At 38.6% G+C, this 60,804-nt stretch overlaps 1 protein-coding gene and 1 long non-coding RNA gene across 2 annotated transcripts; one reads left to right on the top strand and one right to left on the bottom strand.

The window, feature by feature from the left end:
- Positions 1 to 8,720: 8,720 nt before the first annotated feature.
- On the top strand, positions 8,721 to 41,228 carry LOC109068996 (G patch domain-containing protein 8-like). The gene is given in 9 exon segments (XM_042720953.1): positions 8,721 to 8,835; positions 15,043 to 15,120; positions 26,312 to 26,384; positions 35,177 to 35,244; positions 35,336 to 35,422; positions 36,654 to 36,797; positions 36,949 to 37,079; positions 37,170 to 38,053; positions 38,056 to 41,228. Coding segments are annotated over 9 exon segments (4,521 nt in total). The 5' UTR covers positions 8,721 to 8,790; the 3' UTR covers positions 41,067 to 41,228.
- A 3,234-nt stretch (positions 41,229 to 44,462) lies between these two features.
- On the bottom strand, positions 44,463 to 45,648 carry LOC122136602. Its single transcript, XR_006154263.1, has 2 exons — positions 45,584 to 45,648; positions 44,463 to 44,760 (listed from the first exon to the last, which is right to left on the bottom strand). It is a non-coding gene; the product is annotated as an uncharacterized LOC122136602 (long non-coding RNA).
- Between the last annotated feature and the right edge of the window lie 15,156 nt (positions 45,649 to 60,804).

Below are 60,804 nucleotides of genomic sequence, written 5' to 3'. Positions count from 1 at the left end.
TTACAGTGTTCCTGCTCACTCAAGGTTTTGTGGAGTGGGAGGAGCTTTTGAGGGACAACCTTCTGAGCCTTCTGCTTACTTTTAAAAATGAAGCTAAAATGTGACCACCATTCAGGTTTCTGTGTTTTGGACACTTTATTGACGGCATGTTGTTTCACAGCATAAGCTATGCTGTTTGGTATAAGCCTGCACAGGATAAAATAAGCTCTTGAGAACTCATTTTTGCAATTTGAAAAAATCTTAATTTAGAACATTATTCAGAGGAAAAATATGTTCTGAAAGATTGATTAATTAAGCTTTGTAAGTCGGGCTTGTTAAACTCATAACCCCTAAATGCCATGGTGACTACTTCTCACTATTGATATCTCCTATATGTGGCTAGGAGTATGTATGTATCAAAGATTTGATTTTCCTTGTTTGACAAAGGATCACTAAACACATTTTCAAATCAAATTCCTCAGAAGGTGTGGTTCAAATTTTTCCTTCTAGTTCCTCATTGTTTTGAAACACATTAATGCTTTTGTTAATGGAATGTAGTATGTATGAGAAATAGCAGTTGCGCCTTGCCTAAAGCATTAAACTTTGGTCTGTATTTTACGTCTTTTAGACATGAATGATGCCTCAAAGTGTGCAACTCAGAATATCTCAAGGTTAGAATACACTAAATGACTTTTGCCGTGATTTCAGCCCCGATTTATGGTCTGAAGTAGTTGACGCAAGTCGCCAAAAGTGAGAGCCCGCCTGCAGATTTGAATTGACAGCATTCACAGAAAATCACATAGTTTATGACAGTCTCCGACTCCGACTTATTTTTTTACTTCAGACTCGGAATCCATCCAGTCGGTGGATATCAAAGCGGTTTTAAAACATATTTTTTTTTCATTTGTCACGCATCCATCAACAAAACACACGTTTCTGTATTAGTTCATTGGGATCTGAACAATTTAAAGTCTGGTAGTATGTGATCCTCAGTTGTTTAGTGTACGATGGCCAGTGTTTTTTCCCTTTGTGACTGTTTACAAAGTTGGTAAGTGTAAGATGCCTAGTGTTTTAAAATCTGTTTGGAGTCGTATAGTGTATTCCAGCCTTTAGCAACTGTATTGAAATAAGTTAGAACTACTGAGAACTAGGGCTGGGCGATATATCTAACAATATGATCATGCGCATCTAGTCAGTAAATCTGGTTCCGTGATTACCGCTAAATTGCCATCACCTGCTTTCAAATGGAGCGGCATTTAATAGAAAGAGCCGTAGATCACTGACAAGGTACGCAATATCGCGTTGATTATCGAAGGCGATTCATCTGGGATAATAAACGCGATATTGTGTAGCTTTTCAGTGATCTACGGCTCTGTCTATTAAATGCCGCTCCATTTGAAAGCAGGTGATGGCGATTTAGTGGTAATCAAGGAACCAGATTTACTGACTAGATGCGCATGATCATATCGTTAGATATATCGCCCAGCCCTACTCAGAACACCTTAGCAGCTGCAAAGAAACCAGCCGAAATCACTCACAAAACCTTGTGAGCGCCCCACACTGGCATCCGCTCACATTACTCCAGCATTGTGGTGGCAGGCCCTACAAACAGCAACCACATTTTCTTTCTTTCTAGCTTTAATAAATGTGCAATCATTTAACTAAATAACATTGCATTTAAAAAAACGAATCAAAGAGGCAAATTTAAAAACAACTTATTTGTCGTGAGATAATTATTCCTAAAGGCTTTTCACAACATGAGTACTCTAAAATCTGTACGAGCAAGTCTTTTTGTTCCATTCAGCTGGAAAGATCTGCACAGCCTGGAGAAACTCTAACGCTGTTACAGCATGTTGCATCAGTGAGCCTTTATATGACCCCAGTTAATCTGTCCCACACTCTCCCTTTCCCTCTCTCTCTCTCTCATACCTCTACACTAACAGAAAACAGGCCTCCATCTAAAACCAACGTCATCCGTGAAGATGCTGCCAAAGGCTTATTGGCTGCAAGGAGCCGAATCCTCCATTTTGACAGCTAATGGAGAAGCTGTTACATCATCCAAAAGACTTCAGAGAGCACTCACAGCACTGTGGGAAGATAAAAATCCATCCTACAGCGCTCCATACATGAGCAATGGAAAAATGTTGCAAGAAACTCACGCAGTCCTGCAAACTGTAGTTCCTCAAACGTTCCTCACGCTGAGAGCAGTTTCACATGAGACCCCAGCAGAGACTGACATCATGAGACCCCCACTGCTGCTTACTGTCCTTTCCATTACAGATTCAATGATGATTAGCAAACACTCACCCATTTTAATCAGGCACACAAGCAAAAGAGAGAGAAGAAAACCTACCGCTTTCTAAAATGCAGCTTCAAATACATAGAGCAAAGCATGAGAGATCTCGTATGATATGATCCAAACTATCACAGCCGGTCCCTCCTCTCTCTCTCTCTCTCTCTCTCTCTCTCTCTCTTTCTCTCCTTTAGTCAGCTACATCTCTGACGATTGATCCCGCTGGCTCTCTGCCATGTATACAGCAGCTGCGCTCTGATTGGATGGAGATGATTACAGGAAATCCATCTCCATTTCCCCTCCCTGGGCTCCCCTGCTCGTGAGGCTGCAGTCCAGCTCTCAGTAACTTCACCTGCCTGCAGGCTCTCGTTCTTTAACTGAACTTTCGCTTGTACAAATAGATCCACCTCAAACACTTCCTTTCCATTTATGTGTATCTATGTTTTAACCATTTATCATCTTAAAGAGATCAGAATTTCAGTCATCATTTACTCACCTCATGTCATTCTAAACCTTTATGACTGATATTCTTTGTGGACAATGAAAGATATTTTGAGAAAACAATGTTCTTTAAAATATCTTCTTTCATGTTCCACAGAAAAAGTGAAGTCATAGGTTTCAGACTACTGAGGGGTGAGTAAATAATGACAGACAGAATATTCATTTATGGGTGAACTATTACTTTTTTTTTTTTAATTATTTCTTTCTTGAAGGAAGGGGGTCGTTGAACCAAATACTGACAGATTTTACTGGTAGGAAGTGGCATTTAAAATGTCCAATTTGTATTTTGTTTAGTGCGTTGAAGAACTCATCAAACTGAGAAAGGTCAGATCTTGCTCATCTACTGTAACCTCACAATTCGCTGACGTCAAGTTACTTGTCATTGGATTTCCACATCAAAGCCTACATCCAAAATGCTGTCGTAATATCCTTCTCAAAGTTCATCAACTGAATCCCAAAGTATACTTTTTTTTACATGTAGTACTAAGAAGTTATCCAAATATAAATACTGCTGATGACAAGAATAAAAGAAGCCATTATCATAAAAATGTATGTAACAAAAAATTGCAGAATAAAAAAAAATTACTATCCCTAAACGACATCTATCTACACACCTTGCTTGTTTATATAAGAATAAAAAAAAATTACTATCCCTAAACACACACACACACACCACACACAATATATATATATATATATATATATATATATATAATATATATATACACTATATATATATATATACATACATATATACATACATATATACATATATACATATACATATATATACACATATATATATATATACACATACATATATATATATATATATATATATATATATATATATATATATAAATATATATATATATATATACACACATATATACATACACACATATATATATATAAATACATATATATATATATATATATATATATATATATATATATATATATATATATATATATATACATATATATATATATATATATATATATATATATATATATATATATATATATTATATATACATATTATATATATATATATATATATATATATATATATATATATAAACTGGTTTGACTGCTTCACTGAATGGTTTGCAAGTTAGAAATAACTTTGTCAGCTAAAAGGTATGTCAATACAAAAAACAACCTCATTTCATTACGTCACTATTTTCTCTTTGAAGGAACTGGAGCTGAAACATTTTTATGACATTAAACATTTTTCAGAAGTTACACTACCATTCAAAAGTCAGTACATTTTTTTTTTTAATAAAGAAATGAAAAATTCAGCAAGGATGCATTAAACTGATCAAAAGAGACTAATTATTGTGTTACAAACTTTCTATTCATCACAGAAAAAAAATGTGCTACGGTTTTCACTAAAATATTAAGCAGAACAACTGTTTTCAACATTCATAATAATAAAGCAGATTAGATCCTCCTTCTGAAGGATCGTGGGAAAAATGACTTTTTTTGCTGTATTTTTGATCAAAAAAATGCAGCTTTGGTAAGCACAAGAGACTTATTTCGTAAACAGCTTACTGACCCAAACTTTTTAATGGTAGTGTATTATTCACATAATAATCGCACATCTGTATATTATTCAAAGTGAGAAAACACAACTAGAAAAGTCTATTTCACAATGCAACCTTTTTCTAGGCACATTTGTCAGAGTCAATTAATGTTCAGGCTACTACAGAACCGGGAGTTATGCCACACCCTGCATCTGTCATTTCTAATTAACAGTTCAGGGAAATGGTGCGGTTTAGCTTATAACGCTCTTAGACAAAAACTCGTTATCGGACGTTAACATTTCATCAATGCAGCAAAACTCACAGCCTGTAATTATCAACAGATTAAAAAAAAAAAGTAGACATGCAGGTTCTGCAATTTTTTTAAATGTCAAAAGTTTTTTTGCAGAAGTGAGAACACACAGCTAGAGGCAGATGAGGAAGAAAACCCAAACCGATTCAACGATCTATGGCATACAGAAGTGTGGATGTTTCGGACAGCTCAAACAGGAACAATGTGGTCTACTGAGGCCAGGGACAGGGCCGAGAAGAAAAACACATGCTAAGAGGTATAATGATAGCCTTTTACCACTGAAGTGTCAAGTGTGTGACAAAAAAACATTGGTTTAACCTTCGGGAATGTCCACTTCACAATGACTGTGTGTGTGTTTGTAAGACCAAACCTCAGGCAATTACAATCTTTATCACTTCATAGAAAAAAGGTATTAAGTGGTAAAACAGTGGTTTTCTTGGAAAAGGTGACACTTGGGTGTGTGCTTTTGTAGATGAAGCTCCATCACTCTTAAATGTTATATACCCTTTAAAACTACACATTCAAAACGATGGTTGAAAGTGCAAACTGGTCGAAGCATGAAAACCAATTTTCCAACTTAACACAAGACTCTACAGGTGAATAGGGTTCACCCTACTTTCCCAGTTAATTCAAATAAAATCGCATTACATTTTTGTATGGCAAGTTTTCTGAAATGTTATGTTTACATATGCAAATTAGGAAATATCTTAAAAGTGCACTAATTTGCATAAATTTCCAAAACAGATGTGGAAAATTGGATAAATCCAGGTTCAATATTTAGGATTAATTTAAATTAAATCACTCCATAAATCAGAAAATACTGTCAACAGCCAAAAAACAATAAAAATAAATAAAAAAAATGTAAAAAAAATTATGTTTTAAGAATTTTTTTTATATAAACCAGGCAAATAATAGATGAACAACCAGCTTTGAATATAGACAGGAATAAAACTGTAAAGCTTGGTGTAAGTAAAGTGGAGATAACTGCCTCGGTGCATGAGGGGAAAAATTCATTTTAAGAAAAATGCCTTTCAAGATATCTTTATAAATTGAAATCTACAGATTTAAGTAAATAAAGGGTAATAAATTAAACACTTGAATGTGCATTTTGGATGCTTGTTTTACACTAGTCTGAAAGAAGAATACGTGTTATAGAAACAAAATAGCCTCAAAACTGACCAGGCATGAAAAAAAAAAGTTTTTCACACACTCACACTCACACACACACACACACACACACACACACACACACTGAGACATTAAGCAGTGACTCACCACGCCCCCACACATGAACAAGATGCTTTTGGCCTGAGTAAGTCCTGCTAAAGTCTAAACTCAGGGACTGTGGAGGCCTGCAAGCTCTGGACCTGTTCCTCAGCCCACTGCAAACACACCCCCTGAATACCTGTCAGGGGCCCCTCTGCACTTTTGCCACCAAGAGACACACAATACACTAAACACTATTTCCATTTCATTACATAAAGGCTTTCGAGGACAGACATTAAACACGTGATAATAGACTTTGCACTGATGTACTGTATATGAAGGGGATATGATCTGTACTACACTAGATCCTTGCACACTCAAGGGAAATGAAAAAAATTGAGCAACTGAACATATGATGGCTATTTAATTAATGTTACATATAATATTGAAGAGAAACATAACTTTTTTTTTTTCTTACACATTTCACATCCAAGAGATCTGTGCAAGAAAACCCGTTTTCCTTATCTCTTAATTATCTCTGAGACATTTATATTAGCAATCTTTTGAAAGTTCGTGAGTTCTGGCATGAAGAAAAGCGTCGAGGCATTTTTAAACGATGAAAGGCAGAAGCGTTTAACTTCCTCCTCCGCGCCTCCGCCATTTCGCACAAAATCAGGAGAGAAAACCCTCCGAGACAGAATTGAGTGAATTCAGCTCGTGTCCCTGTTAAACACAGGCCTTCGTGACGAACACTATAAGGGTAATTCATTAAAGTTAAGGGGACTTACCTTTACTGTTTTCAATAAGACGGGAGAATGTGTCTGGAGTCGGACGTTGTCGAGCTCTTCTGATCGCTTTGAGACAGGAAGACGAGGGACGCGTGTCAAACCCTAGAACGCTGCCTACATAGACAGCATGTTTGGGCATCACACACACGTTCACGCGGCTATTTAGACAGACAGTCCACTAGGCTTCCAAACTCACGAATGTGACATCACGCCTGAAGATTCATACTGAAAGTAACGTTTTCTGAAAGCAGTTGAGGTGGGCGTTACATGGACAGATCGACTTAAAACTGTTTTCTTTTAAATTATAATGAAAACATCAGTAAAATAGCCATATAGGATTTCAATGTAGACCGTTTTAAACTTTCATTTTGTTGACTTATTTGAGATTTTTTTTTTAATGGGAAATAATATAAAAGTGACATACCCACTAATAACGTTACCTGTTCAAAAATTTAGGACAGTTTCCGTTGATTATCTCGCAGCATTTGAACCGCGGTGGTTTTAAAAAGTTAGAAAGCTCGATCTTTCATTTCGATTTCATTTTCAGGAAAATGACATTTGTTATTCATCTTCTGCGCATAAATCTACAGTTTTCAGTGGTATAATGGCAATGTTTTGGTCTTCAGCGCCATCTACCGGTAAAGTGGGCCGCACAGACACAGAGGTTGGACAAAGACACATCCCATGAGAGGATGTGGAAAAACTTGAAAGTAATATAATTTTGAAACTGGGCCACAGTCAGCCAGCCTGGGAACCCTGAGGAATGTTTTTAACTCATGTCCAGCATGACATAACCGTTTCATCCGCCTCATCCCGTCCTAGCTAGAATAAGAAAATGGACTGGATTCTTCAGAATTTGGTCTATGATCAAATGACCTAATCTTTGACTGAATTATATCATGATTTATTTAGTTGTACATAGGTTTTGGATGAAACTAAAACCACAGTAAACTTTGTTTGCCTTGCAGCTGTGGGAAGAAACACTTACAAAGATTTGATTAGCTATGAGCAATTGCTGTATGAATGACGTTTGTTGAAACTAGTGATGCCATTAATTACATGCAAGAAATACTTGTGAAGACTACAGAATACCCTTAAACACACCTACATTTGTCAGTTTTGACTTATCTGAAATACTAAAATCTATTATAATTTATACTGTGCATGTGAAGGCCTTTATGATGTAGTTTATACTAACTTAGTACATAAAGCTCCGTCACTTATAAATGTTATATAACCTTTAAAACTACTGCGTTTTCACTTTACACATTCAGAAAGATGGTTGACCAGTGCAAACTGGTTAAAGCATGAAGACCAATTTACAGCATAGTCCCTCAGGACCTTGGCGCTAAATTTATGTGTGTTTTTTAAAATATCTTGTAAGAGTTTGTTTATCGGTGAAATGTTGGAATTATCATATTACGATACTATTACACTAATGTTGTTGTTGTTTTAATTTAATTTAAGTAATATGGAGTATTGAGAGTCAAGAGATTTCCATTTGATTCAAAGTTGTGTATTTAATTATATATATATATATATATATATATATATATATATATATATATATATATATATATATATATATATATATATATTTGTGTTTATTTTTTTTTTTTTTTTTTACTTTGACAAACATGTGAGCCAATGGGATTTTTTTTTTTTTTTTTTACCAGAGGGGGCCCTCATAGTAACCGACAAAAGATAGCTGAAACAAAGAATCACGTGAATGATAAATGCTATATACATAATACAATAAAATGACAAAACAAAAAAAATATCTTAAATAACAAACTGAATATAAATGTGTATTGTCATTGAAATTCAATTATTCGGTCATTCATAAACAGAGAGTTAAAAGGTTTATATAAAATAGTACTAGCAACAATAAACCACATCTTAAAGTGGATGCCTACATTTTATAAAAGGGTCCAGAAATCTTTTTATTTTTTTAATTTTTTTTGCAATAAATGCACGGTATTCCTACACTCTACTGTTCATGCTATGAAGAACAAACACCAGCGATTGTTCAATCGCTTTATTCCAGAGCCAATGGTGATTGGCCAGCCAGCCCGTCAATCAACAGAGGCGCACTGCCATTGGTCTATCGCTCATCCGCTTACTTTACTGGGCGTTTCAGTCAACAGAGGAACAACGCAGGAGACGAGGCGAGCAGGAGAGAAAATGGCCGACAGATTCTCTAGATTCAACGAAGAACGTGATTTCCAGGTAACAAATACTGCACGAGCTGCACGTGTCCGAGACATATTGCATAACCGTGCGTCTTGGAGAGCAGTGCGCTGTACAATTTGGTATTATTTGTTTGAGCCGCGGAGCTAGAGCTGCCTCTACGACACTACAACAGCGCTATCGTCCCGATTTAGCAGTGACAAGCTCGAGACCAGGGAGCTGTCCAGGTTACCTCATACATTTTTAAGAATTTCCAGTGAATATCCAGATGGCCGCTGCAGTGTGAGAAGTGTCGTTATTTGACCCCTTGTGCTCACGGGATATGTTGTTAATTTGAGAAGGGGTTTTGACGCTGATAGGATGACCGCAGCTGGCCTGGCATTGAGAGATAACCGCCTCAGTCATAAGAATATGAGCAAATATCTCATTTACTAACGGCCACCTGACTGTAATATTAATCATTCGAATGTAAAATGTTTGTTTATATAGAATCAAAAGTCTTTTTTAGTCAAAAACTGTGCTTTAACTTTGCTAGGACGTTAGCCGTGATATCATGTCCTGTGTATGCTCGCGGTTTTGTCTATATGTGAATAATACAGGCATTGTTTTGTTTTGTTTTTTGTCTCAGACTGACTCTTGTCTTTCACAATGGCATGTTTGTGCTGTATTTTGCCTACCTGATTTGCAAGTTATGGCAGCTGGTATAAATAATACTTTCCTGTCAGTAACAAGTTCTGTATTATTGATGCATGGACTCAGTGTGATGAGAGAGATCCGTTGTTTATTGCATTTTGCTGATGTCAGATGAGCGTTGGCATGTCAAATAAAATAGGTTTGTTTAAATGGTTTATTGAGTGAATCATGCAACATTTTCTGTGCATCTCTTGAGAAAACGTGCTGTAGATCTTCTTGGGCAATGCACAAGGAATGTTGTTTTTGTCTTGATGAATGGTGTTATTTGTCTTGAGGGTTTCTTTATATAATTCTTTATGGTCCTCCTGGGAAGTTTCTCTACTGATTTATCTGAAGGCTGGGATAGTTTTGTCCTGCACTGATGTGTAGGCAGATGGCCCATGTTGTCCAGCTCCCATCTGAAAGAAGGGTTCCCAAAACCACCCAGTTGGGCTGTGCATGGAGCATTGACAGGAACAAACAGGCTTTTATTAGAGTTGTGCCCACGAACAGTGTGAAGCCCTTAGTTTAGATTAGAGCCAGCAGCCAGCTGAGAGCCTTGACTTGGCAATTTGTCAGGGGTTGGCGGCAGAATTAACAGCATTTGTTTATTCTTTAAACAATCCATAGTAGTGTTTGGACACTATGGCTGTGGCTTTTTTTTTTTTTTTTTGGAACCAATTTTTAGTTTCACCAGCCTTGTTAGACTAGTGTTCAGAAGATTTCAGTACTTGTATATAGCAACAACACATAACATTTGTCAAATAGTAGAGACGTATACATTTTCTGTTTCAAGTAAAAGATGTTCTTTTGAACTTTTTATTTATTGTAAATTCCTAAAACATTAATCAAGCTTTCAACAAAAATATTAAGCAGCACAACTGAAATATTTTTGAGCAGTAAATCAGAATATAAGAATAATTTCTGAAGGCTCATGTGACATTGAAGCCTGGATTAATGGCTAAATTTAAGTTGTAATAGTATTGCACAGTATTATTGTTTTTTACGTATTTTTGAGCTGCCTTGGTGACCAGAAGAGACTTATTTTTTAAACTTTACATGAGAAGAAGTTTATATTTTTCCTATTCAGATATATAAGATAATCCCACTGTTTACATGCAAAACTTACATAAATCCATAGAAATGTGTTCCTTTGCATGCACACTGTCTCTGTTTTATTTATTTATTTACACACACTCATTCATTCACTCAAATTTGTAGAATTTTAGCATGTTAAGCTTCAGATTGTGGTTCTTTGGTTGTACGCTTTCTTTTGTCATGCGTGTCTCATCAGTAAAGCTGGTTCCGTGATTAGCGGTAAATATCCGTCACCTGTTTTCAAATGCACCGGGAGTTCATACACAGAGCCGTAGTTCACTGACAAGCTACGCAATATCGTGTTCATAATCGAATGCGATTAATCTCAATTATGAACAGAATATTGCGTAGCTTGTCAGTGAACTACGGCTCTGTGTATTAACTGCCGCTCCCGTTTGAAAACAGGTGACAGACATTTTACCGCTAATCACGGAAACCGGCTTTACTGTTGAGACACGCATGACAAATGCATGCGATTAATCGTGCAGCCCTAAATTTGTAGAATTTTAGCATGTTAAGGGGAATATAACAACGAAGCCCATGAAATATTGGAAGACTGAAAGTAAATATTAATAGACTTCCTACAGAGGTCACTTTCAGAAATTCATAACTGTGGTCATTGTTCTTGTTCTCCGTTGGGTTTTCCCTTTACGTTTTTGCTCATCTCTGTCTTAGACGAGGCGATGCATTGAGAATTCAGATGTTTTTGTGTGTGTTTATCTGCATTGTATTTCTATCTTTGACAGCAGTGCCTCTTGCTGACCGTGGCCAGCATACCAATGTGCTGGTCTGTGTACCTTCCTTATAGGTCTTGATGGAGCGGTCAGTTTTGTGTGTTGGTTGCTTCACCTTCCAACTTTATTCATGAGGTACGTTTATATAAATCTCTTGTTTTATGCAACAGACATAGTCTAACGGTCTATGACACACGCTTGTCTTTAGTTGACTGTTGGCTTTTTCACGTGCAGTGTCGGGCAAACAACCGAATGCACTGCATATTTTTATTTGTGAGCCTGAAGAGGCTAAATAAGTTCACCAGTATTGGTTTGAGTTCACTCAATTCTATTCATGTAAAGACTGGACATGACACCATGCTGTTTCAAGTGGATTGGTGGTCAGGGTTGCGTTCTGCAGTTTGCTCAAGGTTGTGATGTCTTTAAATTGGGTGATGGAGTGGGATTATTTATCTTGGCTGTGGCGGTTTTCTCTCTCCATGTTTGGTTGTGTTTTTTCTAGCTGCAGCGCTGAGGTGTGTGCAGGATCTCAGAGATGAGTTGCAGAACTTGGGATGTGAGTTCAGCTTAAAGTCTGATGAATCACGCCAGGCGGTCTGAGCCACATGTTCTGCTTGGTTGATCCACAACAGACAAACTGTCAGTCACATTTCTGCATTGTGCTCCTGTCTTGGCTGCAGTTAAACAAGGGTTTTGTGTGCATGCTGAAAAAATGCATTGTTTCTTTTTTTCGCTTAGAGCAAAGCCTCCATGTTGATTTCTTCGCTCTTGATATAGATCGATGTGCCCCATGCCATATTCTCTCCCAGTGGTTGTCCTTTCTGTTCAAAGTTGTGCTGATATGAGTTCAGCTCTGGCTCCTGAGGGGCCTGGACTCAACTGTCACTGATCCTGCTGTCGCCGGGCAGATGTTTTTGCTACCAGCAGACGGGATGAGAGTAAAATCCGTGCAGGATGGAAATGTATTTCCCAGAAAGGTCTTCCGCAGGGGGTGTCACCGTCTGTCTCTCATTTCCTTCGGAATTATTTCTCATAATTAGGCTTTGATCAGTTCTTTTAGTCTCAAATTGAAAAGCATTATTTCGGGGTGAACTGTTCCTTTAATATTACTATATACATTTTAATGTTATTTATCTGCAGTCCAAGTTAGATTTTATTTTAGAATTAGATTTTAATGAATTTTTTCTGCAGAGGCACATACTTTTCTAATAAACTCTCACAAAGTGATGGGTTTAGGGCTGTGACGGTCGCCGTGACAATCGCGTCGGTTGTCTACTGATTGAACGATTCCTATTTCAAAGAGAGCGCATGCAGTAATGAATGTGCCCTTGCTTTGGAACCGTGTCTACACCAGATGTGACACCGCCACATCGCAACAGGTTGAGTCTTTCTAGTGTCTACAAAGGACATTTGAACTCTGTGTCAGTACCTCATATATAGGACGATGCAGTTTACTGCCAGGGATCTGTCTTGTCATGCCACATCCAATGTAGCCATCACTTATTATAATTAGTTGTATAGTATTTTGTCATGCTGTGCTGCTCGCATCCGGTAGACATTGTGTATTTAACTTTCTTATTTAGGCTGCTTTCTTGTTTAACTGTATTATTTCTTTTATATTTATTTAAGAGTTTGCAGGCTGTGTATTCACTGACGGAAGTGCTAAGATAAACACTAGCTGACGAGGAATGGGTGTATTAGATGAGTGAGACAGAGCTGGGCTGCTCCAGGACAGTTTTGAAAACCATTTCAGAGACATCTTCTTAAATGTGACTCATATAAAATATATAACATGCATGCACAGATTTAAGTCAGCTTTAATCGCCTTTTTGGTAACTTCATGACTTAACTGACCACGACGCACATTGCGAGCCGCTACACACCGGGTTAATGAGCTGTTTTGATTTGTAATGACTGCAGATTTGTTAGAGACATGTAAGTAGTATGTTGCCATGGACAGCAGTGATATATTTTTTTTTTTTTGTTCATATTTGACTGCTCAATGCAGCAAGTGACCAATCAGAGTTAAGTATTCTAGAGAGCTGTATAATACATGATTGCTGCCCGCCTTTTTCACATTGTCATCAGTAGTAGATGAGCAGTGGGCTCATACAGACCTCTCATAATGAGTCTGACCCTGGTCATCAGCTGTTCGGGTGAACGCAAAGCAAGCTTTCGGGCGGGACGGCTGCTCCCCTGATGTTTAACTGACTGTTTTTAGTGTGATGATGTGAGTGTGGAGTGTAAATTCTCAGAACAGGTGCTGTTTCATGCCTAACAGCTTTACGCAGTGACTCGGGGTCAGAGTTTAATCAAAGACCAACCGATTAGATGAGAGGAGGATATAGTAGCCTCATCCTTCCTTTGAACACACCACATGCATCTGTCATACGTGGTATTGCTTTGCTCCTCTGCATAATCCTTCTGCCTACAAATCTCTCCTCTCTAGCACAGTATTGCAACACTCTGTGCTGTGTCAGAGAGCAGGGGCATGTCAAATCGTGACCCTGCTGAGAGCGTGTTTTTCTTTGTTTGCATGTGTAAGAGCGCACAGTATTCCCGTTGGATGTAAGTGGGAGTTTGCTATTGAATGTTGTTGCACAGAATAAATGTCAAGCGCAACCGTTGTGTTGTTGAGTTAATTTATTACTGTTCTTCAGAATCTCGTAGTGGCCGGTTCTGGTTTAAGCGGGGTGTGTATGCAGGTGGGTGTGTGTTTGTCATTGGCCTGTCTTTGGGATGCGTTGACTCCCTGTAGCAGAGGCTCGTGATGGCACACAGAGCTGGAGAGTCATGGTGGTGTACAAAAACAGCTGACAGCCTTAACCAGTTTTAGCTGCTGTCAGTCTTTTGAGTGGTTTCTGCTTGTATTAAATCAATTTCCTATCTACTCATTTGCCATGATCCTGTAATTCATGTGCTTTCATATTCATAGATTAAGATGGAAAGTTTCAGGTGAATTTAAAGTTAGCATTAAATAGAATTCAAAATTAAATGTGGGAAGACAGCAAGACCAAAAAAAAAACCATGCTTCTTCAATCATTTAGTCCTCTTAAACCCTGACCTCTTCTTACATTCAACCTCAAAATCACATTCAGATCAACAAATGATGAATAGATCCAAGTCTTCACCCCCCTTTTTTTTGGATACACTCAGATGAGAATGACAATATGGGGGGAAAAAAATCTGTCCCTGTATCTGTTACATTGCAACTTTAAAGAGTTGTCTTACATAAAGTCTGTTACTTTAAGACTGGTCTCTAGTTTATATTGTAATAGACCCAAGCTTTAAAAGGCCGAAGAGGTCCAATGGTTTGGATTTGAGCTGTGGCACTATTTTTTGGGTTTGAGGTGTTGCATTAGTATTTATTTGTGCTGTGGTATTTGTTGATTTAGCTTTCTTTCTTTCTCATTTAAATGTCTGTATTTATTGTATATCACCCCTCCTCCCTTTCAGGGTGACCTCATTTTTTTCTCATCTGATTAAATTCCTGCAGTCGGAATCGCGGCACATGAATGATCCGTTTATTCTGGAGTTTAGCTTTGAGCATGAAGCCAAAAATTGGTTCACAAAAACTGGATGTCTCTTTTCTGATTGTTCATTTTTGCAGTTTTTGTATGTAATTAGATTTTTAGAGGGAAAATGCTAATGGGACATCTTTCATTTTAGCGTATTCAAATTTTTACAGGAAATGTTTGCTCTGCTGTAATCTATCATCTTCCCTGTCTCTCTGTCCTCTCAGGGTGGAAATCACTTTGACCAGTATGAGGAAGGTCAGTTGGAGTTGGAACAGGCGTCTTTGGACAAGCCCATAGAATCGGTAAGGCCGCACACCTCACTTTGTACTGTTAACTAGAACAGCTGCTTCCTGTATGTGAGAGTGTGGATGATTGGTCCAGTCAGGGATAGCCACACCACCTCTATGGTCAGCCCCTTCCCTTATTTTAGAGATAGTCAAATCACCTCCTTTTCAGTAAATATGTCAGCACTCCCTTTTCCGGAGGCCACCGTAGACCCCTTCCCTGTTCTCCACCCCGTCCTTCAGTGAACACATCTGGTGTCATCACCTGTGTGACTGTATAATGAAGACACAGGTGAAGGAGATCTGTTGGATTGTTCCAATCACTGTGATCAGCTTGCTGTTTTTTTTTTTTTTTTTTTTTTTTTTTTTTGATCACAGATGTGAGTGAATAATGGATGTGCTTGTGTGATGTTAGATGGTATTCCAGAATGAAGTGTTTTATTTTGGACACTTGTTTGAAATGTGTAGTGGATGGCACACTGTGGAAAAGGTAAACGATACACACAGACATGCAATGTCATGCGCATACAATATATAACTCAACACCGGCCAGACTCTCTGACTGACATGTAGATTTCGATCTGTTACCCATGATTGCTTAATTGTATGAGTACAGCCATATCCAAGGCCGTTTCAAAGTACAGACCTGGAGTGTTTGTCTGTGTGTGCATGAGTAGGTCCCTCTGGCTCTGACCTGGATGAGCTGGATTCAGCTGCAGTGTAGGAGGATGCCAAGGGCCTTCATGATAGCCACAGTACACCCAGACCACAGCACAGTTAGCCCTCTTTATTTAAAGGTTGAGTTATACAAGTTAATAGAAAGGGAGAGGCTGATTACAAATGCAGCAGGTTGAACAAAGAAGATAATAAACTATGAATTAACCTAGCGATCCAGAAATTACAATAATATATATTTTGTATATGCTAGTGTTCAAATTTTTTTTTTTTTTTAAATAAGCACTGATAAATAAACACAAATAAACTGTTAAACTGTTTTTTAATTTCTATTCATCAGAGAATCCTGAAAAAACAAATCATGGATTCCACAAAAAATATGAAACAACTGTTTACAACATTAATAATTATAATAAAAGGAATGTTTTTTGAGCAGCAAATCGTCATATTAGAATGATTTCTGATGATCATGTGACACTAAAAAACTGGAGTAATGATAAATATATTAGAAATATTAATAATTACTTATGGTTATTTTAAATTTAGCAACTTTAGTGAGCATAAAGGACATGCATGTAAATATATATACATATGTCAATGATATTATGTATTATATGATACAGATTAAAAAAAGAATACAACCAAATGATTGAAACTCTAGTTGAGACAAATCTGCTTCTGGTTTGCTTCTGTAATCAGCAACTAGTGTATTAAACAGGCACACCAAAGCTAGCAGCAAACGCTCGTGCTGCATAAGCCACCAAATCGAGGCTATGCTGTAGGTTTGACGTTGAACTGTAACAGGCCCTGTAGTTCACTCTGTCCTCCTGCAAATAGACTCCCCTAAGCATACAAGGCAAAGAAACAAAACCGCCCAACCACCTCTTCAGAAGATGTGTGTCAACTCTCAGATCTAGACTTTAATACTAAAGGACAATCATCTATGCACACAGACATCCAGTGGTTCAATTAAAGCGCTCCATCAATGTATAAACTCTGAGTCAGTTAGATTTGTCAGACTCGGAGGCAGACCTCTGTTACGCAGACATGCCACCATTTCAGTTACGCAACTGGTCTGTGTGTCTGCTCCATTTGATTCAAGCTAGACTGACCTGATTTAAATGTGAACTACTCAGTGTGTCATCCACCTCACATAGAGGAGCTAGAGAGAGCGTGTGTGAGTTTTGATTGAGAGTAGGGTGTGTGTGTGTGTGTGTGTGTGTGTGTGTGTGTGTGTGTGTCTGTGTGTGAGAGCACATTAGTGCCCAATATCTTGTGTGTGTTTTTGTGTAAGTGTTTGTGTAGGACAGTTTATTTCAAGATATTTTCAGTATTGTACACAACTTGGGGTGTTCGACATTTCTCTCCTGCAGCGAATTGGCCCCAATTAGCTAAGCAGCTCTGACCCGGTTTGTATCTGCACGCTCTGCTCTCCTCCTCCTGTCTCTTTAGGGGCTCCTTGTAACGCTTTCTCACTCTCTCTGTCTCTCACCTCTTCTCTCTCTCTGTCTCTCTCATCATTCTGTCCCTCTTTCTGTCTTTCCAACACAGTGATTCGGTGTACAGTACCCTCTGTCATTATGTGCTGGCATGGTGCTTGTGCAACTGGGACTGCATTTTTGCTGACTAGGCATGTAAATAATATCGCAGGCAGCTTTCGTCTCTGTCTCTCTGTCTAGTTCTTCTGGTTCGCTCTGTATTTCAGGGGCTTGCATGCTTGATATCTCTCCTCCTCTCCATGTTGTCCTTTCTGCTCCAGTTACACCAAGACCCCGTGACTAAGGCAAATTTATGCAAATATGATTAGGTAAATTCTCAAAAATGTCCTGTTTCTTTCCATTCTATTATCAGTTTTTGTAATCAAGTTAAAATGCTGGTTAAGTCTTTCATGGCTAAGAGTTTTATGTCCCATATAAAACATCTGCAGTCCGGTCTTTAAAAACAGGTCATCTGTTTATTGAAAAACACCTGTTTGTATTGAAAGGACCATTTTTCCATGTGCATTTGTGTCAGCTCAACAATTAGGAAAAAATGTGTGTGTCCCACTTGAGCCAGCAATTATTGGAAAATGTAAACACATTAAATTGTATATATTTTTATTTAAATTTTTTTTGCGTGTGTTTTATGGTAAATTAAAATGATTATTTTTTTTATTTAATTATTGTGTAATATTTTAAAATTGTGTATACAAATTACATCACATACATAAAAATGCACTTATTTTTATTTATGCAAATTAAAAATACATTCATTTTTGGCATAGGATAAGTGAAAAAATTTGAGCAGGATAAGTGCTATGGGCCAAGCAGACTGGCTGAAAAAATCCTTTTTGTTGAGAGTGACACTGGACATGGTGAAAGTGATCTTAAAATAAGATAAAATAAATATATTTCTGTAGCTTGTGTTATCCTTTATTACTAAGTCTTTGACTTTGAATTATATAATCATATCCAATAACCCCTCATTTTTAACATATGCTGTAGAAGCATTCTCATCAGGATTTCTCAGACCTCACGGTCAGATCTGTTCAGTATTGTTTGGACCAGCCGTCGTCCCAGAGTGCGAGTCAGAAGGACGGGAGAGAGAGTAGGAGTGGTGGCCTGGCTGCCTGCCTGAACCAAATGAGTCCTGCTCCTGCACTATTGTCTATGGAGTGGTGTGGAGAGTAGAGCTGCCACATGCAGTGTTCGTGAAGAGCAGAGCCGCTACACACCGCAGAGAACGATGGCTATCACTGTCAATTATTTACACTCCGAGTATAATACACTGTTCATGATGTTTCCTCAATCACACAACAACATATGAACTTTCATTTATTTGCCACCTGTTTTCCTGTTCTCGATCTGGAGTGTCAGGGCTATTTTCCACCAAACAGCAGTGGTGTATTTATATCACACAAGTCCTAGCAGCTGGTCCGTGGACAGTGACAGCCATCACTGCATATATGTGTATGTGTCTTGTTCGAGCGCTGTGTTTGCCACGCTCTTGTTTTTCCCATGCCCCTCCTCTGCCAATCATTGTGTGTGATCTGTAGGCAGCTAGAGGTCTGTGGTAATCAGGATCTTCTCTTATTTTCCCATATGCTTTTATCTACTCATCCCTCTTCTCTCTTGCTCTCTCAACACCTTTGTTTGTCTGTTTGCATGTTAAGTCAGTAGCATTAGTTTCTCACACACACTCCCCTTCATCTTACTATATATCTCAACACTCATCTTCCTTTCTCCCGTCCCCTAACCCAATTAGATGTGCACTGGGCAGTGACCCAGAAATCAAAAATCACACACATCACAAATTGGATTGTTCTCGCTCTTGGTATGAGTTCTCTAGAGGTTTCACTATGACTACTGCAGGAAACTCAGAATGATTGCATTGATACAGCAGAAAATACAATTGTCAGTCCTGTTGTATACTGCTACATGTGGTTATTTTCACACAATTTGGTTAAGAATTTTTAACCAAAATCATTTCCTTAAATGTTCAGGGCGACCTTAAAGTGAGCTCAGGTAAACCTCTGCCGTGTGAACAGAACCACACCGGAAAACCAGTCTGAGGGCATTGTCTTTTAGGGTTCTGGTAACTCACAGTGATGGTGATATGAGCTGTGTGACTTCTGAGGGTTTTAAAGTCCAGTTGTTGTTGTTCAATGGAGCTGCTCCCATCAGTTTTGTGGTCTGGGTGAGACCCAAACATTGCAGTCTATACTTAAATATTAAAAGAAAATATAAAAAAAAGAAGTATTTGCAGTCATCCATTAATCAAGATTGGAGGGATAGGCTACATCTGCACCTTGACTGGACACATTTATTATTATTATTTAGTCTTTGGTCACTTGTTTATACCAGCAGTATTAACAAAAATAAAACTCTAAAAAGTAAATGAAGTAAATCCCAATAACTGACTGATGAGACACTATAATTATATATCTCACTGGTACATCAATTTTGCCATCTTAACAGACAGAAATCAACACCTGCATTGTTCAGAACATTCAGTTCACAGAGTTTAGCTTTGCAACCACATACACACACCTTCTCTTAATGAAGCTTTAGGCGATCTTCTATATGAAAGTTAACCCCAGGAATGTTCTGATGGAAAGGTCAAGGTTTGCCATTTCGAGGCAGCACTGACCTGTTGATGCGATCCTATCTGCTTGTTAAGCTGTGATGTAACAAATAATGTTTCCGGGTCCAAGCCTCAACTCTGTTTCAGTTGAGAATCTTAACAGCCGTTAATGAGGACTATTTATTTATAGCACACATTTAATTTAAGCTTTCAAAAACTCACAATGTACACATTAACTTGGCTTATGGCATCCCAGTTACCAGTATTTTTAATGATTCAGAAAAGATGAATCACTCTGTCTGGCCACCAGAGATTTCAGTATGGAGATAAAAGTAAGGATTATGATATTTTGGTGGTATTGCAGCAGGCACTGAGTATATAATAGCACCGTATGTTGTTTGCTTTTGGCATCTGATAAAGTGCTCGGACCCGGAAATGGTGACACGTGACATCAGTCATAACAAGTGGATCGCTGAGGTGTGTCTTCCATCATCTTTGTTGACAGTCGTCTTTTTTATTATTGGAAAGTTAAGAGGTTTAAAGGGATAGTTCACTTGTTGTCATATACTCACCCTCGAGTTTTTCCAAACCTGTTCTGAGACTTGTTGCACTTGCATATTGCTCTTTTGTTTATTTTGATTGCTTCCATGGTCCTCATTTGTAAGTTGCTTTGGATAAAAGCATCTGTTAAAAAAATGACTAAATGTAATGTATGAGTTGCTTTATACTGTTGAACATAAAAGATGATATTTTGAAGAATGTGGGTAACCAAACAGTTGCTAGTCCCCATTGACTTCCATTGTATGGGGAAAAAAATATTCTTCAAAATATTTACTTTTGTGTTTAGCAGAAGAAAGAAACTCTTGCCGGTTTAGAAAAACTTAAAGGGGGAGTAAATGATGACAGTATTTTCATTTTTGGGTGAACTATCCTTTTAACACTGTTTGTGTTTATGATGAGAAAGATTTTGTTGCAGTTTTTTGAAGCCATTGATTTATTTAACACAATATCAAACCAAGTGGCATGCATTAAGGGACAAAGCTCACTTTTAAAGCAAATGTTTGTTGGATTTTTAAGCATACTGTATGATATGTTGCAAATGAGTTTGTTGTTAAAAGTACATTTTAACCTGGCTCTAGCTTCATTTGTTTTCAGATGTCTCTTGGTTTGATATTTTGCTCTCAAATTATCATACAGACATACAACTGTGGCTAAAATACAGCAGATTTGTGGCCACTGTGCATAAGACAAAGAAGTGAATGTGACCTTAAAAAGCTTCTCTGCTGTCTTCCCATTTGGTCCTGAGCAGTTCCACCTTGTGGCAGTTGAGGAAGGGAATGTGCTAGATTACTCTCTCCTTCTCTTCCATAAGCACACTGACACAACACCAGCTGTCCCGGTCCCCACCCCCAAAAAAATCTTGGCTAGCCCATTACCCCACCTTAACTTGGTAACACTTTCCCGCTCTGATCTCTCTGGCGCTTGTTGGTTGTTTCTATGTTTATAGTTCTGACCTTTTGGCGTCCAGCTGTAGAGCATGAAGGTCAGCAGGAACACAGTCACCTTGTAAATAGTTTCATCACTGGCTGACTCCTACAGTTATTAGATTTGACATTTCCATTGGTCACCGAGACAGTTCCTAGTGTGGATGTCACTTTAAGGTGTTTTTTATTGCCAGTGTATCAGCATAATAGTTTTTAGGCAAATCTAGAGAGCAGGTGCTGTCTTATTTTCACATTTTTCATGGACAGAAGCACATTAGATACTAGAAATAGGTGTGTTTATTCACATTTTATTTACAAGGTGACATGTTTTTGTAACACCGCCACTATGAATTTCCCATGCTTCAGTAATGCACGATATAAAATGTCAAATTTACTGTGATCTCATTCTCCTAGACTGGATTTCAGGTCAGTCTTAATGAAGCTGTCACAAATACCTGCACACTGGAAAGCCACTCGCTGCCCTGCACATCTCTGTCCTGTTTTAATTTAATCCCACCTTCCTCTCCCTCTCTCACTCCCTGCTACTAATATGTTGATAACATCACTCTCTATCACTCTTTTCTTGTGGGAGTGTATCTGTTTGGACAATATAACATTCTTTTTGTTGTTTTAATCATTTTATATGAATTAACTGCCAGTTAGTGGATGTGTGGACGTGTGAATTCAATGTGGTAATGTAGTGGATCAAAACGACCAGTAGAAAGCTGTAGAGATTGGCCAGTTTCTTCCGTTTGTGTGACGTTTGACTGTTCTTTTGACAGCCCAGGGTTTAAAAGCCAGGTTTGTATGGACATGTTTTCACTCCACTTGCACTGCTGTTGGATTCTTCGGCGTTGTTGTTTTTCATCTGTCTGTTTTTTTTTAGTGCATTCATCCGTTTGTCCCCACAAAACCCACCCGCCTCCCACGTCTGCCTGACATGCCATTCACGGGGCCAGTGATTGGCCCCGGGCCACCTTTGACTGATTCTGATTGGCTAATATGAAGCATTAGACTAAACAAAGACAGCTCTCTTCATCAAGTTCTGTTTCTCTTGATCTAATGGTCTCCTGTTTGGGAAAGAGGAGTTCACCATAGCTATCTAAAGTGCTCCACTCAGCAAGAAGAGGTAATGTGAGGTCAGCTCAACGCACACTCTGTTCAGATGCTCCACCAGTCCTCAGTATGATGAAATGCTGTGTGTTGTTAGCAGAGGATGCTGCAGAGCCACTGCATTGCAGGCCTTTTGGGCTGGGCTTACTGCAGGCGCATCTTCACTGCTGATAAACCAAAGATCCTGGGACTTGCGCTCTTTCGATGCTGCGGCCTGTCATCTCATCTATACGCATTAAGATCATATATCCTCTGATTAATTCCGTTCTACCGTCAGATTTTTTTAGAGGTACAATTGCGAGTCCCTTGCTGCAGTTGGCCATATGCTGGTTTTGATGTGCGCTCTGTGGCCTCCTCTGATGACTATAAATACAGAAAAGGGAATGATCGTTATCCCACGGTCTTGTTCCTTTTTTCATCCCTGTAATTTGAACGGAAGAACATGCACAGAAGTGTTTGGATGTCCAGAGGCCCAAAGGGGATTTTGCACAAGATGAGCATTAGGGCAGCTCCCCGCGCTCTAACCATCTGGAGAAAACGTTTCCACGTTCTGTAACCACACAAATATATATGCAATGAACTTGAAGATTCAGTATAGATTATTTTAACATATGTAAAAGGAGAGACTGACCCACGCTCATTTGCATGGCCAATAAGATTTAGATTGTTTTTGTTTGGGTATGATAATAGCAAACATGCAGAAGTAATTTTTAGTAATTGTTAGTTCTGTTTTTTTTATATAACAACAATAATGCTAGTTGTTTTTAGGATACACACTAATATTCAAAAGTTCGGGTTTTATAGCAAGACTTCACTTTTGCATTGTTATAGAAAATTTCTATTTCAGATAAATGCTGTTTTTATTAACTTTCTATTCATCAAAGAACATTGTATTACTGTTGCCTCAACCCTACTGTATAATTCAGCACAACTAGGGCTGGGTTGAAAATATAGATTTTAATCAATTCTCATTTTAATGAACTGATATCAATTCTTAAATCATAAAAATCAATCTATGCTGTTTTCAGTTGATGCATGAACAAAACTAAATCAAACGTTAATTGCAGCACTCCTTCAATCCAATGAATTGCAGTAAGATTTGTGCTTTGTTAAATTTGATGCAAGTCTGTTTTCAAATTTTATAATTAAATCCATAATGATCATCTCTTCTTCTTTACTGTCAGTTATTGCACAAATTAACCATGAATGAACATCAGAAGGCGTGTTGAAGAAAACACGTGGCATCTCTATAATCACTCAATCTGTTTGATTGTTTTAAAACAGTTGCAATAATATTTCACAGTGCTACTGTTTTTACCATATTTTTGATCAAATAAGTGCAGTCTTAGTGAGCGAAAAGAGACTTCTTTTAAAAGCATTAAAATTATCAACCCCAAATTATGAATGTTAGTCTATATATATAGTCTCAGCATCAGACGTCACACCCATGGACCGCTGGCTAAACGTCTGATGCATATGGGACACAAAAATGTCACTTCAGGAGTGTCGAAGTCGTCATCGGATTGGTTGAATTCTACAGGATTTCCAGGAGACGTGTGTGTTCCGCCTGGAAACAAAGATACCGTGGCGCCAAACCCCCTCACGAAAAAAGAAAGCCGTTGTGTTTTACAACTGGGACGATGAGCGCTTATCGGGATCAAGTAAACGCTGGATTTTCAAAAGTATGTGAAATATTTAAAGTTTGTGGCATAGAATCTTTAAAATATGTCAGAGAGTTTTACACACCGGTCTGTTATTGTGGCGACATTTCCATGACTTGAAATGTGACGATGAATGAAACGAACTGTGATTGGTTGTTTGACATGTCGGTCAAACGGCCTCATGGGCGGGCCTTGGCCAATGAAAGCTGGCATGAATTCCAGACCTTCAGTCTACGCGAGACTAATGTATATATAAATAGATTCCCATAAAGTAACTTACACATAAAGTAACATAACTTGCATAAAGTTCTGTTTCAATGTTCAGTAGTGTAATATCATTGTTGGCTCTATTGTTTAGAGACCCATAAAATGGTGTGCTTGATTATTGGTTTATGTAACGGCTCATTTTCATACCCTTTTGTTTAAGGTAAGATGAACTAAAGAAATGGTCTTCTCAAATTTGCCAAAGGTTTTCTCATTTCAATCTAATGTAATTGCAACCCAACCCTTAAGCGAGTTATGGACTTCTCAGGAGGCCTGTTGCAATAACCCCATTAAATAAATGGAAAAATGTGATCAAATCCCAGTAGCAATCTTAACACCAAAGCAAGGACTAGAAATGGAGGAGCTATTCGAAGCACTACTTAAAACAAGGTTTATGGTTCTCCAATAACAGACTGTATTTTTATAAAATTAAATTAAAATCAGCAAATTGGCCAAACTGTTGAAGGGCGTGGCAAACAATCGGCAGCGCTAATGGAAAGTGGGTGTGTCTTGTGGGGGTGATCACATTATACCCATAATGCTCTAACCTTGTTCTTGCTCCTCACTCCCCACGCCTCGCCTCTCACACAACACTCATGGCTGCTCCATCTTTTGCTCACCCTCTGTAGGTTGTGACATCTGTTTAGATGGCCTTGTGCATCACCGCTGTATGCTCGTCCTCATCTCTAACAACATCCTGAGCTCTCTGCTGCCCTCTCCCTCACTGTATATGCTTACTACTATACAGACATGACTAACACCGCCGTTTCTTTTTGTTAAAAGTGGTTTAACAAAAAGCTGCATGCTGGTTAATGGTTGTTTGTTTTCACCCATTACTTTTTTGTTCATAATGGCCTTTATTTGTGGTGTGTGTGTGTGTGTGTGTGTGTGTAGATAAGTATTTTTTTCTCTCAATGCACACTTTTTATAAATAAAAATGACCCATACAGTTATTTTTCTTTATGCTTGGATCAGATTAAAGCTATTTATTTGTCATGACTTCAAGCTTGAATTTTTTCTTATCCTTGCATTTCATATTTTTCTTTCTATACCCTCTGTTTTTCTTTTTTCTTTCTATATATTTTTTTACATTTCTTTTTTTATGAAGCGTCAGATCAGTATGTAAGATGCGAACGCGCACTCACACACATGCAGATCAGGCCTCTCAGTGGTAACCTGAGGCCTCCCTCTCTCTGCACTTTTCTTTTTGTCGCTCCATAAATCTATCGATCTACTTCTCTGATTATCTCGCTCCTCGATCTCCTCCTTTCGCTCTCGTTACAGCTGTTTTTTGTGGTGCCTCTGTTGTCATGATAATGAACTCACAAAAAGCTTGTGAAAGTTTTTGGTTTTTATCTGTATGCAAGCTCTATGTCTGTGCCGTTACTTCCCCCTTAGTTGTTTGTGTATTAATCTCCCTCCCCGAGATGGTTTATATATGTATTTGTCATAATATGTATATAACCAAATGTCCCTCCCTCCTACTTTTGAGACTGAAAGTGAATAAGTAGACTCAGAGGTTGGTAGCGTTTACAATCTTTTTTTTTATTTTTTTTTGCTGTTACCTCCACTAAAGGCCCCTTTTATACTATAGATTAGATGTTAGACTAGACTTTAGGATGAAGTTGGGTTTAATTAATCCTGCACAGAAACAGATGTGCCTTACTACAGAGCCCAGTGACTTTTCCCCCTCTTGTTCTTTCTATCAATCTCCCTCTGTTCTTCCTCCCTCTCGCTCCCTTCCGCTCTCCATCTGACAAGGAGTTTAAAGGTGTAGCAGATGTTGCTAATTTTGATGACTGTGAGTGAAGATGTTTTGACAGTTGTCTGGCTACCACATGTACTTATGACTGAGTGAGTGAGTGAGTGAGTGAATGTGTGCGTGTGTGAGGAAAGCACTTCTTATTATTGGAATATTGTGGTCTTTCTTTCCTCTCTTCCTCACATCAGGATAACATTGGGCACCGGCTCCTTCAGAAACATGGCTGGAAGTTGGGTCAAGGCCTGGGCAAAACCATGCAGGGTAAGCAAGCAACCCTCTGTGTCAAACTCAGTCTCTCCCACTCTTTCTCTCTCTCGATTTCCACCCAACAGCATTGATGCCGTATGGTTTGATCCGTTGTAAAAATGTTTTCTTTCTTTCTTTTCTGATCTCTCTCTCTCTCTCTCTGTCTCTTCTCTCTCTCTCTCTCTCTCTCTCTCTCTCTCTCTCTCTCTCTCTCTCTCTCTCTCTCTCTCTCTCTCTCTCTCTCTCCTCTCTCTCTATTCTCTCTCTCTCTCTTTCTCTTTTTCTCTCTTTCTCTTTCTCTCTCTCTCTGTCTCTCTCTCTCTCTCTCTCTTCTCTCTCTCTCTCTCTCTGTTCCAGCACACCCATTTGTATTTCTCATTTGTACTGACATGGATGTCTCAGTGAGGAATGAGTTTGTTTGGACTGTAGTGTTGCTATATACAGTGAATGGGGGAAGACAGGATGAGATGGATAGAGGAAGAAGTTGGTAGAACTGCATGAGGTGGCATCAGATAAGCATTGAGTGTACTAGCTTTCCTGTGGAGCATTGTGGTCTAGAGTAGATATAGACATGAGATGGGCAATTGGTTTTTTTTTTTGTTAATTTATTATTTATTTTTTTGTACTGTACTGTGACACACAACAATTAGATTTAGACTTTTTTTATATATATATAAAAATGGTTTTGTTGAACCTTGACTTTTTTTTTTAGATGCGAAAAAAGCAAAACAATAACTTACAAGGTCATTAAAAAAGGTAATAAAGCTAAAACTTCACAGTCAAAATTGAGAAACCATAGGAAATGAATTGGAAATACCCTAACACAACTTTTCTGTTAATATGACTAATATTAATCTATGTGTCAGCCACAATATTGAACAAACCCAACTATGAAACATCCAGAGTGCAAAAGATTCATACCCACCTAAAAGTTACAGTTTTTCTGTTTGCAAGGGCAAAGATTTGCAAAATCACCTCAGTTTACGAGGTATAAATAAGATTTTAATAAACGTACATGCAGGGGATTAGGTCTGTGGGTGATATATGTTCTTATTTGCAGGGGCGTAGGGGTGGGGTGGGCCCTTGAAAAGTCTGGAATCTATTTTATTTTACCTGGATATTTTCCGGGGGGTGGGCATGGGAGCCCATCAGGACTGCCTATGCATAGGGCCCGGGATCTTGTGCAACGCCCCTGCGTACATGCCCATAAAGTGCATCATTTTATTGTACTACTGACCATTATTGAACAGCTTAGAAGAGTTCAATTACATTACAGACTTAAGATTTAAAAAATAAGTAAGGGAGTGATTCAGTAGGAAAAGTTAAATCAGTTTGCATTGTCCAGATAGTGTTTCTGCTACTTGACTGCTCAGTTACTCATGAACATCCCTGATATGGACAGACATACCTTTATTTTTTATGTAGCCCAGGATCAAAGAGAAACCAAAACACAAACCATCATGAGTGGATTATATCAGATAAAAGCATTCATTCACTTTGTGTTGTTTTGAAATGCCTTTGAGGAAGATCAGCTCTTTCATTTCTTTCTCCTTCCCTCTGTCCTCTCCCAGTTCCCCCTTTACTTTCTCTCCTGCACTTGACTTGTGGCCTGGAGAATGTCAGAGATGCTGTATTAATGCAGTCTTGTTGTCTGCGTTCAGTGGTTGTATGGTTTGCATGTGTGCGAGAAAGTAGAATAACATTAATATGAGCCATTCTTCCCTGCAGAAGATCCCTTGTCTCTCGTTGTGTAAAGAGCAGAGTTGAGTGTAAGATCTAATTCTTAAGAAAATTATAACCGTTTGGCACTTGTGAGCAAAAGTCACATTATGTGAGTGAGGAAACACAGTTACTTGGAAGGGAGTGTCTTTTTTGGACAGGGACAGAGTAGATGCTTAAATTTCCCCCAAGACGCACAGTAAAGTTAGCTTTATAGATCACTCTGTTTTTGGTCTTTACCTAAAGCTGATGCAGTCATTGGCGAACTGAGGTCTATGTAGAAATTGATCAGCGGTTTGTGAGACACACACACATCTTATCGTTCCCTCAGTGTGCTGCAGTCAAGCTGGAAAGCCTGCAGGAAATAAAGCACACAAAGAAGAATGCTAACATGCGTCATCCTCTTAGTGCATCAATTTAATAGTAAGTGCAGAATAAAATGTAGTGTATAATAGCCTGAAAGGATGTTTAGATATCTGAGCACATTTCAACAGGAGGGGAGATTTGTGATGTTCTAGGTCTTGATCTCTTTCTTTTGTTCTTTCCTTTTATTTCTCACTACAAGTTCGGAGCGTGTGGGAGGTTTTGTTTGTTTGCCGAAAAACATGAAAACACCCTCATGTTTCAGTAAATTGATCTCCCCACACGTAAATCAGTACGATCTGTTCTCAACCCAAGGTGAAAGAAGGCAAACCCAGCTGCCTTTCTGACATGCTGCCTTGTTGAATTGACCTTTACAAATCGTTTTAGCAGAAGGTTTTGATTCAAAGAGAACTTGCTCTGACAGAAATCAATGATAGGAATATGAATGGCTCTCTCTCAGGACCTCTGTTGAAAGGTTTGTGCCAGCTAACTTTTACAAGGTCATTTGGTCCATCAGGCGAGTTTGAGTCTCTCCCAAGAAACTGCTTTTTTACTGCACACATGCACACTCTCTAGACACTGCCCTGCAGCTGTTAAGATAGCTCTGCAGTTCAAGTGCTGAAGTCAGCGTTGTGTAAAAGCCCAAGATCTTAATTCAGTACTCAGTGTGTGCATAAATGGAAAAGACATCCTGTCTGTTTTTCTTGTTCCAAGTGAACGCTTCTCTCAACATCCCATATCAACCGTAGTAAGAAAAATAACATTAGCAGGATAATTATTCATTAAGGAAGCATTAAATTGATCAAAAGTGACAGTAAAGACATTGATGATGTTGCACAATATTTCTTTTGAACTTTTTACCAAAGAATCTCTCAAAAATGTATCGGCTTCCCCAAAAATGTTAAGCAGCACAGCTGTTTTAAAGATTAATAGTAAAAAGAAATATTTTGAGCACCAAATCAGCATATTAGAATGATTTCTGAAGCATCTGTGAAGAGTAATGGCTGCTGAAAATTCAGCTTTGCCATCACAGGAAGAAATAATATTTGATAATATTTTAAAATAGAAAACAGTTGTCATACTTCACAATATTGTTTTACTGTGTTTTGTTTAAATAAATACAGCATAAGTAACATTCAAAACATTTACAGACTTTTGAGTAGATGGTGTGTACTTTTAGAATATTGATAAATATATATTAATATTTGCTAAGAATTTTTTTTAAAAAGATGTACTTTTTTCAACCTAAGAAACTAGCATTTTTAGCATTGCTATTTTTTGCTGCTGATGTTTAAATCAGAGCCACTTTTATAATATCTCATTTGATTCGCCCTCGTAGTCACAAGTCGCAGTAGAAAGAGGTTCTTTGCCCATTAGGAAGCTTAATGGGCCAATAAAATCATTCTGATGTTCTCTGTATTGCTTAATTTTATAATGCCAGCATTATTTCACACAGAGACAGCATTTCCCTTAGCAGTGACAGCAGAATGGCAGCTCTTTTTTTGGCCTTTGCTGTAGCAGCTCACACTCCATTGGCTGCTTTCTTAGAACTCGCAGTGCTGAGGACCCAGAGGAAGCAGCCGTAGCTAGAGGTTGTCATCCCGGGCCAAGTCAAGTGTGTGAAAGATTAGGAATGTTTCCATTGCTCACCGGCACCACCCATCTGTTTGTAGCTTTGGAAGACACTCAAAAGATCAGAGTTTTGTCCTTTCTTGGTTGTCGTCATCCTGTCATCATACTGTTTGCGTTTAAAACACAGAGAAGACAGGGAGTGGCTGAAGGTTATTTGCAGTGAAAAAGATTTTCCAGATCAGATAGAGTTCTAGAGCTTCCAGCGAGCTTGAGGAAGTAGATTAGTTCCATCTTGCAGGGCCAGAGTGAGAGCACACCAAATTACACGCAAATCACTTTTGTGGAAACTGTGGAGAAAATGAGTCAGAAGAAAGTGAACGGTGTATATGTTTGACCCAGTCAAGTGTTCTGGTTGGGAACTATTTAAAAACACACTCGCTCTTAGTGCAAAGGGCTCTGCTGCATACATGCACAAACTTACAAACCTACAAACAAACCCGTCTGTTCACCCATTCTGCTGCTCATGCCATGGTGTTTGAACCTTATCCTTTTCCTCTTCTTTTTTTTATTTTTTGGAGAGAGTTTTTGTTGTGTGTGTGTTTTTTGTGATGTGTCTCCAATGTTTTTTGTTTTTCCATTGTATTGACTCTGTTTTTTTACTCTTCTTTCTTTTCTTTTTTTTTTTTACTCTTGTTTTTTAGGTAAGGTTTGTAGGACCTCCCCCACTGTATGTTTGTGTGTATGTTTGAATAAGTGTGTGTGTGCGTGTGGATGTTTTTCTTGAAATAATACGTAATAACTCTCCCCCTTTTACAGTGTAGCCTAACGGCTTCTCTTAGTTCTTCTCTCTACGCTTACAATCACTAAACGCTCTCTGCTGAAAATACCAGCACTACAATTTGAAACTCATACCAAAATGGAATCAGTAAACATTTTGTAGAAGTTAATTAACTGTCCACTGTTTTTTTTTTTCTTCTCTCTCTCTTGATTGTGTTCAGAATTCACCCATGTTAGAGTAGTTCTTGTAAATATTAGGTTAATGTATGTTTGGCTGCGATGGGGGTGTTTTGATTGGCTGAGAACAAGATGGGGCCCTCTGATTGGCTGTGAATATGATTATGCCTCTTTCCCATGATTCCCCTGAATGGCTTGCCAGAATGAGCCTCAAGTCTCCTGCCCATTCTCCCCCTCCTTCCGCCTTCGATCGGTCTATCTGCTTGCGTCCACTTTTGTGAAGTGAATGTACACCTGTGGTACATGTGGGAGTGGAAATTGTATGTGCGGAGTGTGTGTGTGTGTGTGTATATGTGTGTCACCAAAATTAGGGGTGGGGGCTCAGGTGTTTTAGCTTGCAGGGAGAAGTCTTCACACCATCCCACCTGCATCCCACTTCTCCTCTTATAAATGTACATACTTGTGAAAGCCTCACCTGACCTGACCCATCTCCTTCCCCCTCTCCTGCAGAGCATGCTGGCTGTAGAGACCCAGTCTTGTGAAGCTGAGTTTTAAGCAACGCAGGAAACCACAAAACAGCAATTGCTATTGATTCTCGATAAATGGCGAGATGAAAACGGCTGTGAAAGTGATCTAGTCCTCTAAAGGAGCCAGCTGGCCAATAAGAACAATGCGCTGCTCAAAGCTCGCTCACAGCGTATGCTTCTCATGGCTCGTACAGCTGCGTGATGAAGTATGCATACGACGACCTCTCTGTCTCAAACGCATTCACGCGGGGACTTGGGCCCGCATGGGGGATTGGAGAAAGGGGGTAGTGGGGAGGATGGGGACCGAGTGATGGTTGATACATTTCTGTTGAAAGACAATCAACAAAGAGAGGGGATACGAGAGAGTGGACAGCTTTAGGACTGGTTTTCAGGTTCTCCTCTGAACAACCTGTTTTAGAGGGAAGTCCGAAATTAGTAATGGTGTTCTCCTTGTGGAGGAACCCGAAAGCCTGAAATTATAGTACCAGAAATGAGCAGTCAAGAGAAGGAGAGAAGGAGTGTCAGGGATGGTGAGAGGGTATCCCTGTAATCACCCAGGCCCATTGGTAGGGGGTACACCAAAGCCCCTGCCCCCAAACCCAAACCCTTTACCCCTTACCCCTGAACGCTCTCTTTGTGCCTCAATCTTCCTGCTTAACCAATTGGTGTTTCTTTTTTGCAGCATTATGATCCTGGCCATGTTGTGCTGATGGTAAACTTAGTGGTAAATGTTATTTTTACCCCAATTGAATTGTTTTTTTGTTTTTGTTTTTTGATTTTGATATGATTTATGCTTTCATTTTTTTGTTTTGTTTGATTTTACTTCCCCCATTTCTTGTTTTGATATGACTCTCATCATCAGAGCACCAGTGCTTAATAGGCTTAAACTGTCTCTACCTCTCTTTGTATTAGTCTTCATTCTGCTGCCCGTCTCTTAGTGTTCAATATGCACTCTTCTAGAACACTCTCATTCTGTTTGTTTTCAGTTTTTTGGGGGATATTTAGATCCACTTCCCCTTTTTTGTTGCATTGCACCCTTTTCGTCCAGTCTCGTTATGTTTTTTCACTGGAATGCATAATGCTAGTCTTGACCTCACATTGTTCCCAAAGATTGTTGGGAAGGGAAAGGATTGAGATCGTTGACTTGGGGGCCTGATCTTGGGATTCCCACCTACATTTTTAGGGAACATTCTTAAACAATCCTCTCAGATTATCAATATGATGCAAGACATTCAATGTTTCCAATTAGAAATGGTAGAATGTTACAAGACACTATAACCTGATGCCTCAATATTGTTTAGTTATTATCTAATTCATACAAGGCTTATTTGTGATGCACAGTTTCTCTGTTTTGTTATGAAACTCTCTTGTGCACCCTGGTGGTAGGATGAATCCCTCAGCGCACTTTCCTGCAAGCTCTGGTGGGGGCTGGAATCCCATCAGGCCCTTATCGTTTTCGCACACGCTCCTTTATCACTTCATTACAGGAACAATTATACTACTGGGCTGAAACTCAAGTCTGCCACAAATTAGACCGTCTTAAGCTTCAAAATTGTAATGCGTCTTTTTCTGCTCAAGGGCTAGGAATTAATGCTTTATCTAACATGACTCTAAACACTGCTTTCTCAAAATGCATTACTGATGATTTATTTCCTTTTAATTTAGAGAAATGTGAAAGACGTACAGTTCTTCTTTTGGTAGTTCAGCAGGGTGATTGTAAAGACAGTGAAACTTGCTTATGTTTCTCAGAATTTTTTTGTTAAGATAAGATAATTTTTTTTTAGCATTAACAATATGATTAAATGCCGTAGGAATTTACTGATAGAAAAATTATGGCCAATACTGATAGACAATAATTATTTTCATATTATTATAAATTTAATTTTTTTTATTACCTAAAATAATTTAGTCAGTGTCAAATCACTGTATTTAGGAATCACACAACTATAATGTACAGCGACATACTGCGCCCCTTTTCTCTCTCTCTCTCTCTCTCTCTCTCTCTCTCTCTCTCTCTCTCTCTCTCACTTCACTTCCCACCTCCTCTACACTGTCCTGTCATAATAAAGAAAAAAGAAGAAATACATTTATAATGTACATGTGTAATGCATGTATTATCTATAATTACATTTTACAATATAATTAAAAACTAACATCCTTAAATATCTGTCTGATCGGAAAAAGAAATAACTAATATCAACTTTTTTGTTTGTGTTTATGGAAAGTTCCTAGCCCTTTATTGTGGCAAGTCACTCCTACTACTATTATCCAGACGTTTTTCTTGTCTTTTGTCATTAGATCAGCCCAAGGGTATGAACTGATCCTGGTTTTAATTTGAACGACTACACCCCAAATTGTCAAAAAAAAGAGGAAGACTGACAGAAAAAAAAAACTGAAATCCAAACGATTGATTGGAGTCTGATTGACTGTGTCCATGGTTCTAGCCTGTGCAGCCGCAAATTAGTATGACTTCTGTTCTTGTGACTTTTCTTCTTTATTTGAGACTCCCACCCTTTCCTGTCTCTGTGTCTGTATGTTTGCCACCCCCACCCCATCCCCAAACTCTCCCAGGTGAGTACATCCTTTCCCCAACCCTGCACTGTCACCATGGCAACCTCTGCCCTTTGACGTCACTCTGCTGCTGTAGCTCAGTGCTTGTGTCCTTATTTTCTCTATTCTCTGTCTTTGTCTTACTCCATGTGTCTCTCTTTCTTTCTCTCTCTCTGCTTCGTTTGGCTGGTTATGAGTGGATTAAGCAATTATGTGTCAATCTTCAATGTAGTTTTGATTGTCCTTTTTTTTTTTCCTTTTGTTTCATTCTGATTTGTGTTCATTTTTCTGATGTTACTTTTCCTCTGATCTAGGTCTTTTCACAGCTTGTGTATATAAAACATGACAGGTTATGACTATAAGTAAAACAAAGTACTATTTCAGGATACCATATGGGTCACAACCCATCATTTGCATCCAGGTGTGGCCGGCAGTCAGGTAGGAAAATCAGATGATGAGCAGCTCAGAGAAGGTTCAAACCTAGATCAGGCAGTCAGTGTCGTTGCAGTGCTGGGAAAAGATGCAGTGAATGCTGATATCTTCCCCCTCTCTTAAGTACTCCCTCCAGCATCCCAAATGCCTCCCTGTCATCTGAGTTAAGAACATGAGTTGGACAGAACACAATGCGAGGCATGGCTCAAAAGAGAGAGAGAGCGAGATAACAGAAAAATTGAGGAAGTAAGAAAGGACAGAAAAAGACCTCCTCAAGCAGGCCACTGTAAGGACGCTGCGGCAAATTCAATGAAAACTTTGGCCCAACCTTCCCCTCCTTGTTTTCTGTCCCGTGCTGCTTTTAACAGACGTTTCTTTCAGGATAATGCAGTTCATTACAAAATAAATTGGCAGTAAACTCAAATAATAAACCATTAAAACTAGGCTTAGTTACAATCACATCGCAGCACCTGGAATGGCCTTTTAGAGGAGAGCTGCACATGAAGCTGTGAGAATGGCTAGAGTTTGGTTCACTGTAGCTTTCTGGTCTCTTGCACTTGAAGGCAGTCTCTCTAACCCAGCACCCTGTGCTCTAAGCAGGCTGTCCCGCCCCGAGTTTTCTCTTGTATCCGAGCAAAAGTCTAACCTCTGTCCCATCTCTCTCTTTGCCTCTCCCCCCCATCATCATAGGACGAACTGACCCTGTGCCCATCATCCTCAAATATGACGTCATGGGAATGGGACGCATGGAAATGGAGGTGAAAAGATTGTTTGTGATTTCTTTTTTTTACTGAATATTAATATTAATGTTTGCCCCTCTAACCTCTGTGTGTATGTGGGTGCCCACAGCTGGACTATGCAGAAGATGCCACAGAGAAGCGCCGGGTGCTGGAAGTGGAAAAAGAAGACACAGAGGAACAGCGTCAAAAATACAAGGTGAGATTCTATGACGGCAACATTGTTCATTGTCCTTACCTGTCACTGGACATCGGAGGCAAAATTCACTTTTACATGATGTTGGTATATAAATGTGTCTTAGCAGTGTGTGGACACAACCAACCCATAATGATCAAAATGAATTCACTCCTCTCAATAATCAAGCCGTTTTTATTTTCTCCCACCCACAACCGCTGACGGACTATACCGTATTAGCATATCTCCGCCCTCAGTAAGTTGTCACTGTCTGCCATTTTCTCCACGCTCGAGCAGCTGTAGCGACAACAATGTCTCGTAAGCAGGAGTTTTAAAGCTAGATGTAAAAGTGAACATAAGGCTGGTTTCTCACCGCAAGTGTGAGCCACCGCTGTTGTGGCGCTGTACAAACGCTTCCAGTGTGAATACTCTTACGAGCCTGCAGCTACAGTGATGATTCTGCATTTTCTCCTGACATCAGAGCCACTGAGGATGCATAAGTTTTGTTTTTGATGATAACACATCACCAAAAGCACAAAAAAACAGAAGAGAGGGGCAAGGTGAGCAGAGCTCATTATCATTTAAAGAGACATGCACCGAAACGAGTCGCTGTGAACAGAGCTAGTTTTGACAAGGTAAAAAAGGGTGTTGTTTTACATGACCATTGAGGAATTTTAACAAAAGTATGTTGCAGGCATTTCATGAAGACCCTATAGAATCATATCAATTTGTGGTCAGTGAGCATCCGATGTCCCCTTTAAATATTTTTTGGTCAAACCTATGGACATAATTTCTCTTTTCTTCCAGTCCTCCCCGATTCCCTCTTTTGTCATAGAGTAGCCATGAGTCATATCTAGTTAAAATTCTGTGAATGTTTGAGATTGATTTGTCACAGTCACTACGCTTGGACAGATACAAAGCTTCTCTTGTTCCACTGCAGCTCAACCACATACAAGCAAACATACAAAAACGTCATGAGGATAACAGTGATAACCTAAGAACAGATAACCTAAGAAAAGTGTCTCTCTCTCTAAAGCCTTGTAGTGTTTGATCGAAATGTTAATATCTATGCTGCATTCTTCTTCACACAAACTTAATGTATTTTGACAAAATATCCTACGTATGCCGTACATAACTCAACATGTTTATTTACCTTTGCCACTAATGCCAAAAATTGCCAATGCAAGTCAGTTTACCAAGCCCATTCAACCTCAGTCCATTAATATTTCATGATACGTTGTTCTGTGTTTTGCAGGATTATGTGGAGAAAGAAAAAGCCATAGCTAAAGCTTTAGAGGACCTGAGGGCCAATTTCTACTGTGAACTGTGTGATAAGCAATACCAGAAACATCAGGAGTTTGACAATCACATCAACTCCTACGATCATGCACACAAGCAGGTATGAGAAATTTGCATCAGCATGACTTCCCTTAACAGCTTGAACTTTGAACAGTTTTAACACGGAATAATTTTATTCCCATTCAAAGATCAATTAGACTTGTGATGCTACATCTCATAACAAATTTGTATTCCTCTGTTTAATCCTACAGAGACTGAAGGAGCTGAAACAGAGAGAGTTTGCCCGAAATGTGTCTTCTCGTTCTAGGAAGGATGGCAAGAAACAGGAGAAGATGTTGCGGCGGCTTCTTGAACTGGCCGAACAGAGGAAACAGCAAGACCTGTAAGTAAAATTGAGCAGAACTTCTAATGTTTTTTTAAGGGAGTGTTGCCAGTTGTAGCAAAAGCTCTCATTCTTTACTTTGTTTTGCAGTGTCCCTGGTAGTGGCCCCATGTTTAAAACTACCACAGTGGCAGTAGATGGAGAAAAGGGGGAAGACTCCATGGATGGAGTGCCTATGACAGTGGACATCAACACAGAGGCTATTGAAGACAAGGGAATCTGTAGTGTTAGTGGTCAAGGCTCCCCTAGAACAGGCCCTGCCATCAGCTTTGGTTTTAACAAAGCTAGCTCTTCTCCAATACCTTCTGGAGGCTCACAAGCTCCCAAATTAAGTGTCTCCTTCTCTTTTGCTAAGAAAGCCCCAGTCAAACTTGAGACTGCTGCCGCTGTGTTTGCAGACCATGGTGAGGAGACCGTGGAAGGAGAAGAAGGTCAGGAAGAGGGAGGAGAAAAGACTGGAGGAGAGGATGTAGGTGTGGCATCCACCACTGATATCCCTCAAGCAGCAGGAGCAGGAGGAGAAGGTGGAAGTGGTGGGGGTGAGGAAGAGGAGTCCCAACCAGATGAGGGAGGTGCCCTGGCCTCGACTTTAAACAAACTGAAGATGATGATGAGAAAGGAGGAAGGTTACTCTGGACAGGAACCACAGTATTACCATTATGTACCACCTGCACATTGTCGGGTCAAGCCGCATTTCCAGTTTCTTCTTTTCATGAAGGCTTCAGACCAGTGTGATAGCAAGGATGAGGAGGAAGATGGAGCAAAAGATGAGAAGGCAGCAGCTGGTAACGACAGAGAGCAAAAACATATCAAAGTCAGCAGCTGCACATCTGAAAAAGACACTGAGAATAAACCTACACAGGCACAAAACACAAATCCCACATCAGCTACAACGAAGACAGAGGAAGAATCAGGTAGTACACCTGCAGGGCAAGGTGATACAGCAGTGGCGGATAGCTCATCCCAACAAGCTGATACCAACAAGTAATGTCCGAACCTACAGACACAGGTCCCCGCATGCCAACTGGGCCTTTCTTTCCTGTGCTAAGTAAGGATGAAAGCACCACCTTGCAGTGGCCTTCTGAATTGTTGGAGTTTACTAAGGCTCAGCCATCCCTCTCCTACAGCTGTAATCCTCTTTACTTTGACTTCAAACTGTCAAGAAACAAAGGAAACTGGGCAAGCAAAAACAGCAAACCTGCCAAGCCAGTTAGCACTGAAGGACGAGAGGGGTCAAAGCCTGGAAACACAGACAGTACTCCTGCCACTAGTGGAGAGGTCTGCACTGCTACAACAATTGCTGGGTCCAGTACAGTTCAAAAAGAACAATCATCCTTGAACGAGGAGGGTGCTGAGAGTGAGAACAACAAGCAGAAATTACAAAGTAATGAAGATGTGTCTGCAGGGTCTAAGAAAAAGAAGAAGAAGAAACACAAGAAGTCAAGCAAGCATTCCAAACGTAAAGAAAAAGCAGCAGTGGAGGGGGAGTTAGAAAATGAGATTCCAGGAGAGAAAACTAAAAAGAAGAAGAAACACAAAAGAAAGAAAAGCAAAAATAAACCACAGAGCAATGATGGAATTGAAGCAGAGGGAGGTGACAGTAAGGAGTTAGAGAAAGACAAGGATGACAAAGATGGAGTAGCCACTGCTCAGTCATCAGGAGTAAGCACATCCCACGAAGGGGGAAAGAGAAAACGTTCCCACAAAATGTCTCAGTGCTCTAGAGTTGAGGAAAGCAGTGCAGGAAAGCCTAGCTCTACAGAGGAACACAATGGTACTAAACGTCTTAAACCTGACACCAACACACCTGCTGCCTCCTGCTCTGCTTCAGCCCAAAAGAGCATAAGTGGAGGTCGACCTCCAAGTAGTGACAGCGAGGAGGATGGTGGATCATCCTCTCAACGTTCTCGACCAGCTCACCGTCGCTCCACGCCACCACGTGAACAGCGAAGACACCGCAGTGACGATTCTGGACGATCAGGACGTTCACATAGTAGGTCGTCTCTTCGAGGAGACCACAACCATAGACGCCACAGAGATCAAAAGTCACGCAGTCGATCCTACTCGAGTAGCTCTGAGCGTTCCTCAGCAGGGAGCAGTGCTTACAGTCGCCGTAGCCATAGCTATTCAGACAGTTACAGTGACTACAGTGATGAAGGACGTCGCCGCAGATCAAGAAGACCTTCCTCTGACTCGGACTATGAAAGGCGTGATAGCGGGCGATCTCACAGGCGACGTTACACCCCATCTTCTTCAGAGGAGGACTCCCGTTCACGTTCACGCTCACACAGCCGCAGGAAGCATCATCGGCGGAGACACCAACGGAGCAGTAGTCGCAGCTCCAGTCGTAGTAGTAGGAGTAGCAGCGCTCGTTCTTACAGACGCAGCAGCTACAGTCGCAGTCGTAGTTCTGCTAGTCGTTCATCTAGCTCCACCAAGGGCTCTCCACATCGGCATGGTCACAGCCGGCGATCTGACAGCTCGACGCGGCGGCGGGATTTCAACCGGTCACGAATCTACCGCTCCCAGTCTCCAAGGTCCTCTTCCCGCACACAAACCCGAAATAGCAACTCTTCATCGGCACAAGGAACAAGAGGTGGTGGAGCTTCCTCAAAGGAGGGAGGAGGGGCAGCAGAACATCGAAATTCTTTCACAGCTCGACAACTCTTGGAGAAAATCCAATCTAAAAAAGGAGGGGATGAATCTGGTACTGGCACCAAGACAGGCCTCAAGATCAAGGACCCTCCACAGGGATACTTCGGGCCCAAGCTCCCCCCTGCCCTTGGAAACAAAAGTATGTTGCCCCTTTTTGGCAAGCTCCAAGCAGGAAAGAAGCCACCGTTATTTCCTCTTACACGTTCATTCGAGAGCGAAAAGTCAGAGCAAGGGAAAAATTCAGATAGTAATGAAGTTATCCTGGTAGAACCCATTCGTGAGTTTCCCCCACCTCCTCCTCCACCTCAGCCACCAGTTCAACAACAGCAACAACAAAAGCAGCAATTAGAGGAGGCTGTATCAAATGCTGCGGTGTCTGAGGAGACCAGACATCCATCCTTGGACCCTCCAGCCCTTCATGAGTCTCAACCACAATATGAGCAGGATCCAGCAATGATGATGTCTCAATACCAAGGTGAACCCAGACAAGACCCCAACAATCCCATGTTGGATGGACATTTAATGGGGCCCGAAATGGGTCAGCAGCCTACTATGCACGCCTACCCTGGTTACCCTCCCACCATGGAGGATGGGGAAATGGGCATTGAACCTGAAGAAGATGGTCTTGCACCTTTAGAAAGTCAACCAATCACCTTTACCCCAGAGGAAATGGAGAAATACAGCAAGTTGCAACAAGCAGCTCAACAGCACATTCAACAGCAACTGTTAGCCAAGCAAGTGAAGACCTTCCCCTCAGCTGCAGCTGCTGCAGCAGCAGCTAACTTGGCAGCAGCGGCCAACCTTGCCCCTGCGCCACCGCCTCCACAAGCTACACTGCAGCCTATCCACATTCAGCAACCCGCAGTTTCTGCAGCTTCTGCTACCTCTTTTACCTCAGTCCAGCATGCCATCCTCCAGCACCACGCTGCTGCTATGGGCATCCATCCCCATACCCCACATCATCCCCACCCTGCCCATGCCCAGCTAGCCCAGGTGCACCACATACCTCAACATCATCTAACCCCTATCTCCTTGTCACCATTGGGCCATTCTTTGAGTCATTCACTGGGTCACTCTTTAGGACACACTGGCTTGATTCCAGCCCACCACACTGCCTTCCTTTCAGGCCAACCTATACATATTATACCAGCCTCGGCGCTCCATCACACCCCTCTCGCTCTACATCACATCCCACATGCTGCCCTCTACCCAACTCTCTTCGCCCCTCGGCCAGCCACTGCTGCGGCAGCAGCTGCCCTACAGTTACACCCACTACTTCACCCTATCTTCTCAGGGCAAGACCTTCAGCACCCTCCAAACCATGGCTCCTGAAAATCCATCTTCTCTCAAAGGGGGTGCCTGGCCCAGCAGTGTGAATAGCTAAAAAGTTTTAGCTAACGGTTGACACGATCTGGCGACACACTGTCCTCTACCTGCTCTGCTACCTTAGGGTGACCTCAACAGGGCTGTTTAGGAGTACATTTAAATTGAGGATGGAATGATATGTTGTTGGATTGTGTTTGGGGTTGTAATGGCCTGAACCAGAAGCTAGGTTGGCAGGTTGACGTATGTAACATTATATATATATATATATATTCACACAAGGAGTATGAGTCGCAAGAGTTGGTTTATAGTCCAAGACATGGATTTTACAACTAGGAAACCACTGGCATATTGTTTAATTTTCTGTGGTATGTCATCTATTTTTGTTCATTTGTCTAATGTGTTTATATATATAGATATATATATATATATATATATATATATATATATATATATATATATATATATATATATATATATATATATTATAATATATATATATATATCTATATAGACGTCAAGCTCACTGGCTGAAGCCATAATCAAGATCTTTGTTGTAGGCTTTTAGTGTGGTTTGCTACAGTTGATATGGGTGGTCTAGGGGGTCTTTTTGGAGACTTGTTTTTCTGTGTACTAAGCATTCATGAAAGTTGCAGAATTTATTAACTCGTATGAATATGCACAAAAGATACACTTCAGCCTGCTATACAAAAGCAGGGTGTGATAAACTGATGATTGGTTTGCTGAAATATTGTTTATATTTGATCATTTTCAGCTCATACCAATTATTCAGAAACAGTTGTACCATACTCTGATCAAAGGTTGTCACAAAACATGAACAAGATTATTCAAATAAAAGCCATACTCAGCAATCAATTGTGTTAAGCTATTTTTGCTGGTTAGTTGTAAATCAATATAAATTGTCAGAAAAAAAAGTGAATGGAAAAGGACATCATACATGTTGATGTCAATGTTTTATGACGTCACAGGCTGTTGAAACTGCATAACAGGTTACGCTTTGGGATTTGAAGGTTCCTAACCCCTGTTATTGAAATTGTGAAATCTTGCACTGACAAATGTACATTTTGAGATGCTGTTTTTGCATCTTGTAACAACTGTATGATTGTAGTATTCTGCAATAATTGTATTTTCTATTTGATTTTAAATTATTTTCCTTTTTTTTTTTTTTTTTTTTTTTTGTCTTTTTGGAAAATGTTTTCTTTCTGTACAATTAGTTAAATGTAAATAAAGTTAACGTAGTGAAACTATGTAAAATAAAGGTTTGTAACACCTGTTTAAAAATGCTAATAAAAATAATGAAATGATGAATGGGTGGGTGGAAAAGCATGTGTAAACATGATGCGTGGTTGTTACTAAGGTCAGGGGTGTCTTTGGAGAGTGGAGGGACGGCAGAATGTGGCAAAACTTTTGTTGACATGAATTGTACTGTAGATGGCAGCAATGACATAAGCTTTGTTTTTTTTTTTAAATCCTCCTTGATGCATCAGCAAATAAAAACTTTGACTTATAATTCTGGTGTACAGGAGTGATTAATTTGTGTGTATATATATATATATAGATGGCAGCAATGACTGTGGTGGTAGTATAACTTTGTTTCATAGAATGAAAATGTTCCTGCAGCAAACCACCCTTTATGGTTGCATAGTACAGCTGCATAATTTTCTATTAAGATTTCAGGTTAACTTGTACTAACATAACAAGAAACCCATAATTTGAACATCAGCACTACAAGATATTTGCAATAAAACCAGGTAGATATAGAAATACAGACTAAATAAATTTCAGTCTTTAATGACAGTCTATTTATTTTGCAAACCACCATGACCTGTCCCTCACTGCTTAGGAAGTGGTGAACCCCAGGAAGTGCAAACCCAGCTGCAAGCCATCAGAAAAGGACATGCCATCTGTGAGACATCTGTGCCTGAATTTGATTTCATTAGACAAATAAAATAAGCTCTGGTAGACGTAGTAAGAACCTGATAAAGTAACATACAAAAATAGTGTGTTTTGCCAGTCAAATGACAATAAAAGCAGCCTATGCGAATCCTGACCCTGACACACCAAGGAAGGTTTTGTTGACCGAGTCGGTGTGTGCAGGTACTGATTTTAAACTTTTTAACAATCAAAAGCATTTCAAATGTTGAACCAGATTTACTTGAACTATTTAATAAACATGCAATTAATCGAAAACCACACAAAGAGCACCTTTTAGGATTTACTTCACTGTGGAACAAGGCCATCCATACTTGTTTTGTAACTAAATCTATTCTTTTAAACCATATAAAGTAACTTGAACTTGTAACAGTTATCTTTATTGTAGGTGTATTTGTGTAAGTGTCATATTTAGGCTTTGGCAAGGTAGGCTTATCTTTCACCCCGAAGTACTTCACCCAAATTTCACAGCAGTCTTGACCGTTAACACTAGATGGCACTGTTGGATGGGAATCACTTTCCTTAGCTCTTAAGGATAATTTATTGCAAAATGTTTAAAATATTCTATGTTAACTATCAAGAGTTTCAATTGCCTCTGCGTACAGATTACAGAGGTGAGTTTTTAAGACCCTAAAATCAGTGTTTGGTCAATAGAAGTATTAATAGCTGCATAAATTTGTTTCATCTACTCACAGAGCCTATGTGACATTGGCTACAGTGAAAAAGAGAGTCTTTTTGTTAACTTTCACATTGTTTTTCAACAGTAGTATTTTATCCTCTTGGTCAACACTTGAATTCCATGACAGTGGCAAAGACAGAAATGATGCATGACTGTTGCAGGAGGATATTGTTGAGGATTATGCTGCTGGGGTCTTGAGCATGTGTGAATGTGCGCATACAGCGGCAAGATCCATGCAGCAGATGTCCAATAAGACATCTCATTTCCTGTTTGCTGGAGGCTGTGGCTCCTGCGTAGATCCAGGCGTACACACTAACACTTTAACAGTATGAAACAAGTGTAGAGTTTTACATTTCAGGGCAGCTGGATGCTACAGTGAGAGTTTATTGCACAGAAATTTGTATTTACAGGTTAGAAGCATTATGAACAATACAGTACAAACTAAGCACTGAGTAACCAAATATTTTTGGTTTGTTGTCCAGAAGGTGGCAAAAAAGAGCCAGATAACAGACCAATTCTCTAACCATTATGCATTTTAAATATAAACGTCTTTTATTATTATTTGCTCTAATACTTCTATAATACCAGCGAGAATAAAGGTTTTAGGTCAGTCTAGGACTTCTAGTCAGTCTAGACTCTAAAATAATGAGCAGTAAGACAAATTTGCTGCTTATTTCAGAATTAGCAGAGATGATAGTTATGAAAGGATACACCTTTAAAGAAGAAAGACTAAAGACACAAAAGATTTGTAATGTTGAGAGTGCCAGTCATTCTGCAAAGAGGCAGTTCTGTGATTTTCTTTCAGCACACCTGTGCATTTTTCATAGATGTGATGCATGTGGCATGAAAACCGGAATGATCCACTGATGACATCGAGCAGCAGGGTCGGCTAAAGCTGGGAGGGAGAGTTCAGCTAAGGTATTTCACCACCAGGAACATGACAACGCAAGTAGCCAGCATTCCAGCCATCATGATGAACTTGTCCTGCGATGCTCGCTTCTCAATGAAACGCATGACTGTGTTCGACAAACCCAACATGTTTGCGACATCCAACATCTTTTTATGGGTACCCTAAAAAAAATAAAAATAAAAAGTGTGAACGTTAACAAATCTCTGATTAAAAAAAAAAAAAAACAGCAGTTTTCGAATAGCCTTTTTTTCTCTTTGAATACAGTGAGCAACAGATAAAACTTTCATTCACTCAGTACATATATCTGAGGTACACATCATCCCCATTTCCCCAAAAGCACAGGCAGAGACAGTCTCTCACGCTCTGTGATAATCAGAGGAGCTTCAGGAAGAGCACACGCTCCTCCCTGGAAACACACGGTCAGTGTCTATATGTGCATACATGACCTCAAACCAAGTGGTGTCTCTGTTTGCTAAATTGACATGTTTCCCTTAACTGAACACAGCGGAAATAAAACATAAATATTTGATGAAAAAATTTGAAATGTTGCCTTGGCAATCAAATGAAATAAAATAAGTTGAAATACTAAGATCACTAAAACTAAAACAGAAATAAAAGAAGCTAAATAACAAAAACGAATGAAAAATGTATAAATAAATAAATGACAAAAGCAAGAAAACTAAAAAATCTAAATATTAATAACTACTATAATAGTATATAAACAATACTAAAATAACGCTGACTCGACACTCCGACACCTACTGTTAAAATAAACCAGATTCAATTAATTATTGTGTTAATTATTCCTGGCTACATTTTTTTGGCTATCATTAAACTGTGTAATATCAGCCATCAGCACTTTATCAACATTAGGTCTTTATCTATTTGTAAGTTTAGGAATATTTGTGATGTTCAGAATGGCAATGATTTGAGATTGGAAAAAATTCCCCTTCCTGGTCTAGAGCGTGTGCGTCTCACACACACCTTAAGCGTGCTCCTCTGGTCTCTCAGGCCGTTAAGGATGCTGGAGCCGGAGCCCAGCAGGTCGTTCCATTCCTCTGTGGGCGTTTTTGTAGACTGCTATTAAACTGCAGGGGTTCCATCAATAGGGATGGAGGTGTCTGCAATCCTACACATTAAAAGCACACAGCACTGTCAAAATCAAAATGCGTTCTTTGTAGTGTGATGTACGTTTATAGACTGATGATTGATGGACGAACGAGTCTTGGCAAAAATACACAGAAGAACGTGGGTGTGGTCTACTGACGTTTGTTGTGAAGCTTCGGCTCAAGAGCTCCTCTCTTTCCCTCTCCTGAGCCTCGCGAGCGTAACGTCTGTGCTGGAAGTTCCTCAGGGCTGTCTGGAGATGCTGCACATCATACTTCAACTGATCAACACGCCTATAAAAAGAAAAACACAGTGAGTGTCTTTCAGACCACACAGCAGCCCGCAGGCCTTGTTTGGTGATTGCAAACAGTGTAGATACCTGCTTGTTTATATTGAAAGAAGTTTTGCACTCAACAACAGCCAAAAATGCAGTTGGAATAAAACTTTTCACATTTTATTGACTCCACTCAAGGCTAAGCAATACAAAGGCTCAGGGCTAATGCAAAATCATTTCAGGTCAGTTATTAGAACCGTGGCCTGATATTATTGCAAATTAAAAAACTATTTTATTTTATATTGTGTTTTCATTTTTATATTCACATTCATTTATTAATGGAAAATTACAATCATGTATATTTTTGAAAAATGATTTTAATATCACATTGCTAAAAATAACATTAACAATAAAATGTTTATTAAAATTGTTACAATTATCATATATAATATTTTAATAATGATCACATATAATCCACATCATATCACATTTATTTTTGAAAATTATTTTTAAGTACGTTGCAATTATTATACAATAACTAGTGTTGGGCAGCGATTAATCGCATCCAAAATAAAAGTTGTTTACATAAGGTGTGTGTGTCTTGTATACACTCCCCTCCAGAAGTATTGGAACAGTGAGGTCACTTCCTTTATTTCTGCAGTAGACTGAAAACATTCGGGTTTGACATCAAAAGATGAATATCATATGAGATGAGATCAACATTTCAGCTTTTATTTCCAGGTTTTTTTACATCTGGATCTGATACACAACTTAGAAGATAGCTCCTTTTGTTTGAACCCACCCATTGCTCATGTGAGCATGTGACTGACAGGTGTGGTTTTGTTGCCCTGGTGAGTCCTATTACATTGAGTTTTATTCAAACACAATAAATAGCACTGAATGTCTGCACTAAGTTTTAGATTTGGGTTTTGCCCGTGTAGACTGCATTTATAGTTAGACGTGTAACCAACATGAAAACCAGAGAGGTTCTATGGGTGAATAACAAGCAATTGTGAAGCTGAGAGAAGATAAAAAAAATCTATCTGAGCCATTGCACAAACATTGGCCATAGCCAGTACCAACCATTTGGAATGTAATGAGGAAGAAAGAAACCATTGGTGTACCAAGTAACAGACCTTGAACAGGTAGACCAAGGAAATGTCAGCAGTTGACGACAGAAACATTGTGACAGCTGTAAAGAAAGACCCTAGAACAACTGTTAGTGACATCAGCAACAACTTCCAGAGGGCAGGAGTGAAGGTTTCACAAGCTACTATTCACAGAAGACTTCATGAACTAAAGTACGCCCAGAGTCTACACCAGAAGATGAGCAAAATTTACATATGTGGTTTCAACAACCAGATGCATTTACACTTGTCCAGTTTTGTCTCGAATGTGGTCTGGACCACCTCCTGAAGTGGTTTGAACGATAGGATTTATATCTGTCTCAAATGTGTTTCGGAGGGCATTTACACCTGGTCTTCTCGCAGTCGGATAGCTATCCGATCAGAAAAAAAATGCACAAAGTGACCAGGTGTAAACAGGACAATAGTCCATCTTTTGATCTTTTGGCCTCAGTTCCAATACTTTTTTTGGAGGGGAGTGGTGTGTGGGATATATAATATATATGTGAATATGTATGTGTATATATATATGTGTGTATATATATATATATATATATATTATATATATATATATATAGGTGTGTGTGTGTGTATGATCATATATGTGTGTATTATATAGAGTAGATATATATATATATATATATAGATATAATATGTGTGTGTGTGTATGTGTGGTGTGTATATATTATATTATCTATATATATATATATATATATATATATATATTAATATATGTAATATATAATATATATATCTATAATAATATAATATATATATTTACACACCCGTTTATATAAACAAAAACTTATTTTGGATGGAATTAATCATTGCCCAGCACTAATAATAATTCTAATAATGATAACATTACTAAAAATCTAAATTATTTTTTATTCAAAATAGTTTCATTTATTATATATAAATGCTATTATTTAAAAATTAAACTTATTTATATAATTAAATTCAAAATGATCATGATTGACTAAAATGCTATTTATTTGTTTTGATTATATTAAATCTTTTTGCAAAAACGTAAAATTTAGTTGTAGGGTCAATGAAAATATTTACAGGACAAGTACAAATTTGAACTAATGGGTTGACTGGGTGCAGCAGACAAAATCCTTATTGTTGAGCTGTTTTGACTAAATACCATAAAAACCATGTACGGTATTTGGAAACATATAACTAAATCAATTAAATCAACAAAAGTGTCCAAAGCTTCCTCTGTTAGAATAGAATTCACACTGTTTGAAACTTCTGTGACAAGCTTCTGTTGTTTTCGGTATAGGGGCGTGTTTGAGATCATCCACACACACTGTCATAAAGACACTCTTCAAGAAGAGTCTGTTCTTTATACGAAATTCAGTTTGTATTTTGATGAGTGCAGTGTACAGGTGTGCCTGGCCTCAGTAGTGTGTTTGTTGGCAGTTGCTTTAAAGCCAGGCTGTTGCCACAACGGCAGGAATGGTGGTGATGACGTGACCTGCAGACGGAATGTTTCACTGGATCCCACTGCCACGGGGCGCATACAACACAAACACTCCTCACCTTCATTACACCCTCAAATCATTCTTCATTGGCAGCAGGAGGCTTGGTCCTCATTCAAAATAACTTACATTATGTATTTACTACAAGGAGAGAGCAAATCAAGTTCTTATGGGGTTATGTCATGGCTAGTGAGACGAATTGCGAAAGACTCATGAATCCCCTGATCATTATTTGAACTACAACATATGGGTAGACATCTGATCCACCAATACATAGTCCAGCTTCCACATACTCCTGGTTAATGATTACAGATCAAATCGGATACCAATTTAATCTCTGACAGAAGGATATTTTTGCTCTAGTGCCTATCCTCCTAAAAAAACAACCTCGGATCAAGACAAGGACTGGACCTTTGCACGATTCAATACGGCACGAGTGGATAGTTTCTCTACTGATGCATCACAGTTTGGCATTCTGCGGCGGTTTTTGGGGCTCTTTACTGGTCTAGTATCTCGCAGTCCGCTCCAGCTGAGTTAAAGATCTGATCAATTCTTGCTTGAAGTTCATTTTCAAGTACTGCACATCACAAAACAACAAGCAATCCCATAAACACAAGTTTACACAACTAAGAAGCTCATCTAATTAAAGTACCTAAAAGTACATCACAAATACTTCAAAACTAAAATCTCATCGTTTGGGGTCTGTAAGATTTATTCCATTGGTTTTGGAAAGCAATCTAAGTACTTACCTCATCAATGCTGCAATTTTATTATTGCCGATTTATTAAACGCATTTTAAAACTACTCTTTCCTATTTAATAGATTTTAAAATCGAATTTATTCCTGTGATGTCAGTGCGTCACATGATCCTTCAGAAATCATTATAATATGCTGATTTGCAGCTCAAGAAACATTTATGGCGTATAAGTCATGCTTTATATTAAGTTAAAAGTATACTTGCTGAATAAAAGTATTAATTTATTTTTAAAATATATATATCTCTTACGGACACAACAAACCTTTGAATAACTGTGTATGTACAAATATTAATTAATTAATAATTACTATTAATTTTGTTAAAAAAAATAGCCATGTTTTAAAAAAAGTAAAAGGTGTTCAAATCAGGGATGCACCAATGGTTTACATTTTGTAATACCCATTCATTGCTACAATTGGAATTTAGGCATCACAAACATTACAATGTACACAGTATAAAAAAATGGGATTTGCTAAAGACGCTATTAAACTCTTTTAAATATTAATCTGAGTGTTTAGATGGCCACAAAAGTAATTTTAATGGTGAAAGTAAGGGGAACTAAATGAGGACAATTTATTCTTTTCATTATAAATAAATGCATGCCCTAAGTTGCAATAAGTTTCAGGCAGAGAGAGAATCACAGCATTGACAAGCAGATCCGCTGATTGGGCAATGAGTTGTCCCGCCCCCCTCGCTTCCCTGGGAGAGAAACCGCAGACTGGTTGGAAAGTATTTATCACACACTGCAGTCTGCCCTGACCCCCACCCTCTGACGGACAATGCAATCTCACAGTCCCGCCTCTCACACAGACAGAAAACCGTATTGCAGGCGTTATGCATCCTTCCCGCCTATGACCATCTCTTGATGATGTCACCAGTATGGGTAGAGATGGACGGTATCTTATTCAGACTCCCAAAGAGCCACACACCACCCCAAACACACACACACACCACAGCAACTCCATGAGTCCTCCATGCCCCCACCCCATCACTCCTCCCTGTCCTTCCTCCTTCCGTGCACCAGCCTGGCTCTCTGCATAAGCTCACCTCTACAGAACAATCACTGCTCAGTTGCACCACTATGACCCTGCCTGCCGCCATTTTTAATACGCGGTTCTTTAGACAAGTGGATTATCCCAGTCACGAATTGGAAAATACCAGGGGAAATGGGGTCTACACATTTTGCAATATGATCACTGAAATCACAGGTGGGTGATCAAACATGTAGTGGATGGCGTGGGGCAGTCTTTGATGAAACACACACAAATTTTAGAGAAAATGTTAATTGGTACGCATGTAAATAATGGCCAAGGCCAGGGCTGCTAACTGATCTCTACTGATAGGGTTTTCCCAAAAGCCCCCCGCACTGTAGACACCTACAACGATAAACCATCGGCTCAGATGGTCTCTAAACTACTTTACGACTTACAAAAAAGATTTACAATTCTTTTGAGAATTCAAGCACCCTGGACTAGTTATATGGGTCAAATTTATTGTAACTGGTGTGATGTCTTGCACTTTCTTAGTGCTGTGAAAATGTTTCACCAAACGAATAAAGATGTAAATTTTATATAGTGATTAAATATCAACAAAACAAGCTGGGAATAGGATAATCTTGTAATTACAGTCATTATTACTATTCGTTAATAGAATAGTTGGTTCATTTTTAAGTTTACTGACATATCAGCTTCACAGACTACTTAATGATAGATCCCATTAGATTCAGTAATTCAACATTCACAAACAATACTTTTAAATACAAAAAAAAAAAAAAAAAAAAAAATCACGAGATATATAGTTTTGTTTTATAACTGTGTATAAATATATATAAAAAGAAATATATATATATATATATATATATACATAACTCCATAAAAGATTCTAAATGTACTGTGAAAGTTTTTCTGGGTCCATCTTAAAAAACAAGTCCTTCAAAGTTTGTCAAAATAAACTATTCTCTCATGACATTAAAAATTGGACAGACCAAAAACATCAATGTAGTGCTAAAATACTGACATTTTGGTGGTTCTTCGCTCTTCATTAAATACCCATGAATCAGTCCGGTGTGACCTTCATGACACCTTGTGCAAACAACTGGTCATGTCTGGATTTAAATGTAAAGTAAATTTAAATGCAAAGTTAACAATGCAGCTTTACAGAAAACCATGATATTACTATTTATAATATCTTCATGCCTTAAAGTCGTATTTATCAGATTAGAGCTGGAGAGATCATATAGTTTACATTCTGGGATGATATAAAACAATCAAGCTGGTCAGATTTTGTATATAGTATATACATGAATGTAACGTAAGTATCTGGCAGATGCATATTTTTTTCCAAAACAGCATTTATTTCAAATAATTTGTTATTTTGACACTCTTCCCATTCTGCTTGCTATTTATCTAATAAATACAGGTCAATTAAGGGCTTGAAACAGAAATGGTAAAACTCTTGAAGAAACTACTAATATGAAATAATGAAACTGCTTTTGGATGATGTTCATATTCATAAACCACACCGCCCAGCTCTAATTGTCATTATGTTTTGGAGTACGTGTCCTATTTGAATCCTCTCGTCTCTGTGGGATTGAGGATCTTTATTCACACACACACACACACACACACACACACACTTACAGTTACACACACACACACACACACACACACACACACTTACAGTGAGAACTGAACCTCCTGGATTTGTCTAAGAGTTAAAGACATGGATAGGTGAGAAGAGAGAGGGGGTTAAAAACACTGTAAGTTACATTATTACAGTCATTATTGAATGAATGAATGTTAGACACATCAGGGCCCTGTGGATGTCCCGTCTGCTGTAAAGACAGATAATAGCGTTATACAAGCTGTACCTGAATTAAACAGCTGACAGGCCGTAATGAAAGCATAATATCAACGAAACCTCCTCAATGAGAGTCATAAACAGAAAGTATAAACAGGAATCTATAATATCACTAGACGAAACGAAAGCAGCTTATATTCTATTTCCATACAATATATTTCAAAGAGCCTTTTATTTGTTACATGTTATACCGAACTTAGGAAAACGGTCAGCATTTGATATCTGAGCATTAAATAGCTCTGTTTACTGGTAAGCTAGCTAAATTATCAGCAGTGTGAACAAACTCACTTATTGGTCTGATGGTAAAGCGTCTCCATTTTCAGTGACGGTTAAGGACGCCACTAAAAACACGAAAAAAAAAAAGGATTTAAAGGAAAGTTATGCAATGTTTTATTTCCTCCGTTTCGTTTAGTTTCACATATCGCTGTCCAGCATACACGTCAACAGGGAAAAGGACCTCTTTCAGGCGCCCTCTCCGCCTGATTAAAAACACACCCGAGAAGCTAGAAAGAAAGTATTTCAACAGCGCTATATAAATTTAGTTAGTTAGGCGGATGGTAGTCAACACTACTATCTAAATTTAGTTAGTTAGGAGGATGGTATTCAACAATACTCATTTTTTAGTTAGTTGGTAAGAAGACAAAGGTTGAAACACATTCAGAACTACAATAATAGGCTATAAATGAAAGAAAACACACAAGCAGGGAGGCAGACTAATAATGATAGAAATTAGTGTAAAGATCTGCATATAGACAGGCTACACAGTCTCAATGGCTTTCTTATTAATAAAATAAGGAATTGTCTTTAAAAAGTCAAAAATTAAATTAATAATAGCCTACAATATTAGGTCTCTTTTATTTTATTTGAGGTGACATTAGTAAAAGCGGGTGATATTCATTAAAGGGTTAGTTCACCCAAAAATGAAAATTCTGTCTCACACTTGTGGCGTTTCAAACCCTAAAGACCTTCGTTCATCTTCGGAACACAAATAGAGATATTTTTTGATGGAATCTGGAGCTGTCTGACTCTCCGTAGACAGCAACGCAACTGAAATGTTCCCAAGTCCAGTAACGTAGCAAGGAGATCGGTAAAATAATCCATGTGACATCAGTGGTTCATCCGCAATTATACTTATAATTATTATATAAATATTATATTTATATTATATATTATAAGGTCTTATGGGTTTGAAACGACATGAGGGTGAGCAATTAATGACAGAATTTTCATTTTTGGGTGGACTAACCCTTTAATCCTAATATAGTCTATAAGGAATACATCTATGATTGTGAATTAATTTTGACAAAAAGATTTTACCTTTACTTATACAGTTCTCTATAAAGGTACAATAAGACTAAATGCCACATGGGGTAAGAAGCCTTTATGCTAAAATCTTAAAACTAGGCTACAGCTACATCATCAGATTAATTTGTAAATGAAACATGAACCGAAATTTTAACTATAAGATGCACGCCATTAACTAATTACAGAATAATACAAAAGTTACAAAAAATAAATGTTATAAAATGACGAAAAATAAATAAAACATAACAACAAAATTTTGTCCCTGTGCAAAAACACAGCCCTGTATTTTAGTGGAAACTAACGGCTAATTATAGGGTTAACTTTCTCTAAGGAAGATCTGAATGTTTAGATTAGAATGTGAACAGCAATTAGCAACCATCTTTAATATTAAAAATAATGTGAATTAAGATAGACTATTTTTCCAATAAGAGCTAAATTCAGAAATCTGTTCCATAAAGCCCTTTAAATGACAGCTATTAATGTAAACCTTAATCCCATTCATCATTTATGTGAAACATGAATCAAGCAGCAATTTTAGTTTTATGAAAGCAAATGCCATCATTCTTATAGTATGGTTACAGCTTGAGGCCTGGGGGAAGGTGTGTCAGCTTTCATCCCTTGATGGAGCGTCAGTGACAGGAAGAACATAATGACAAAACTTCTTGGGGCAAGATTTTGTCAACTCCTTTTGCTCGTCCCGGCTTTGTCTAATTATGTTGGTTTCCGCAGCCTTGTATCAGAACACACCAGTCTGATCTGGTGTCTCCCATGCCCGGAGACACAGACACAAGAATAATGATATCAAAATTTGCAAAAGGGAGACAGACAGAAGAGGTGGATGTCTGTTGACCTGTTCATCACAGTTTGAAGAGAATGAGTGGATGAAAGTGACAGTGTGCAAAGCTACATTGTTTTTTTTTTGTTTGTTTGTTTGTTTTTTGCCCTGTGGTTAAACCTCAACAATGTCATCTCTGAATTCTCCAGAGACTGGTCTGTGTGTGTGTGTGTGTGTGAGTATGTGTAAAGAATAAGACATGGTGGTTACATACAAAAAAACCACAGCTGGATTTATCATGTTTACACCATTTTTATTTTATAAACTATGTTGTAATTAAATAAGGTGTTTTTATGAAAATGTCCACCTATAACTTTTCAAGGGGTCATTAACTGCCTCTGTGTTTTTTTTTTGTTTTTTTTTTTTTTTGCTGTTCTCTGAGGTACACATAACGTTATCAAGATTTACATCAAAAAACATCTTAATTCAGAAGTAATAGGCTATTTTCTGTCTTGTTTTGACCCCCTCTTCAGAATGCTCTGTTTGAATAGGCGTGGCAGATTGTAGACTCGGAAGTAAACACTCACTGCTGTGATTGGCTAACAGCTGAGTATGTTTGACAACTACATCCTTCATAGATGTACACTGCTTGTGATTTAGGCTAAGAACTCATAAATACAGTACATATCAAATGACCTTGTTTGTAAACGAATCTGCGGTTAAAATGAAGTGAACAAAGACCAAGTTCTTACTGATGCAGTCTGGTATTTCATTAAAAGTAAAGTTCATAAAATAAAGTTTATCGTTTGGTTTCTGTGTAGACCTGCGTTTTCCGCTCTCGTCATTTACACTACATGCATGAATCAGTGGGCGGGGCTAAACAGGCAGCGATGTAGAAACAGGCGTTGATCTTCTTCTGCGGAGGCGGTGCTTATCCACACTATTACATCATAATGTGTCACATTCCACAAGCTGACGTTTTGGCAGACTGCCTTCAATATTACAAGAAGGTTTTGAGTTCTGAAACATACAGAATGTTTTTTATAGCACAGTGACCTCTTACATATCAAAAGATCAAGGGAATTTTGATTTGTAAGTTCATGACCCCTTTAAACAGATTACTTTTTAATTTACTTTTTAATTCAGAGACTGGCAATATGATTGACATGATGTTTAACATGAAGCTGGGAGAAGAAGAAGGGTGGTAATAATTAAATTAACAGGATGTCTGTTAGAGAATTGGCTTACATCAGTTTAGATTTTCGGTTTGTATTTAAAACATTTTTGTGTGCAATATGTAAAACAAATGCTGGTGTGTTTTTGTTGTTGTTTTTATTGTTATGTATGTTTCATTTATTTTTTTATTTTTTCACATAAATTCCATACTCTTGTTGTTGTTTACTTCCTACTTCATAAAAAGTCGTTATTATAAGTGGGAAACTCTGGATTTTTTTAAAGCCTGGAGTTTCCAAATCAAGGGATGTGTCAGAGAGAAAAAAAAAAAAAAAAACTAAAAAAAATAACACTGTGCAATTTTGATAAAAAATTTGTTTATTTAAAGCAAACTGAATAAAAACATTAAAAGCAAAACCCCACATTCTTTATTCATCATCATTTTGCATTTTATGCAGAAAGGGCAATTGCTTGCCCCTAACATGATTCCATCTTCAAAAATGGTGGATCTTTTCCAGTACATCTAGTCAGTTCTTCTCTCTCTTAGAGGTCTACTGTGGTCAGGTATGTGTAATTATAGGTGTCTGTATGTGTGTGAGTGTGTGTTTATGTGCTACTCAAGATCAGGGCAGCTACCTGTTTTGACTGGTGTGGGATGTTTACCCCCCCCCCCCCCCCCAAACCATTAGTGTGGCGGGTGAGACGGGCAGGTCTGAATGAAGGCCGAATGGTGGTTGATGTCTGTCTCTCCAGGCTACCTTTCTTAAACAGTGCCCCCTTTTTAACTCCCATCTCCCCTCCATCCAGCTCGCCCCCCAGCACTATCTCTCTTCATGCTCCTTCTTGCTCTTCTCACACTCCATCCTTACTGTCATAACACCTCCTGAGGCCAAGAGGGATATTCAGGGAGGGAGACTTTCACAGGAATAAGCAGACAGGAGTCATGAGAAATGAAGGTGGGGAGAACCGCTGGAGAAGGGATGATTATTCTAGGAAGAGGAAGTACATAGAGAGCAATGAGGCTGGTTTGACGTTTTCAATCATATTTTCTGAGGTTTACACATGTCAAAGCAATTTTTCCTCTGGCAAAAAAAGCATCATTCAACCTTCTGCCATCACACACACATACAGGCACAAACTCACGCAGCTGTGAACCAGAAGCAGTGGGTTTTTGTCAGGTGCTGATGATTTGCTGATTTGCCCCTGATGACCTGTTTTTCATAAAAATTAATAGAAATGCTGTAAAAAAGTAGGTTAAGTGTTATGTTTTTTCAGTCTTACTTTAGACACCATAGTAACAACTCTGTTGTTTTGTGGAGATATATACAGCGGGAGGTGTTCTTGTGTATTTTTCATGCATACAGAGAAAATAATATGTTATTAAGCCACTTATGTTTAATGTTTGGTGGAAAGAGCAGTCGGCGTCTTTTATCTTGACAGCAGGTGAAGGTGGCAATCTGTAATGTCATGATGAAGAAGATCACAAATGGTGCTGAAATAGCTCCAGGGGTAGAAATGTTTGGATGCCAGATGTCTGTTTTCTCATTCATTATTGTTTTCTGAGCTTTCTTTATTTTGGAGGAGAAGAATACAACGCTTGTGTTTCAGCCGATGAGAGGTTACTGAGAACTAATAAAAACCTGTAAGGATTTGTGCTTTTGTCTCTGTATTTATAAATGGATCCCTGAACTATAGGCACACACTCAAATCAATATTTAGGCCTAGATTTAAGATTTATGTTTTTTAATTGCATATAAAATTTCTATTCATTTGTATTAAAGTTTTTCTAACTTAATGTCATGCACACTTGTCAGTCATAAATAGGCTACTGTAAATGAAATGTTAAAACATGTAAGCTTCTTTGTAATAGTAAAAATAAAACTGAATGTATCTAGCCATATTTCAATCATGAATTAACTGAATGAATGTAATTGTTTTCACAATGAACAGATTAATACTGATTTTAAACTATTTTAATAGATGCATTATGAAAATATTATTTTTTAAAATAATATCAAATAGATACGCAAATAGTTCATAAACTATGCCATGGTATTTATTTATTTATTTTTATATTTAATTATTATTATTATTTTATTTCTTTTAAATATAAGTTTTAAAGTAAAAATGTGTAATCCAAATGGATGGACACTTTGTAATTCAAACACATAAATCTTAAATTTAGGCCATTTTTTTTCTTTTTTAGTGCAACTTCACCTCACCTCGATCTTTGTACTGGAATCTTCTCTCACACTCTGTTGCTTTCGGAACTTGAATATCTTGAGCTTGAAGAACTTGCAGCTGTGGGTAATGAAAAAAAAAAAAAAAAAAAAAAACACAAGTACTGTGGTAATACCAACATGTGACAGGAGCACATTCACACACACAAAGTAATGTGGTAATTGTAAACTGTTCCCTCTGTCTCTATATTATAAACATAAACAATAACACAGATCTATGATGATACCCACATAGCTTGCTGACAACTTTACAGTATATAAAGAATTTTAAGTTAAAAAGGTTACTGTCACAGATACGAACTCTTGTTGTGTGTTTTTCATTTCGTTTCTGTCCTCTGTCCTGGTTTAGGTTCCTGTTTGCCCATATTTGGTTCTGTTCCTGTTGTCATTAATACATTAGTTCCTTAGTCAGTTATCAGTTAACCCTCAGCACTTGTATGTCTGTCATTTACTGCCTTATTTAAGATCTCTCCTTGTTTCAGTTGCCGGTTATTGTTGTGAATGCTTATGTTCCCTTCTGTCTTAGATTAACCTTCATCGTCTGGAGATCTTATTAAAAATCTATATTGTATTATCTTTGTATTTCCGTGCTCTTGATGCAAGAGTCACAATTCCATTACAGTAGTGTATTAGGTTCACGATTCAGATCTATAGTGCACATCACCAAAACCTGTATGTTTATTAAATAGTTTGACTAATTACATTCAGCTACAAATAGATGTTTAACTCATGAACTGCAGTTGTCATAGTTTATTATAAGCCAGTTATGGTGACCAACCAATACAAGTACATTAAATTATATTTAACGCAGCATTTTTGCTTTCTGTCAAGTTCTAATCTTAAATGCAAAGTCTAGTTATTTTTAGTTGAAAGGGTTGTTCATACACAACATGTTTTTGAATTCATCTGCATCACTTTTCCATTGCTTTTCTATGTAAACATGAGCTGGACATGCTTGGCTGTTGTTCTAGTGTCTTTTACAGTGTCTCACAGACAACACAGCACTTCAAAAAACGTTTAAAAAAATGCATCTACTGACCTTTTTTTTTTTTTTTTTTTTTAATCCCTACCATGTTTCGTGATTTGATAAGTGTTGTGAAACCCTCTTTGAACTATCATGAACATCAAATAATGAACACTGACAATACTTCATATCCTTGTTCGTGTAATAAAATTATCAGTGTGCAGATGGCTGAATGTCCATGGAGAGAGTGCAGATGGAGAGTGCAGGCTTGGGAAAGACCAAGAGCACACATACAGCTCTATTCACATGAGATGTTTAGGTGAACACATGTTGTTTGTGTGTGTATGAAACTTTGGATGTTGATGTGAACAAGAGAGGAGTGAAGGCTGCTCCTGCCTCCTATCTGTGGTTATCTTCAGTGCACTTGTTGATCAGTCTGGGAAACTCTTGTTTTCTCTGCTAATAGAGGTCAGGTCCAAGACTGGATCTGATCGCACAGGTAATGAATATGATGTTTTGCGATCTTTAGTTAAATCTTTGGTTGTACAGGGTATTGCAGGGCTCTTGAAAACAGTGTAGTGTATGATATGTGTGGAATGAATGTTATCCTGGGTGGCTTTGGGTTTTAACCCAACAGGTGTTTTTTAACAATATGCCAAGGCTCATGGGAAATCCTCCTTCACAGTTTTCCCAGCCCTCAGCCACCCAGTCAGGATAGTGAGGAGACAAAACTCTGTTAAGTGTGTGTGTTTGTGTGTGATGCAAGGCCGAACAAGGATAGGTTGAGAAAGGGATCTTTTTTTTTCATCAAAACTTTTGTCCTTATGGTCTTTGTAGAAGAAATCACAAACAACTTCTTGTGTAAAGTATACATGTGTAAGAAATATAGAGTCTGCATCTGTCGACACCTGCTGATGAACGCAGCATCTAGCCTTTGCCCTCGAACCTATTTCTTCAGTGACCAAGCAAATCAGAAATAGCTCACAAAAGAGACATTCAAAGAGACAACTTCCTGATCATTCACTTAGGTTACTACTCACTCACTCACTCACTCACTCACTCACTCACTCACTCACTCAACTTGTGAAGAAACAGAAGTTTACGTGACAGATCTTTTAATCCGTATTGTGCCATACATGTAAAACAGATTTTTGAAAAATACTGATAAATACTTGATGCAAGATTGAGGTTGATGTAAGTAAAAAGAGGGGTTTAAGTAGATGATTGAAGAAGTCCAGCATACGTAATCAGAAAGAAGTTTGTCAATTCACTGGAATTCACTAGTTGTGGATGAGGGTAAGTTATAATGAAATAAATTTGTTGTTTTTACTTGTGAATGATGATATAACATTATAACATTAAATCTTAAGTAATTATTCTAAATGCTTAAAGTGTCACAATCTCGGTGGGGTCTGAGGCTTTTGTTGTCCAGGGGTTTTGTTTTGGTGGCTCGCCAGGTTTCTCTGCCCCTCTTGTTATCCCCGTTAACGTGTTCTCCCTCACCTGCACCCTGTTTTGCACTGATTATCTTCCCTTTATCATGCCCTTGTGTTTGCTGTCTTGTGTCAGTCCGTAAGCATAGTTTGAAGCTCAAGCCTTCTCCTTGCTAGCCGAAGTTTTTGACCCAGCTTTGCTATTTTTATTTTTCCTGTCTAGTCTGTCTGGTGTTCCTGTTTTTTGTTGTTTTTACCTGCCTGGCCCTCTAGGAATCTGGGGTGGTTTCTGCCTTGCCTCTCGTTACTCTGAAGCCTGTGTCTACCAGGTAGCCGACTTCACTCACCCTCTCTCTCGGCATTGCCTCTGGATTTCAGTGACGGCTTTCCGGTGCTGACTCGCCACCTTCCCTTGCTGCTGTCTGGCTGATGCCAGTGAAATCTCCGCGCTGGGCTTTCTGACGGAGTGCTGGCGGTTTCGTGATCCAGCCGATTAAGTCCTCAGTTTTGGTGTTAATAAACTTTAATTATTCACTCATCCGCAGTTGGATCCTGGTCGTGATTCTGACAGTACAGACTGAACAAAGATGGATCCAGCGGGTGAGGACTTTTGTTCGGTCAGCTATCGCTCATCAAGGCGCTCTCCTCGGCCACCAAGCCGGCCAGTTCTCGTCCACCACTCAGGAGGTGAAGACCCTCACTGCCCAAAT

This window comes from Cyprinus carpio, chromosome B3 (genome assembly GCF_018340385.1).
Source record: "Cyprinus carpio isolate SPL01 chromosome B3, ASM1834038v1, whole genome shotgun sequence".
NCBI classification, from domain to species: Eukaryota; Metazoa; Chordata; class Actinopteri; order Cypriniformes; family Cyprinidae; genus Cyprinus; species Cyprinus carpio.
The sequence above is the reverse complement of the archived record's forward strand: the minus strand, read 5'-3'. Positions and strand labels throughout refer to the sequence as shown.